This window comes from Hevea brasiliensis, chromosome 1 (genome assembly GCF_030052815.1).
Source record: "Hevea brasiliensis isolate MT/VB/25A 57/8 chromosome 1, ASM3005281v1, whole genome shotgun sequence".
Taxonomy (NCBI): Eukaryota; Viridiplantae; Streptophyta; class Magnoliopsida; order Malpighiales; family Euphorbiaceae; genus Hevea; species Hevea brasiliensis.
In genome coordinates, this window is record NC_079493.1 from 4677747 (window position 1) to 4749835 (window position 72089).

At 34.1% G+C, this 72089-nt stretch overlaps 2 protein-coding genes and 1 non-coding gene across 5 annotated transcripts; 1 reads left to right on the plus strand and 2 right to left on the minus strand.

The window, feature by feature from the left end:
* The first annotated feature begins 14764 nt into the window (after positions 1-14764).
* LOC110644232 (probable NOT transcription complex subunit VIP2) lies at positions 14765-21072 on the plus strand. The gene is made up of 14 exons (XM_021796927.2): positions 14765-14889; positions 16169-16308; positions 16967-17075; positions 17150-17328; positions 17439-17817; positions 18508-18720; positions 18816-18917; positions 18999-19087; positions 19172-19354; positions 19627-20052; positions 20158-20210; positions 20298-20339; positions 20572-20716; positions 20824-21072. Exons 2-14 carry the CDS (start codon positions 16291-16293, stop codon positions 20881-20883), a joined length of 1998 nt encoding a protein of 665 aa, XP_021652619.2. The 5' UTR covers positions 14765-14889; positions 16169-16290; the 3' UTR covers positions 20884-21072.
* LOC131170112 (small nucleolar RNA snoR35) lies at positions 16995-17075 on the minus strand. The gene has a single exon (XR_009141059.1). It is a non-coding gene; the product is annotated as a small nucleolar RNA snoR35 (small nucleolar RNA).
* Positions 21073-22380: 1308 nt separating the features above from the next.
* Positions 22381-49959, minus strand: LOC110631744 (E3 UFM1-protein ligase 1 homolog). Of its 3 annotated transcripts, XM_058143291.1 has the most exons (20): positions 49634-49951; positions 48937-49248; positions 48591-48857; positions 47955-48002; positions 47758-47823; positions 47503-47606; positions 29565-29658; positions 29422-29478; positions 28416-28815; positions 28159-28313; positions 27943-28008; positions 27767-27835; positions 27570-27662; positions 27363-27428; positions 26281-26327; positions 26068-26131; positions 25651-25728; positions 25491-25553; positions 23343-23435; positions 22381-23076 (listed from the first exon to the last, which is right to left on the minus strand). In XM_058143291.1, the coding sequence occupies exons 1-20, from the start codon at positions 49805-49807 to the stop codon at positions 22975-22977; spliced, it is 2418 nt and encodes an 805-aa protein (XP_057999274.1). In that variant the 5' UTR covers positions 49808-49951; the 3' UTR covers positions 22381-22974. The 3 variants fall into 3 exon arrangements, 2 of the variants coding, with proteins under 2 accessions (XP_057999274.1, XP_057999278.1); XM_058143295.1 differs by lacking the exon at positions 23343-23435 and having other exon boundaries at positions 49634-49956; XR_009147413.1 differs by lacking the exons at positions 22381-23076; positions 23343-23435 and having other exon boundaries at positions 25490-25553; positions 27614-27662; positions 49634-49959.
* Between the last annotated feature and the right edge of the window lie 22130 nt (positions 49960-72089).

Consider the following 72089-nt stretch of genomic DNA (forward strand, 5'->3'; position numbering starts at 1 on the left):
TTTATTCTAAATTGTTATTTATAAAATATTTGCATATCTTCGAACATATACAACAGTTTACTTTGTATCTATTAGAATAATTATATATGTTCACTTACACCTTTTAGAATAAATACAATCGTTCACTTTGTATCTCTTAAAACAATTACATCTGTTCACTTATACCTTTTACAACAGATACAACTGTTCACTTTGTATCTCTTAGAATAATTACATCTGTTCACTTATACCTCTTAGAACATATACAACTGTTCACTTATACCTCTTAGAACAGATACAACCATTCACTTATACCTCTTGGAATAGATACAACCATTCACTTTGTATCTCTTAGAACAATTATATTTGTTCACTTACACATTTTACAACAGATACAACCGTTCACTTTTTATCTCTTAGAAAAATTACATCTGTTTACTTATACGTCTTAGAACATATACAACTGTTCCCTTATACCTTTTAGAACAGATACAACCATTCACTTATACCTCTTAGAATAGATACAATCATTTACTTTGTATCTCTTAGAACAATTATATTTGTTCATTTACACCTTTTAAAACAGATATAACTATCTGTAATAATAGTTTATTTTGATACCTTTTAATGAACAGACATAACTCTTTCAAAATGAGAAAAAATTTATTATCACTAATATTTTTAACAATATTCCCATCTAGTTAGTGATAGACACAATTAATATGAATTAGGATTTATGCATATAAAAGTGTTTTTCGACTTATGCACATAAATCTTATTACCTTCTTTAACACATTCACCGTGAGCTTTAGCATCATAATAAAACCTTATATTTCTTCTAATTATAAGCATGTCATCAATATAAAACAAATTATCAGATAAAAACTTTTTAATGTATAAGTGTTTCTGAATCTGTTTAAAAGAAAAGTCGTATGTGGCATACAATAATTTCTTCCTATAATCATTCAAACTAGAAGTATGATGTGCTATTATTCCTCCTAATTGCAATGATTTAGGAACTACCATTTTCAAATCCTTAAACTTTGAAACAAAGATATGCAACTCATGGACTTATCCATAACAGACATATTATCAAGTATTTAGAATTCAAAATATTTCATAATGAGAAATTTATCCATACCTTTTTTTTCTGTATTATATTCGAATTCTAACGAATTCCAAATTTCCTTTGGAGACTTGACAGAGGTAAACAAATCTTATAGCCTATATGATGAGTTATTGAGAATATGACCTCTGCATAGCAATTCATCTTATTTTCCTAATCTGCTTTCACCTTCTCAGTGAACATAATTTGTTCCTTAAAATGATCAAGTTTCACGAACTCTTGATTCATCACGGAAACAGCCTTAGACTCTATTGTGATTAATACCTTAAAATTATTGAGGCAGTGGGCGTAGAATAGGCTTTGAGGCGTGATGAATTACTATCTTTAAGGTATTAATTGCTCCCACTAGATTGCTGCAAGGTTATGGCAATTTACCTCCAGAATACAACAAAGCCTGAAATCTGCAAACAGCAACTCTTGAAGATTACCCTTAAGAACTCTTTATACGAAACGAATTTAGAGAGACTAAAAGAAAAGAAGAAGAAGTAGAAGTAGTATATTTCTGGATTAAAAAACTCATCCATATTTATAAAGAATAAAAAGTCATGGCACCTTTACTAGATAGACACATCTGTCTATCTTCAATAGATACAACTGTTTGTGCAATAAACATGTTTATTTATTAACAGATACCTATACAAATAGTTGTAACTTTTTGTATAAAATAGGCATATCTATTTATTAACAGACACCTATATAAACAATTGTGACTGTTTGTATAGAATAGACATGTCTATTTATTAACAGACAGCTATACAAATAGTTGTGACTATTTGTATAGAATTGACATGACTGTTTGCATGGAATTGACATGTCTGTTTATTAATAGACATATATACTTGTTAATAAACACATCTGTTTATAATTTATTTACAAAAATTACAATAAGATAATTATTTTATTTCACACATATAAGTGCCAAGTGTCATAATCGAATAATATATATTAAATTATATTTATATATATAATTCTATACATATTTCACTCTTGTCATTCATTCTCTTTCTTATATTTTAACAATATAGAAATTATTTCTCTCTATACTGTCTAACATATAAGCTATTTATAACAGGCAAGGGACAAGTGTAAATATTTAGATTTGCTCACCAAAAAATAATCATATGATGTGGATGGTGACTTTTTTGGCTTTTACCTACCAAAATTATTTGGGATAAGACTGAATAAGCATAAATTAGGTATATGCATTTTATTAAAATTAATTATTTAATACTTAATTTTTTAAAATTCAATGAAAATGTTTTTATATTTTATAAAATTAAATTCTTTAATCCTCATGTTAATTTCTATTAAAGAAAAAGTTAATAAATTTATCTTAGATAATTCCTTTTTATATAAATTTTCTTTGTTTTAGTAAAGCCAAGTTCTTTCACAATCACAAGCAAATCATATAATGTTCTAAAAAGATTGATGTCAAACAAATGCAAATTTAAAATATTTTTTAAACGAGAGTAATCTCATTAAATAAATATCATATCTCATCTTATCGTCATACCACATGTAAATTGCTCAATCTAATAATAATAAAATATACATAAAGTAATAGACCCACAAATATATATAGATATATATATTTTAATAGATAATATTTCATGGGAGAGAAGGCTTCGGTTTCAATACATAGAAAAAGATATTTCTAAGATCCAAAATTACATCAAAAAGCCAGTAAACTTAGCTTAAAATTACAATAATCTCATACGTCCAGCAAAGGCCATAGCTTGAGATAAATTTATAAACAAATTTAAATTATTAAATAAAAAGAAATAAGCATAGGGTAAATATAAATTCTTAAATGTGAGAGCCAACTTTAATACTTAAAGAGAAAAAATATTTAACATATAAGTCAAAAGGATCTATTTGGGGGCTGTGGGGGCAAGTGCCCCAATTGCCCCATCATCGATATGTAGCTGACGGCGAATGTATACCCATATGCAGCTTAGAGTTATACGTCTAGTCTTGTCTTTACATGGAAGATGAGGCCTCGTTGTGATCGCTAGACTTTTCCTGTTAGACATTAAAAAAAAAAAAAAACCCTATGCAATTCCTTCATTATGTTGTTATTGGAATAATAAAAAATATTCTCCATGCTATGAGTGCAATCCTCACATTATTTGCAAACTACAATATGTCTTTCGTAAACTCCAACCTTCAAACAACATTGAAATTAAATTAATTTGTATAAGTGAAAATCTCTCTATTTAAATCTAAATTTGATTATTATTCTCAATATTCGAATTCATTCTAAATCCCATTAAAATTTATCTTAAATTATTTGAAATCATCCCAGAATTAATTGTTATTATGCAAATAATATTCGAACTCATTTAATTTTATACCTTTTAATTAATAATCTATATCTTCTTATTAATAATTTATATTTTAACAATTTAATGATTTTATAAAATATTTAAATTCTATTTTTTAAAATTGAAATATATAAAAATTTATAAATAATAGTATAAAAATATATATTTTATATTTAATTAATTATTTCTATAAATAAATTTAAGCAACAAGTACTCAACATAAAAAATTCAAACTCAACACATTATTTTTTAAATTACAATCCATCTTAAACTCAATTATATACTATTTAAATCTATCTCAATAGAATTTAATCGGATCAAATACCCGAAAATACTTAATCCATTGCCATATTTAATGGGCGAAATTTAGTTTTACATCATGTCATATAAAGTGTGACTTTTTTATTATTTTCTAAATAAAAATAAATAATTTTTTAAATAAATGAATCAACTTGAATATTTATTTATTTTTTATTTAATATGATTTCAATATTGATTTATCTCGAGCAATTCAATTCAATCACTTATTCAATTAAATTTTAATTGAATAAAAAAATAATTTATTTAGTTTTATTAAATATCAAATTAGAAAGACCGAATGGAAGAATAAAACTTACCACCAAATAATAAGAACTCAAAAAAATTTGGTGTTTAATACAGCTTCAAACTAGATCAAGAGCATCTCAATGTAAATAAAAGATGGATTGTCGCTCCAGTAAAAAATACAAAAACAAAAGGGTGATCAATCTTCTTCATTTTCCTCCTATTTATAATTTAAAATTTTACAAAAATTCAATTTAATTAATTTTTTTAATTCTTATTTCTTACATTTAGAATTAAAAAAATTCATTTTTTTTAAATTTTAAAAAATAAAAAGTAAGTATGATTATTTGATTTTTTTTCTTATAAATTATTTATTCTAAACATACATAGCAAATTACAATTTAATCTCTAACTTTTGACAATTCTAACTTTTGACAAAACCTATAGATTAGTTACTATATATATATATATTTTTTTTTAAATTCACCTATTTAGTTTTTGATATTTTAATATACTTACATATTAATCCCTTCCGCTAGAATGACAGTTAAGTCACTATTAATTTTAGTAAAAATGACTAAAATGTTCTTACTATATTTTCCTTTTGAAATAATTTAGTTCTTAAAATTTGACAAGATCTACATATTAGTCTCTAAGGTTTAGTGAAACATATAGATTTGTTCATATATTTTTAAAACTCACCTGTTTAGTTCTTGACATTTTAAAAAACCTATAAATTAGTCATTCCGTTCAAATTTTCATAAAAATCACTATTAATTTAAAAAAAAAATCAAAATGCCCTTCATTTATGAATTTCATTATAAAATAAAATAGTTATTGTGATTTATTAAAAAAATAGCTTCTAGTGTGGCAAAATTAAAAAATTTAATTGTTTTAAATTTTTAATTTTACAAATTAAAAATATGTAAATTACATATTAAAATTTTTAACATAATTAATAGTTCATTTACAAAATAATTTATTAATTACAAAATTAACTATTAATTAAAAGTGAAATTTTACAAAATTAACTATTTTGTATTTATGTTTATATTACATATATTGTTAAAATGCAAGAATAAATTTGTAAATAACAAAAATATAGGGATCCTAAAGTAAATAATTCATACTTTAATAATTATAACTATTTACAAACTAATTATTATATTTTTATTAATTACAAAAAATATAAGGGCTTATATGTAAATAGTTATAATATTTAGCGATCATTTTATAAAATATATAGATTATTTTGTAATAAATTAAAATTTTTAAGAATCTTAAAATAATTAATCTATATTTTTAATCATTATAATTTATATAGACTAATATATAAATTTTACTAAATTTTAAAAATTAAATTATTTCAAATAAAAAAATATAGTAAAATATATTTTGATATTTTTATTAAAATTAATGATAATTTAGTTGTGATTCTAATGGCATGTACTATTCCGCAGGCTTTGCCACTGGATTGTAATTTATCCTTAAATATGTATATCATATATATATATTACTAAAATAATTTTATTTTCAACTCAGACTTTTGTTTCATTAAATTTTCACTGAGTTTGAGTTTGATTTTATATTTTAAAATTTGAGTTTAGCTTTGTCTAAATTTTATTAATTTCTATGAATTTAACTTACAAATTCAAGTATTTTATCAAGCAATGCAAGCTCAACTTCAACTCATAAAGTTTAATGTGCCATATTACTTAAAAAAACATATTTATAATCTTTACTAATTATTATCTAAAACTTATTTAATGATAACCTAAGTTATATACTAATTAACTTAATAATTATGATGACATTTTAATTAAACTATAATGATCATAAATAAAATTATGTATAATTAGTTTTTATTTCATAATTATATTACTTATAATTTAATTATATATAATTATTACAAATAAAAATTAATATATTAATACATAAATGAGTTGACTCCTAAATTTATAAATAAATTAATTTATAAGTTTATAAGTAAGCAGACTTACAAGTTTTTAAATAAGTTGACTCGTGACATTATAAATAAATTAGCTCATAAGCCTAATCAAATTAAATATTAATAAATTAGACTCAAATTAGTTTAAAAAATTAATAATATAATAACTTATATATTTAACATAATTTATTAATTTTACTATTTTACATTTCATTTTTCTTACAATATCTAATAAGCATAGACATTATTTATCAGAGAGATAAATGATATAATTGAAACTAGCTATTAAATAATTTAATTTAAATTCGCTAAAATACTATTAATATATGTTAATTTATTTGCCTTTACATATCTTTAATTATTTAAAAATTAGCCGTATGATGTATATCTATGTGATTATTTATCTACATGCCTGTTTGGCATTACGTTTAAATATTCAAAACTGTTTTTCTAAATAAATGTCTCATTTTAAATGCTGTTGAAAAAAGTAGTTTGGAAAAAATTATTTTGTTATTTTAATGTTGTTATGAATAAAACTTATTAAATTTAATTTTAAATTATTTTTTAATACTATCTAACTAATATATCTAAACAAAATGATTTTTTTAATAGCAGTTTCAACAGTAATGCTAAACAGGGTCTATATATATTAATTTATATTATTATTCAAATTTAAGTGTGTGTATATATATAAACATATTTTCAACAAAAGTAAAAACAATTCTTTTACTTTTAAGCTTTGCAAAAATATGATCATAATTCATAGAATATGAAGTGATGAGGTTTATAAATAGAGTGCCAAGCATGACAGTGTGATGAATGTTATGCACAAGTAAAAATAAAGTTTTGATATGCAAACCATTATTGGAAACATATGCATCACTTTTTGAATCAATTTTGAGGTAAGAATTATTTACAGCTTTCAGCCTTTCTTTGGTGGCTTTTTGAAATCTTTTCGAAATTATTCCAAACTTTTCTTGGATTTCATGTCTCTGGTTTAGAAAATATTCAAAAAATCAAAGTTTTTTCTTATGATTGTGAGAAGCATAAAAATCTTTTTGAAGATACACTTTGTCAACTTGAAATTCCTTTTGAAGAACATTTATTTCAGCTTCTACATTCTCAGTCACAAAAGAGAAAGTTAGAGATGTAGGTCTTGGTTGTTCTTCAGGAGTGGAATAGACAGGTCTTGGTATGGTAGTAGAAAAATCAACTGTTTGCATTGAGGTTCTTGGAATGTCAAAAGTTGAATGTCTAGGCAAGTCAAAGATTTGGTTAAAATATTCTTGGGTGGTTGGAAAGTTGACAACAGAGGGTATTCGGGTGATAGGTAAGTTTATCACAGAAGGTAAGTTTGAGATTTTTCCTGACTCAATGGTTTCAGAAGAATAAGGGGTATCATGAGATGGTATTGAGCTCGTGGATTTTTTAGTGAAGGATAACTTTACTTTTCCATCAGGGCATTGGGCAATTTGTCTAAGCTGTGTATTTGGAATTAAAGCAAATGATCATCTTTAAATCCATAGTCCCAAGTAAGAACCCAAGGGACAAAGAATTTTGAAGTAAAAAGGATTAAAGGATGGAATATATCTTATTCCACTATTGGCTTGTATCTGGCTTGAAAAGTTGTATTACCTTGGTAGATATCTGAGGGCAAGATTTTTGAAGTGGCTTCCATCCAATTCCACTACTGAGCAAACCATCGAAGGAAGCAGAATTTGGAGACAGTGTTGAAAAAGAAGAGCCATGTATGGATTTGGTTGGAGTTTTGGATTAAAAAGGCATTAATCTATGCTTGGTGATAATCCTAGTAAGTGAAAGTTTGGTGAGCAGGAAGAGTTTTCCCAAATTTGGCTTGGAATTTCTTTGAAAGTGAAAGTTGTTGTCCCCAATCGTCAGGGTGAATAACTTTAAAAATGGTACAAGTTGAGTAGTTTGGGACTGAAGAGTTTCTAGAAAGTGTTTAATTTTGACTGATCCAGTTTCCTATTGTAAGGAATGTATTGATTAAACTGTTTAAATCATGGATATATTTTGTAGAAATCAGTATATTTCTAGCTCTTCTACCTCTGGAATAGGGGAGAAGATAATTAACAGTGAAAAATTAATTATTGAAGATTTTGAAAAGTCAATTGATAATTGGAAACTTCCTAAAGTCCAGAAAGATGAGATCTATAAACAAAGCAAGTTTCCTTAATAAAACTGATTATAGCATTAAAACTAAGGAAAGAGATATCCACATCACAAAGCTTTTTGAGATCATAAAGCTTTTAACTTCTTCCTCTTTGAACAAGCACAAAGCCAAAGCATACAACAACATCCATATAGGATTAGTTCAAGTAGGAATAAAGCCCCTCACCAAAAAAGGTCAAGTTCTTTCTGGAATAGAGCATTCCAGGTGACAATAGGCTTTTGGGGAATTGGCTTTGGTTGGCTCAAAGTTAATTGTTGGGACTGACTTTGTGGCTTTTTCTGGGATGAAGATGCTTCAGATGAGGAAGTTTTTGCTTGGATTTTGTAGACTCCTTTGTTAGTTCTTTGGGAGGTTTTCTAGGAATCATGCTTAGAGGTCTGCAAAAATTCACGAGTTAAAAAGTCAGGAAACATACTGAACAATGTCCAGTATGTTTATCATGTTTTTGTTGCTTTAGAATTCCTCCATATCCTAACTCAAAGGCATCAGTTTCAACTATCTTAAAAGCATTGGGATTAGCTAAGTGTAAGCAAAGAATTTTTTTAATTTGAGCTTTAATCTTTTGAACAACAAAGGTATGCAATTCTGTCCAAGGCTTTGGATTTTTCTTTAACCTACTATGGAGAGGTTGTAGCATTCTATTAAGATTCAGGTAGAAATCTAGAGCATAGTTCAAACATCCTAAAAATCTTTAAAGTTGCGTCTTTTCAAGAATTTTGTCAGGAAACTTATCAATAAAAGCGAGAGATCTTTCTATAGGAGAGATTGTGCCATTAGAAATATAGTGTCCTAAGAACCTAATCCTAGTTTGGAAGAGACTTATTTTGGACTTAGAGATGAATAAACCATTTTTCTTGGCAACAAACAGAAAAGTATTCAAATGCTTAAAATGTTGCTCAATGGAAGATGAAAAAATTAACACATCATCAATATAGACAATGCAAAATGCAGAGTATGAATTGAAGATGTCATTCATGATTCTTTGAAATTCAGATGGGGCATTTTTCAATCCAAATTGCATGACATTCCATTCAAATTGACTAAAAGGAATAGTGAAAGTGGTTTTATAACGGTCTTTAGAAGCTATTTGAATTTGCCAAAAACCAGACTTTATATCAAACTTTGAGAAAATATTTGCAGCAAAAAGATTTTGAAGAAAATCTTTTTTGTTTGGAATAGGGTACCTAATCTATTTTAAAGCTTGATTAAGACGATTATAATTGATAACCAATCTATGAACCCCTCTTTCAATATCAGAAGATTTGTTGACATAAAAAGCAGTACAACTCTAGGGAGACCTAGAAGGAGAAATTAAACCTTTTAAAAGCAAATCAACAATTTCTTTGCGGCAATGAGATTCAAGATCTTTTTACTAATAGTTTGATATCTCTTATCAAAAGCCCTCTTCTTTTAACACCAAACCTTGCTAAGACTACCAAACCAAAAGATACCAAAAGCACAAGAAACATTATTCCAAAGACAAACTTTCCCAATCAGAAAAGCATTACAAAAGAAAAACTCATACCGTAAAGCACCGAAAATCTTATCCAAGGTCACAAGAACTCACTCCCAGAACAGATGTTACCTGTTATAGGTGTGGGAAAAGAGGTCATATTGCAAGGTTAACAAGAGACTCCATGAGCTTCAGCTTGAGGAAGAAGCCTTGTGCAAAATTGAAGCCCTTTTGCTTGTGAAGATACTGCCTTAATCTCTTCTGAAGATAATCAAGCCCTCTAGCTTGATGAAGTACTTTCTAACTCTTCTTCCATTGAAGAACCAGAAAAACAATTGAACAGGTTTACCAAAGACCAAAAGTTTTTCCTTGATATGCTCAATCACATTTAAGATCCCCAAATCCAAAAGGATTATCTCATAAAGCTCCAAGAATCCTTTGAAGCCTCATCTTCTAGCACTATTCCATCTAAAGTCAACAACAACTATGATCTCACAACTATTCTCCAAAAAGCCAAAACAAACACAATCAAAACCCCCTCTTAAAGTATCCAAGAACTCCAAGCTGAAATAAAAGACTATAAAAGTCAAACTTAAACAGCTCCAAGCTAAGCAGAAAGAAGATTCGGCCGTCATCCAATTTCTTCTAAAGAAGAAGAAGATAAACCTGAGCCTGAAACTGAAACACCTCAAATAGCCAACCTCAAAAATATTCCAGAAAATTAGCCAACCTCAAAAATATTCTAAAAAATTTTCTCTCTGTTTTAAAGCAAGTCACTTCCCCAAAGTATTTGATTAAAATCACTTTGAAAATTTCTAACAATTTTATATTGGATACTATTGCTCTCTTTGATACAGGTGCTGACCTTAATTGTATGATTTTCAAATTATTTTTTATTTATCAATATTATTTTTTTCTAGAAAATTTTAAGGCACATCCACTCACATCAATTTAATAAATAATTCTAATTTTAAAAAAATATGATGAATAAAAAATATAATCTTATTTTTACCATCTGAAATCCTAATGAATAAAAAAAAGCAAGTCTTTATTTTTAACAACTGAATTAATACTATTGGCCCTTGATAGTCCTGAGATCCTGGGACCTTTAGATAGGTGCCACGTAGAATGATACATAAACACTACAAAAAAAAAATTGGAAACTGAAAAATTTATTTCAAATCAGTAAAAATTGGTTTCTAATTGTAATTAGAAATTAATTTGAAACAGAAATATTCCATATATAATTTGCTAGTTTTTAAATAAATTAGAAATGGAATATGAAATCCATTTCAAATTCTGCAACCGTTTTGAAACAGTTTTTTCTGTTTCAAAATTAAAAACTAAGTTAACTTTACTTCTAAATCTGTTTCAAGTTAGAAGCTGATATTTTTTGGTTTCTGTTGACTTGAAATGGAATTTTAGTTTCCAGTTGGCTTCTAATTTATAAAATAAATAAGACAAAAATAAAACGCTTTTGGAAACTAAAATATATTCACTTTCTAAGTAAAAACAGAATGTCATTTCAATTTCATTTCTAAAATTAATAAAATAAAAATGAATTTCTTTCTATTTTGAAACTAAATGCATTTCTGTTTCAGAAATTCTGTATCTAATCTGTTTCAAATTATTATAAAAAAATTTATTTTTGATTTATTTAATACATTATTTCATGTATTAAGCATATAATCTATTATTAATTTTAAATGCTCAATATCACAATATTTTCGATATCAAGTTATTAAATATCAATCAATGTTGCATATAGATATTATAGTGAATGATTATGATAATTATGCAGTGTATGAAAAAATAAAATATCATAAGAACAAAATAACATAAGTAATTCGAGTTGTAATTAATAACCTAAAGGGGAAATAATGTAAACAAATTGAACCTAAAGTTTAACAGAATTTGGGACATAATAGTCATAAATAAAATAACTACCTCACAATTTCGAATAAAAACAACTCAAACCCTAAATCCCTTATCGTTCCTCCTCCCTTTAGCTCTTTCAAACTTCTTTCCCTTTTATCGCACATATGGTTCGGTATGGTTGTGTGGCATACCAAGAGTTGGGCCAAAGTGTTTCTTAGCTTCACAAGCATTCTTTGGACCTCTTAGGATAACCTATATAAACAACAGAAACAATTCAATTAAAAATCAAGATTAAGTAAAGTTAAAAATTAAAATCAAAATATAAAATTAAATTAGAATTAAGTAAAATATTTTAACTGTTGAAACTGAAAGCAATCGGTTTCTAAATATAAAGAATTGAAAATCAACTGAAATCGATTGACATCCAAATTCAATAAGTAAAATATCCTGGCTTTAGAAACCAAAAGCCATCGATTTCTAAATATAATTAAAAACTTATTGAAATAGGTTTTCAATTTAGCCTTCAAATTTAATAAGCAAAATACCTTAATTTTAGAAACTTAAAGTAATCAGTTCCTAGATATAATAAATTAGAAACCAACAAAAATTGGTTTCTAATTTGGGCTTAAAATTCAATAAACAAAATAACTTAATTTTTAAAACCGAAAGCTATCGGTTTTTATATATAAGGAATTAAAAACCAATCGAAATTGGTTTCTAATTTGGGCTTCAAATTCAATAAGTAAAATACCTTAACTTTAGAAACAAAAAATAATCGATTTCTAAATATAAATAATTAGAAACCAACAAAAATCAGTTTCTAATTTGGACTTAAATTTCAATAAACAAAATAACATATTTTTGAAACTGAAAACAATTGGTTTCTAATTATAAGGAATTAGAAACCGGCCGAAATTGGTTTCTAATTTATGCTTCAAATTCATTAAGTAAAATGCCTTAACTTTTGAAACTGAAGGTCATCAGTTTCTAAATATAAGGAATTAAAAATTGATAAAAATCGATTTTGAATTTGGGCTTAAAATTTAATAAGTAAAATACCTTACCTTTTGAAATTGAACACCATCGATTTCTAAATTTAAAATTTAATAAGTAAAATACCTTAATGTTTGAAACTGAAAGAAATCGATTTCTAAATATAAGGAATTAGAAACTGACCAAAATCAGTTTCAGATATTAGTTTCTAATTGGTTTCTAAATAGATGCTAAATTTGTCGCGGGTTCACTTTAGAAATAGATGAGTTTTCATTTCTAATGTCAGTTTCAAATCAGTTGCTAATTGGTTTCTACTATATTTGACCTATCTTGTTCAATTTCCATTTCAAATTACAAATCGACATGAATATGTTTCTAATTTCAGTTTCTGTTCTGACAAATTCTTATAGTGGAATATGTGAATACAACCATTTATACATCCTAGGATTACTAAACGATCACTAAGGTGCTTGTACGACATCTCTTAGTTACAGAGTAGTCGTTATAGATTTCTTGTGTTACCTACAAGACAAAAAAAAGTGTTGAAGGGGGCTAAGTGGGGATTCCCTACTTGCCTCTCTAATTGCTAAGTTAGCAAGAATATATGGGTAGTAATAAGGCTACGAGAGAGCAAATGAAGTCAAGATAGAGTAAAGGCAAGAGTAAATGATACTTAGAATGTTTTATACTTGGTACTCGCAAGGTTATATAACATCGTTTAGCTAATAGAAGAGTGCCATTTGTCTTGTTAAAGCATGTGGGCAGTAATCAAGTGGTGCAAGCTTTGAAGGAAGGTCTTATCTGTCATACTCATGCGTGGTAATAGTGCTATAATACCCTAACATCCCAGTGGTGGTTATCTTGATATTCATATCTTTTAGAATAGCCGTTTAAAGGTTTCAATTAAATAAGGATTTTCAGAATTTCAAGCATTAAACATGCTGTCTGACTATTTATATGTAGGATATTCATCCTATTTGCTTTAGAGTATTCATTTAGTGGATATATGTTTATCAAACGTATTAATTTAGGTTAGACAAAGTGATCGCGACAATGAAAAATAAGTCGTGAATGTTTGGATCTTGGTTAGTGGGCCCAATTTTTAAAGTTAACATCCTTGATCGTGTTTGCCTTGTGCAATGATCTATATGTTACAACTGTAGAATTATCTGTGCTAATGCACGTGGCTATTAATAATCTTAATTTATATATTTTTAAAATTATAATATATAAAATTAATATAATGTCTTAAATTTTTATAATTATTATATATTTTGTTTTTTTTATTTTTATCTCTCAAACTTTTTAATAAAAATTACATAATAAAAATAAATAAAATCTATCTATATATAATAAAATATAAAAGTGTATACAATAAATACAAATACATAAATACGTGCAATTAATATATGTTAATATATTATAACCTACCTTATAATAATTGCTATTTATTATAGCGTTAAAGGGTAATTATTAAATAACTATAAGTTACATGTATAATCGGGAAATTAATAACTTAATTATTATTTAAAGTAATTAAATAAATAATTAATTAAAAATAGAAAAAATTTAATAGAAAAAGTCACGTAGTAATATAATAGATAATGATAAATAACAATACTATAAAGTAAAATATCACATGATAGCACCATGAAAACATCTTTCTGCTTTACACACATATATATATTATACGATACTACAATAAACCGTTGAGAATTGATCTTCCTTTATATTAGCCATATTTAGTTAAGATTTTTTTAATTATATTAAAAAGAGAAAAAAAATTTAGTTAGTACCTCTTAATTATTTTTTTAAGCATAATGAGTTCCATTTCTCCAATCTCCAATTCCCCATAATAAATTAATTTTCAAGGCTAACCCTTTATTTGGAAGGAAATTTTCTTAAAGTAATTTAATATTTTTCAAATTTTAAAAACCTTAAATTTATATTTAAAAAGATATAAAATTTTTTAAAATACAATTTTTAGAGATTTTTGAAAAACTCAAAATTTTTTTAGTTTTTAACTTATTAAATTAATAAATTAATTTAAAAATTATAAGAAAACTTATTTTTAAAAAAATTTATTTTATAAAATCTTACTTTAGGGACTGTCACGCTTTAAAGTTCCTTATGTCACGTGAAGTGCGTCCCACAATAAGAAATACAATCCACGATCCACACGCAAGTATTCCTGATGAAGAAATTTTATCCAATGAAATGGGCCAACAAAGCGCATCTCCAAAAATAAGTATAGCCGTGGCCGTACACAAACAATACTCGTCTTTTATTCTATCAAATCATATCATTTCCCTTAATAAATCGTATCATTTCTCTCTCTCTCTCTCTCTCACATTCCCTTCTTTCAAATTCAATTTAGGGCAAACTCGAACTCGCTTCTTTTGACTCACAACCCAAAAAGATCTCTATATACATCGCTGATCTGCTTCTCAGGTACTGTTTTCGTCTCTCTTCCCCTGTCGGAATCACTTCGGCTTCGATCCCCAATGATCTCGGACTTCATTAGTTTCTATTATGATGCCTTCCTGTTTCTGTTTCTTGGCTTTAGCTAACTGTTTATTGTAAATCCGGATTATTTTTCTAGGGGATTTGGAAGGCAATCCTTTCTTTTTTTTGGAGTTGGATTTTATGTTTTATGGATTTTAGTGTGAATAATGGAGGATATAGTTTGCAATTTAGTTTTGGCATTTGTTTGGTTACTGAGAAACCGTTGGAATATAGAAGGCAACGAGGTACTATATGGGCTCTTTAGCATTGCTTCAAGTGAACCAATTAGTGGGATTGGGGTTTTTTCTTTCCTATTATTTTGTTGAAGTAATGGCGAATGAATAATTTAGATTTTAACAAGCTTTTAAATTTTTCACTTTCTGCGTTGTATTGTGTGGCTAACCAGGAAATAATTACATCGCTGAGTATCATTTTTATTTTATTTGTTCAGTGCGGATCAGTTATTTGCTCAATAATATAAATTACGTTGCTGCATTGTGTGCTGAAAAGATTTTAAGGGGTTTCGCTGCAAGAACCATTTGATTAAGAGCGTACTTTCGTTTGGAAGTGTTGCTCGACCAGTGTGAACCTTGAAGAGCCATGTGCCTGTAGTTTTGCTCTATTAATCTTCCTTTTTTTAACAATCAATTTTCTCCGCTCAGGGACTGGGGATTTCCTGTTTAATCAAATTTCTTTTATTTTAGCGCTGGAATAATATATTATGAGTTTTTGTGTTTTAGTAAGTCAACAGAAATGGTAAAATGACCTCGTTTCCTTGTTCACTTTGTTGTGGATAAAATTAGAACTATAAGTTAAGGTTTAGGGTTTTGTGAAAGGTGACTTCAACTTGTGATAATTGTTTAAGAACACTGAAAGTTGTTGTGAAGCACAAGGAGGTTCTCTATGTCAGTGATATGTATAAAAGCATAACTGTTATCTGCATGTTTAAGAACACTGAGATGGCATAAATTGAAAACTGATGTTTGGTATTGAAATTTAGAGAGATGCATTCTGTTATATTCATTGGTTGGTTACGATTTATAATTATTTTTTTTTCTTTGTTGCATCTAGTGCATTTATGTTTTGCTTGTTGCATCTGAAGTTATAATCATGTATGTTTTGTTTCTTATCCCTCTCCTCCTTCCTCCCCCTTCTCCATACTCTTTAGTTCCCTTTCTGTTGGGTATTTGTGCTGTTTTTCTCACCATCTCCTTGTTCTTTTCAGGCTGTAGATTGAATATTTATTGGGATAAGCTTTTTGATCTATTTTTATTCCTTGACTCAAGACAAGGACAGCTACCCGTCGGCGAGGAATGATTTTTCACATAACCTTTTGACATTTTTGCAATGTCGGGGATACTTAATGTATTGATACTTTTCTGTATAACTTAGTTGTACTTGCATGCTTCTGGACTATTATCTCGTTTGTTTCTATGTTTGATTGTCAAATGTGGCTTTCCCAGGTGCACTTATTATTTAAACACTAGTTAAAACATTGTGGATATGAACTTGTCAATTTGCTTCTGAAGCATGCAAGATATGTAAATGCCTGTTGTTATATTGCATATCGAGTTATCTTAATTCTTGAATACGTGGTTTCTTAAGCATGCATTTTTGTTTGGCATATTGCTGAATACTGATTTTTATGGCTGAGCATGTGATATGATGTGAATCAGTGAGGAAATGTGAGATTAGGAATGGATTTGGAAGCAGTTTTGATTGAAGTTGTTCCAAAGGAGAATTTCAATTTTTGACATTCTGTCCCTGATATGCACTAGCTTGCAAGGTTTAAGAGTAAATTAGGCCTCATAAGATCTTTACCAGTATGGGTTATTGCATATCCTTTTATGTTGGATTCCTTGTACTTGATAGATGCTTAGCCAGCTTCCATTGTAGTTTATTTGCCTCCGTTTTTGTTTTGGGTTGGAGTTTTTAAATCTGTGATTGGGATTTTGGATTACTTATTTTTTATGGTTTTTGTCTTATATGTTTGTTGTAAAATTTATTTTGCTTTCACTTGCAGTCTTCGCTAAACAGTTCAGCTTCAAATCTACCTGACAGTAATGGGCGTTCTTTTGCCTCTTCTTTCTCTGGTCAGTCTGGTGCAGCATCTCCTGTTTTTCATCATACTGGTAGGTGGATACGCAGGAGCTTCACTCTTGTATTATGTTTCTTTCCTTTGTAATTGTGAGGTTTCTTATTGCAGGAACTATTCAAGGGCTGCATAACATCCACGGGAGCTTTAATGTTCCCAACATGCCAGGTACACTTGCATCAAGAAATTCTACAATAAGTAATGTTCCTTCTGGAGGAGTTCAACAACCTACCGGAAGCCTCTCTAGCGGTCGCTTTGCATCCAATAATCTTCCTGTTGCACTCTCTCAGGTACCTGCAGTAGCATTGTGAACTTGTAAATGTAGCTTGATTTGCTTAAGCGAAGTAAGCAAATACTCTTCCTGTTTTCTCATTGTGTTTGTCCCCCTCCCCCTCTGCAGTTATCTCATGGCAGCTCTCATGGACATTCAGGAGTTACAAATAGAGGTATAAATGTTATAGGAAATCCTGGATTTAGTAGTAACACAAATGGAGTTGGTGGTTCTATTCCTGGGATTCTTCCAACCTCTGTTGGAATTGGTAACCGGAGTGCTGTGCCAGGATTGGGAGTATCCCCAATATTGGGGAATGCAGGCCCTCGGATTACAAGTTCTATGGGAAACATGGTTGGTGGGGGCAACATTGGGAGGAGCATAAGCTCGGGTGGAGGATTATCTGTGCCTGGTCTCGCATCTCGGCTAAATCTAACTGCAAATAGTGGATCTGGAAGTTTAAGTGTGCAAGGACAAAATAGATTAATGAGTGGTGTACTTCCACAAGGTATAAGTTTGCAGTGACAAAGTCAATTAATTCCTTAACTGATGCTTTTACTGATGGTGGGTTAAGTGAGAAATGTTTAGTGCTGGCTTGGAAATTCTGTTAGTGCTTTCTTGAAGTTTATTTTGTATACAAATTGAATTTTGCTATTGGTAATGGTTACATTTTGTTATAATTGTTTTCCTAGATCCCAGAACTAATAACTGGTGTACTTTGCTGCCTCAGATTTTATCTTTGATTTCTTTTGAATAGAATTTTGTAATTTTCCTTCTTGATATGTTTGGGAGATTTCTGGTATGCGGACTCTTGCAAGATCTAGGAAGGCACAGCTGGATTTCAGCAGATTTTTTAATGTCTATGTGATTTACCAGTTGGTTTGGTATTCCGGGATGATTGGTTAGGTATCCAAGTAGCAGAATGGCATGATAAAAGAGAATGTATTATCGTTTTTCCATTTAATTCCTGCTTGATGGAAATATTAGATTGAGGTGCTTGGTTTGATTTGTTTATCTTCATTTTAATAACATTATTTTTGGGGGTTTGCTTTTAAAGTGCGTGTCTTTTGTAGAAGTTGATTTGGTTATTGATGTACAATATATATATTTTTATTTTTATTTTTTATGAACGATAGTTTAAGTGCTAATTTATTGTTTGGCTATATTTGCTTGTGTAAATGACATTTTCTGGGTTCAGGATCTCCACAGGTAATTTCCATGTTGGGAAATTCTTATCCAACTGCTGGTGGTCCTCTTTCCCAAAGTCATGTCCAAGCAGTGAACAATCTTAGCTCCATGGGAATGTTAAATGATGTGAACTCCAATGACAGTTCCCCTTTTGACATAAATAATGACTTCCCTCAGTTGACAAGTCGTCCTAGTTCTGCTGGAGGGCCTCAAGGACAATTGGGTAATTAAAGCCTGAGTTTGTGATTTATCTTTTGGTTGCTTATGTTAAGTATGCTCATTAATTGAGTAATAAAATATAAAGCGAAACAAATTCAGGTTCGTTACGGAAACAAGGTCTTGGAGTCAGCCCCATTGTTCAACAAAACCAAGAGTTCAGCATCCAGAATGAAGACTTTCCAGCTCTACCTGGATTTAAAGGTTCTTAGATATTCTTTTTTGCTTATGTTCTGATTTAATTTCCGCAATATTGTGGTTATCTTGATGATTGATATGTTTCAGGTGGTAATGCTGATTACACTATGGATTTGCATCAGAAAGAACAACTGCATGACAACAGCATGTCAATGATGCAATCTCAGCACTTCCCTGTGAGCCTTTACTCAAAAAATTGAGCATTTACATTAAATCACCTGTTTTGTGCTTCTCTCATACTTCAATCCTTCTCTCTGCAGATGGGCAGGTCTGCTGGATTCAACTTGGGGGGAAATTATTCATCTTATCGTCCGCAGCAGCAACAACAACAACATGCTCCAGCTGTCAGTAGTAGTGGGGTCTCGTTTTCACCTGTAAACAATCAAGATCTTCTTCATGGTTCAGATATATTTCCATCTTCACATTCGACCTATCACTCACAGGTGTAAAAGACTTGCTGTAAATAATTTGTGGCTAATGTGTTTTGGGGTTATCCAAGGTCAAGTGACTGGTTTTAAATCTAAGAATGGATGATATGTAACTACTGCCTTGTTTAAAATTTAAAAAACTGTAAATTAAAAATTTGATTGAAATGGTTTCATTTTGTCATGTCATGGTAGTGTCACTATGAATTTGATTCTTTTCTCCCTTTGCATTTATTATGTTTCTGTTTTTAAAAATTTTCTTTTAACCAACTACTTCATCTTTGGTTCAGACCAACGGACCACCTGGGATTGGACTGAGACCTCTGAACTCACCAAATACAGTTTCTGGTATTGGACCATATGACCAGCTCATCCAGCAGTATCAGCAACACCAAAACCAGTCCCAATTTCGATTACAACAAATATCAGCTGTCAATCAGCCATTTAGGGATCAGGGCATGAAATCTGTGCAAGCAGCGCAATCTGCACCTGACCCGTTTGGGTTACTTGGTTTGTTAAGTGTTATAAGGATGAGCGACCCTGATCTGACCTCACTGGCTCTTGGAATTGATTTAACCACTCTTGGACTAAATTTGAATTCAACAGAAAATCTCCACAAGACATTTGGCTCTCCATGGTCTGATGAGCCAGCTAAGGGTGATCCAGAGTTTAGTGTGCCTCAATGCTATTATGCTAAACAACCTCCTGCTCTACATGTAAGCTGCAGCTTTTTCCCCCTTTCAGCTTCTTTCCTCATTTATTTTCTTAAACTCATTTGTTGCTCTTCCTCCTTTTCTTGTTCTTAACTTTGGTGGCTGCAGCAAGGATACTTTTCAAAATTCACAGTGGAAACATTGTTTTATATATTTTACAGGTGCTTTTCTCTACTGAACTTGTGTTTCCTTTCCTGTTTCAAGTTTTAACACTTGTATCTTATCTTTAATTCCTGTTACATTATCAGCATGCCAAAGGATGAAGCTCAATTATATGCTGCAAATGAACTGTAAGCTCTCAGCTGCTGAATTGAATTCATTGTTGTTTCATATCCATGTAGCCTCCTCTCTGATTCCTTGTACTGCTTTTCCTGCTTCTACGTGGATTTATTTCAAATGTAGAATCAATTGTTTTCATTTGTTAAAGCCATCAAGGTTTTGGAGTATTTTGTATCCTGATATTGTTGGTAATCAGCTTAGAAGGTATTTTGCTAAGGATGATGTGAAACCTCTTGTTGGCAGTTATAACAGAGGCTGGTTTTATCACAAAGAGCACCGGTTGTGGTTCATAAGAGTCCCCAACGTAGAGCCACTTGTTAAGACAAATACATATGAGAGAGGATCTTACCACTGTTTTGATCCAAATACATTCGAAATAATTCGCAAGGTTTGGGCTGTTTTATACGTGCTTCATTTGTTTGCACTCTCCACTTATTCATGTGCTGGCAATTTGCACTATTCTGATCCCTTGTGGTGCATTTGACGTGGATGCAGGATAATTTTGTTGTTCATTATGAGGTATTGGAAAAGAGACCGGCCCTACCTCAACATTAACGAGTTTTTTTTTTGTTTTACATTGTAAAGTGTCAGTATGTACTCTTATTCGTTAGAATGTAAGTCAGTTTGCAGCATTAAATGTTACTTGAATTTTACAATTTTTGGTAATTGTCTTGTTAATCTTGCTGCGGTGAGCAGGCATTTTAGCAATATATCACTTAGTAAATTGAAGATGATTGAAAACCATTCCAATGACTTCATCAGTATGCTCTGAAATAACTAGGCCTACTAACAGCTCTCCATCTGCCTGTAAACTGTTGCTCTCCATGTAGAAAGGCAGTGTTGTGTTTGGAGGCTTTAACCATGGATTACAAGTTCCCATTTCTGAACAATAAGTGATACCAACTTATTGCTATCCAGCTGATATAACGTGGCTTGTTTGTGTTATTTTGGTGGCTGTGAATGCTTTACCCCTACTGGATTAGATGCGTTCAAATGAAATTTCATTAGTGCTTATCCTTTAATGATTGTGTCTGCTCAGTCCACTGTGTGCTGTACATGATGAAGATTTGCAATGGTCATGCATTTAATTAAGTGGTGTTTATTGCTATCTTTGTTAAAAAAGAGAAAAAAATTCATTGGTGTTTTGTCCTCTTTAAGTTCAAATGAGAAAAAATTCATTGGTGTTTTGTCCTCTTTAAGTTCAAATTCTTATTTAGGAGTTTTTGATATGAGGTTTATAAGAGTTAATTATTACCGTTGTAATTTTTAATCTCTTATTTATATTGTTTAGATATTTAAAAAATATTAGATTAATTTTTTATTCTATTAACATTTAAATTTTATTAGGATTAAATATTAATTTTAAGAGATTTAAGTTAATAATTATATTTAAAGAAAGTGAACTTATAAGAGTAATATTTATCTGTTAATTTTTTAACATTAATTAAAATTTATAAGAATAATATTTAATTTTTTATTTTTTTAACTTTTTACAAAACACATTAGTGATAATTAATATAATTAAACCATTTGTCAAAATATAAAATCACAGAAACAAAAAACTTTACGATTTAGCTGTTGAAATATCATGATTTATTGTTAAGAAAAGAAAATTTTCAATTTTTTTAATGACTTTAAATTTATCATTTTATATAATTCATAAGTTATGAAATAAAAAAACAAATTGAAGGAGAAAATAAATACAAAGAAATAGCGATGAAGAAAATATAAATTTTATTAAGTAATAGGATTTATATAAGAGAGAATAGTATTGACACAATTTAAAATAATTTACGTATCGAACTAATAGCAAAAAATTTTGAAGTGAATTTTTACGATTTAATAGTAAAAACATGTTTTGGCTTTTGGACTTGTAACATTGGTATCCCAAAGTAATTTAAGATGAGCATGACAATGGAATGCTGATGTAGGCCTTGCCTGAATGATTTGGAGGACGATACAGCTGATTAAAGCAGCAGCAAGAGCAATAATTCCCAGTGCTCCAATAGAAAGGGACTGGAAGCAACGGGAACAGGGAAGAAACAAAGTTAATTGAATAAAACAAAATGCGAACTATTTTCTGAGCATCTGATTGAGTTGAAAGCATATCATCAAGCTTCTAAAGCTAAACATTTCAATCAAATACTACTTATCAAGCTAATATCATATTCAGTTTATTGGCGCAGAGAGGATAAACGCAGGCTTCCTGTCCACCATGCAAGCAATTCTTGATCTTTGATTTGATCACATTAGGCCCATAACAGTTCAGTTGGACGCAGTCTTTGCAGATGACTCCAGGGATGCCAAGCCCTTATATATCAAGTCTTTGCAGGCCTTCCCAATATTTCTTCAATTCTCACACCCATTTTTCTATATGAAGACTTAACGGTATCCCCATGGAATCTCTTAATTTTTTAACTGACAAATCAATAAAGTCATTCTAGAAAAAGTATGGACAGAGATGATTAGCTAGCACTTGTAAATTGCAGGATGACATCCATCTCTGCTCATATACAAAAGATCACCAACAGGCAATCTATCCAAAACATTACACACTTTAACCAGAAAATGAGAGTAATTGCCTGGTCAATGCAAATTTTTTTTCTCAGTTGCCAGACACCTCGGGAAATTTGAAATCACGCTATCTCAAGATTGGGAAGTGTTTAAAACCAGCCCTTTCAATGCGGGCATTAGATTCTCTAGGAACTCTCTTTTACTCAAAATTCTATCAGATGTACAGTCTTCTTCCTGATCAAAATGGAAAAATAACACCATAAATTGCATCATCAGATTTTTTTTAAAAAAAATAAAAAAATAAAAAAAAAACTTGTTTCACAAGAAAGAATTATCATAAACATAATTCCAATACATGTGAGACTAGTCTAATATACATGTGACAGCTTTTTCCACAAAAAAAAAAAAAAAAAAAAAAAAACCAAATTTTCCATTACGATTTTCATAAGCTTTGTGATGTAATAGTGAGAAAATTAAAAGAATAAAAAATGCGTACTCACATCACCAGTTGCAACAGAAACAAGAGATAAAAGTGTCACTGTTGCAGTTTGGTAATCGGTCAAGATCTTATATGCTGAATCATCTAGTTTGTCCTGAAAAATACCAAATGCATGTGAAAACATTTAGTACATAAGAATCCATCTCTCTTTATAAATAGAGGTTCTTGTTCAGTCTATATCAATTGATTTGAAAAACATGCGTCTTCTTTCCCATCATCACACTGGACTCCCATCATCATTAACAAGCTTTCTCTTCAATGATAATAAACCAAGCAGTGCATAGATTAAGAGCACAAAATTTTGAATATTAATGACCCTAAAATATCCTGAATGCTCCATTACGAATTTCCCCAGAGACACTGATCACTGACCTAAGCTTTCATTTTAGAATGCTGTTAAATATTCAAGGATCAAGGAAGGAGAACAAAAAAAAAAAAAAAAACACTCTTAACATTTTGGGGTTGCTTCATTTTAAACCCATAGGATTTTTTGCTTGCAGTTACTACACAAACATATAAAAAATTCAGAGTTTCGGGAATTTGTTTACAACATATAAGGCAAAACTACAATGAATAGCAATAAATGGTTCCAAAATAGACATTTTCCTATTTGGGTTAAACTCCAATAAAAAGGGGTATAAAATTATTCATATTCCTATATCACAAAGTGATTAAACCCTAAAGATGCATAGTACCTAGACACATAAAGTACATTATCAAGTGCATTAACCCAACGAGACAATCACCACTTCTCTTGCCAAGTAACAATTTAATACACAAAACAAGAGGCTAAAAACCTAGGTCTTACACCTTTCATGTTTCATATGTGAGTCTTCACTTTAGGTATATAGCTTTTGATTTTGTCCTTATAATCTGAGCTATTACACTTGGCCGTCTTTTGTAAATAATTTTTTTTTCAATAAACTTCTGTCTGTTCTATCAAAAAAAAAAAAAAAAAAAAAAAAGAAGAAAACAATAAAAATAAAATAGAAACAATTGCTGGAGCCACTTCTCTTTCACCTCAAGTTTTTTATATGAAAATAAAATCCTCAAAATGGAAACTTATGATAGGTTTATGTAGTAACCACAGGCACAAAAAAAAAATTGGGTTCAAATTGAAACTGGCCTCAAAGGTTTTTTATGCAATTAACCCACTCAGGATATTTTCAACAATCCGCCATCTTTCTTTGTTTTCATTTTTTTTCCTTTCATTTTTAGTTAGGGAACAGTGTTCAATTCTTGCAGTTGCGTCTCAAATTATACTTCATGAGGCTTTTTATTACATCTGACGTTGTGAAAAGGGCATCAAAAAAATGGGGGAAGAAGGGAAGATGTCTTCCAAATTCAGTGTCAAAGTTTGTAGCATTGACAGGCTCAGATAAAGACACTTTTCGAAAATTTTGTTAAAGCAACTTAAAAATGCTTCCCAGGTGCATTTGGGATGTATATAGAAATTCAAAAACATATCAAAAGCAGTTTCTAGCTGTTCTTTGCACTGTTTTCAAAACCAGATTGGACTGGGCAGTCACACTGATAACTAGACCAATGAACAGTTCTATTTTTAATTATTATCCTTTATTTTATTTTCCCTTTTTTGGCCTTAAAATCATTAATATACTGATTTTAAAACTTTTTTTTATTACATTTGATTTGACCTATTTGTTTCAAAATTAAATCAGTTGGAACCGGTAAGATGGTGTCAACTAACTAGTTCACCAACCAGTTGGTCAGGTTTTAAGAACATTGGCTATTTGGAAAAGAACCTCAGAAATCCTCATGAAGCACAAAGCCGAATTGGCCCAAAGTCCCCATGCCCAATTTTAAACAATACCAGATCATTAACAGCACTTGAGTTTTTGTGGCCAAATAGCGGTATTTGATCTACCAGGGAATGCCAAAATATCAACCGCTAACTACAAAAATGTCATTCCTTACTGGGGAGCTAAGAACCCGAAAACCAGTTTATTCTTTCTTATCTTGTTTGTACCCTTTGGTCCCCACTCTCAAATTTTGAACTTTTGACGTCTATGTATTTGCATTCAACTTATACCAGCACAGTATCAGTGAGGTCTTTGAAAATCAATTCCAGAAAATTTTACACAGCATTAGAAAAAGCATGACGTTCTTAAATAGCGAGTATATTTCATACCTTCAATCGAGACACAGCAATAGAAATGGCCCTTCCGGGGGCTTGAAGGGCTTTACTGCAAACCTACAAACAAAAAAAATCCTCAATGTAAATCAATATGCAGAAGAGTAGAATGAGAGTTGGTTCACAAGCACAGAATTCAAATAAAAAAAAAAAAAACCTGAATATAGAGTAGGGAAACAACTTTAGGCAGAAGAGTCACTGGATCAGTTTCAGCAGAAACTTGAGCAGACAAATCCTGACAGTGACAACAAAAATCAGGCACCAATTTTCCCCTCTAGTTGTACATCAAATACTCATAGGAAAGTAAACTATCAAGGCATGATTATAGTGACAAAAATTGATTTGGAGATTCATCACATAAGCAGCTGAAAACAATGAACCTAACAATGGACTGCATGTCATCATCTGTATTATGTATAATCAACAATTAGGCTGAAAACACAAGGGCTTCATGAAAAGTTGACAACAGCTATATTAATATAAAGAAGAGAAGATTATAATTCTTATGAACCTTCTGTAAAACCTATTCATTAGAGTAAGTCTGACATTTTTATATATAACAGCTCAGGCATACCTTGCGATATGAATGCAGAAGACTTCTTTCCAATTTTTTGTCAAGCTTCTTCAACGGTAAGCCACTGGAAAGAGAGAATAAAAAGTAAAAGTTTACCACCACATTTTTAAATTCACATACACACAAGAGTTAAAAAAAAAAAAAAATTACATGGAAACCATGAACTCAAAATAATAAACGTATCAAAGAAAAGAAAAGAAAAGAAAAAAATACCTTTCCTCTGCCATTTCTCTCAGTGAAGTCATGAATGCTTCTACCCGCTGCCACATAGAACAATCATATTTGAATATAGCAGTAAATCTCATGAAAGTGACATGTAATATCAAATATCTCCTGAACTAGTTGTATAACTAAGGGCATGGGATGTCTAGCTTAGTTGATAATTCTCATAGTATTGTGTTCAACCAACAAAGATCACATCTTGAAAGGACCTAGGATAAAACCATGGTACAACTATTTTCTCATAGGAAAACAAACTAAAATCTGCGGCTTGGTCTAAAATGGAAGTTTTGGGAGAGAGTATATTACAGTATCTCCACTTCACGAATTTTTATTGATCACTGTGTTCCCATGCTGCATCCTCTAATATTCTATTTTTTTCTAGAGCCTATCCACAGAATCTAGAATAGAGGTGGCAATTCGAGCTGGTGGCTATGCAAACACGAACACAATTATGGTCAACACAATAATGAATCATGTCGAAATCTAAACACGAACACGACCCTTTTATTATACAGGTTACACAATATGAAACGATTAATATTAAATCTTATTGGGTTAATTCAATACGACATAACCCATTTAACACGATTTGACAGTTGACACGACCCAACATGTTTCAACACTTTTAATTTTTATAAAATAATATATTAAAAGAAATATACAAAATTTTAATCATGCATAATTTATTAATATATAAAAATATAAAATCTAATTTAAAACAAGCAAGAGATATTTTAATATTTAGTTACTCAACATTTTAACTAAAAATTTACAAATAAATAATTATAAAACAATATATTTTTTAATTTATTATATAAATTCACAAATTAAATTAATTTTAACAAAGAAAAAAACCAATCAATTATTGTAAAGTAATAAAATTCAAATATAATAAATAACTTATTTCTCCTTCGTCGTCCACACTACCCACTGTACCACCACACCCCTCTCTCCCCCACGGAGAGAAAAAAAAAAAAAAAGAAAAATAAAAAAGGAATAGCAAAGTGTTGAAGGACAATTACTATGAACTCATCATAGGAATGGAAAAATTCTCATTTTACACAATCACTGACCTTCCCTTCCAAAGCTTCCACAACTGCAAGAGCTTTCTTTGTAAGGGATCCTGGAAAACTTTTGGCCTGCACAAGATTATTATTATTATTATTATTATTATTTTTTTTTGTTTGGGGGTTGGTTGGTATAAAAGCATATGTCAGTTTTGCGCGTTCTTTAAACTTTTGATACATCTCACGTAAAATAGGGTGGTAGATACTTCATACAAGAGCAATTCTTTCTGCAGAATTAAGAGTGATAGATTCTAAACTCTGAGACTCTTCGACTTCAATTCCATTCTTCAATTTGTTGTGCATGTCCTACATTAAGAGGAACTCCAAGCATCAGACAATCCTTCAAAGGAAACATCCTAATGTAAAACCAAATCAATGGTGAACCAAGCTGGATTATACAGAAGCCCTACCAAGTTATGAAAGAGCACATCTGCAATAGAAGCAGCTATTGTTCTTAATAAATGCCTGTGCAAAACAACCTACAAATCATAGATAAGACCTGATTTACCACATTTTATCATAAAATAACCTCTTGGAATATTAACATATCCACGGAAAGTTATTTGTGCTAAACATCAGAACTCACTGAAGTTGATTGGTCATCTTCAAACAAATCTAGTGCTTTTTCATACAGCTGCATATTTAAGAAAGACTGCAAAAAGGTAAAAGACAGAACATGATTTAGCATGTACAAGGTAACAGAATTAGAAGTACAAACTACAGTCTGCATGTAATACAAAACACTAAATTGAGAGGATGCCAAAAACACTGAATTATAATTAGCGATAATAGTTGTGCTAACCTCATCAAGCCTCTTTTGCAGATTATCAAGCAACCGTTTCATTTTCTCAGTATTCTCTGTAAATAACGCCTTCCTTCTCTCTTTCAAATAATTAATAAGCATAGGCCTCATATAGTTAGATAACGGTCTAAGCATTATCTGCAGATCTTCTACACCTGCCAGATAAGAGCATTGCACCAGTCAGAGGTGGAAATAAAACTAATGCCTAATTGGCCAAGTGGTTACAATAAAAGGAAGAACAATCAACATCAACAGACCTTGCTCTTCAAAATCAGGAACCAGATTGAGGATCTTTTGCGTTACCCACTCTTCTGAAGGAACATTAATTTTGTCATCTTTAGCTAAATCCTTTTTAGCTCCTGTTTTGGTATCTGACACTTGATTAGAAGATGCATCCTTGCCTTTCCTTTGGTTTTTCTTAGATTTTGCAGGAACGTAGTCATCATCATCAGGAATGCTTTCAGCTGTTTTTGTTCCAGCAGATTTTCCCTTTTTCTTCTTTTTCTCATTAACAGTGTTGCTTACCTCACTAGATTTGCTGGAATCATTTCTAACTTTAACTTCCTTAACCAAGTTTGAGTCATCGCTCAGCACAACACCAGAAGACCCTGAAAGACTAAAGGCATCCATCTCTTTTTCCATGCAATCATAAATGGACTGGCCACATAGAAATAAGGTTGCAGGCATCAGAATTCATATGAGATACCAAAAAGATATAACTAATTGTCAAAAATCTAGTTCAATAACCACAAGATAGTGCTGGAGCAAAAAAAAAAAAAAAAAAAAAAAAAAGAGGAAATCAAGAAATGGAATTCATCGGTCTTTTCTTTTATTAAAGGTCCACATCTTGGTAAATATAGAAGGAAACAAGGTTTTTTTTTTCTTTTTTTTTTTGGGGGGGGGGGGAAATAAAAAGGACGGAAGGAGTTAAGTTCAAGTGATTTACAAAGAAATTTATCAAAGAAAACTCTCCAACATAAAAAGAAAAACAATCAAATTATATGGAGAAAAGGACACTGAAGCCCATGATTCCCCTCTGCCTTGATATTTTAAATCTCTTCAACCTCTATGTTCAAAACAGCAGCTGAAAGAGCCAGGTCAATCTGTCTTAATAAGCTGGTAAGACAACAGGACTAAATTACACAACTGGCAACTATAACCTATATGCACCATGTCACACATCTAAACAATGATGAATACAAATATATGAAATATATGCATAGCTCAAAAGTTTCACTCCAACATAAATGGCAAGAGAACTACCTTGACGAAACCATTACTGAATACATATGACTCTCCCAGGATGAGTGCTTTATTACCCTGAAGGGAAACAGAAAGCAACTAAACTGAATAAATAATTCACCTGATTTAGTAAATGAACAATTATGGACATAGAAAAATGTCACCTTGAGGGCTAATTGAACAGAAGGACAAAGTGACAAAATCTTAGACGCATCTTGTGATCCGAAGGATGCAGGTAATATAGAAAGAGAATCAATCCTGCAATTATCCATCCAATCATATCATGGAACAAAGCAATACTGTCTTAAAACATACAGCTCAAAAAAATTACATTCTTAAAGTTCTTAAACAGGCTCATTCAGTGATAACCAATATGAAGTGTGTCATTAAATATCAAGACAGTTTAGAAAATAAGAGTTAAGCTAGATAACAATGACTATACATATATAAGTAACAATGTGACTGATATTAGTTGTAACGACCACACAAGGAAAATAACAATAGCCATGACAAAGTAACATAATACATGCGAAAAATGAGGAAAGAATGGGCAGCAGATAAGTAAGTAATAGCAGAAGATATACCACATTTAATATATAATCAACAAAGAGTACAAGAAAAATAAAGAAAATTCTATCATTAAACAAGTAAATAGGTTAACTATTTCAGAAATCAGAAAAATAAAGAAAATGAAATGTTAAACTAAAAACATATTTTGTCCCTAACTTTCCACCATCAAATATGGCCCGTCAGGAGCTATAAATTACAATTTCAATGCGATGTACTGATGTCCCTGTCTAAGTACAAGTACAATTACAATGACGAGGATAACCCTTATTGTATGAGCTAGAGATAAAGTTATAACTATATCATGCTTAACTATTGTTCAAATTAGAAAAAAAAAATTATAGCCATAGTTGTTAAAAGGCACAAAACACAACAAGGAGCCTAGGTGCAAGGTGCAAGTGTGCACCTGAGTGACACAAAGTGCAAAAAAAATTCCATAGAAGTTCAATATTACTTAATTTCATAACATATTTTATGAATTAATACTCAACCTTCAGAAAAAAAAATAAAGAAATTAATTCTATCTAAACAAATTGAAAGAATTTAACAATTTCCATAGCATAGATCTTAAGTAAACAAATTAGTCACCAAGAAAAAAATTGAACATAAAACAAATTAGCCACCTTGAACAAATTGAACATACACTCAAAATTTGAAAAAATAAAATAAAAATTTTCAAGAATAGAGAACAGAGGGACTTATAAGTGTGTTAAGTTTTACAACTCAACTCAACTAAGCCTTTATCCCAAAAATTTGGGGTCGGCTATATGGATTCGCTTTCTCCACTCTAAACGATTTTGAGTTAAATCCTCAGAAATATGTAATGCTTCTAGGTCATGTTGTACTACTCTCCTCCAAATCAATTTAGGTCTACCCATTTTTCTCTTTCTATCCTCTAACCTAATGTGCTCTACTTGTCTAACTGGAGCCTCCGTATGTCTACGCTTCACATGACCAAACCACCTCAATCTTCATTCTCTCAACTTATCTTCAATTGGCACCACTCCTACCTTTTCTCTAATACACTCATTACGGACTTTATCTAGTCTAGTATGGCCACTTATCCACCTTAATATTCTCATCTCTGCAACTCTTATCTTAGACGCATACGACTCTTTCAGTGCCCAACACTCACTACCATATAACATAGCCGGTCGTATGGCTGTACGGTAAAATTTTCCTTTCAACTTATTGGGAATCTTACGATCACATAAAACTCTCGTGACACGTCTCCACTTCAACCATCCGGCTTTAATCCTATGACTAACATCCTCCTCACATCCCCCATCTACTTGAAGGACTGAGCCTAGATATTTAAAGTGATTACTTTGGGACAGTACAACTCCATTCAAACTAACTCCTTCCCTATCATCCGTTTGGCCTTCACTGAACTTGCAATACATGTATTCTGTCTTCGTTCTACTTAACTTAAAACCCTTTGACTCTAGAGTACTTCTCCAAAGCTCTAGCTTTCTATTGACTCCTTCTCGTGTCTCATCTATCAGAACAATATCATCTGCAAACATCATGCACCAAGGAATACTCTTTTGTATATGTTTTGTCAATTCATCTAAAACTAATGTAAAAAGGTAAGGGCTTATGGCTGATTCTTGGTGTACTCCAATTGAGATCAGAAAATCTCGTGTCCCCTCTCATTGTACGCACAATAGTAGTTGCTCCTTCATACATATCTTTTAACATTTGTATGTACCTAATAGATACCCTCTTTTGTTCTAACACATTCCATAAAACATCTCTTGGAATACTATCCTAAGCCTTCTCCAAATCAATAAAAACCATGTGTAGATCTTTTTCCATATCTCTATATTTCTCTATCAAGCTTCTAATGAGAAAGATCGCTTCCATAGTTGAACAACCGGGCATGAAACCAAATTGGTTGAGAGAGATAGAAGTATCATGAAGTAGTCGATGCTCCTACAACTCTCTCCCACAACTTCATAGTATGACTCATAAGTTTAATTCCCCTATAATTTGAGCAACTCTATATGTCTCCCTTATTTTTAAAAATAGGTACTAAAATACTCCTCTATTCATCAGGCATTTTCTTTGAGTTTAGAATCTTATTAAATAATTTAGTTAATCATGCCACTCCCATATCTCCCAAACACTTCCACACTTCAATTGGTATTTCATCGGGTCCACAGGCTTTACTCACTTTCATTCTCTTAAGTGCTTCCTTTACTTCTAAAGATCTAATCCTTCTAGTATAATTCACATTCTTTTCTATTGTTCTGTAGTCTATATTCACGCTATTACCATTTTGACTATTATTAAAGAGATCATTAAAATAATTTCTCCATCTTTCTTTAATGTCCTCATCTTTCACCAACACTTTTCCTTCTTTATCCTTAATGCACCTAACTTGATTAAGATCTTGACATTTCCTTTTTCTCCTCCCTGCTAATCTATAAATATCTTTCTCCCCTTCTTTAGTTCCAAGTTTCTCATATAACTTTTCAAAGGCCTGTGTTCTTGCTTTACTAACTGCCTTTTTTTGCCTTTTTCTTTGCTATCTTGTACTGTTCATATGCCTCATTATTATCACATTTAGGTAATTTCTTATACCATTCCCTTTTTCTCTTCACTGCCTTTTGTACTTCCTAATTCCACCACCATCTCTCTTTTGAGAGTGGTCCATGTCCTTTAGACTCTCCAAGTACTTTTCTAGCTACTTCTCTAGCTACTTCTCTAATCTTTGATGCGATCTGTATCCACATATCATTAGCCTCCATACCCAACTTCCATACTTTGGACTCGAGAAGCTCATTTTTGAACTTCACTTGCTTTACTCCTTTGAACTCCTACCACTTTGTTCGAGCTATACTATTTCTTCTGACCTTACTTGAATTGTTCCTAAACTTGACATCCAAGACCACCAACCGATGTTGACTTGTTAAAACCTCCCCTGGAATGACCTTGCAATCCTTGCATAGAGCTCTATTTGTCTTCCTGATTAAGAGGAAGCTGATTTGGCTTCTATATTGCCCACTTTTGAAAGTCACTAAATGTGACTCTCTTTTTATAAAGTAGGTATTTGCTAGTATTAAGTCGTATGCCATAGCGAAATCCAGGATGTTTTTTCCCTCCTCATTTCTACTGCCAAAACCAAAACCTCTATGAACATTCTCATAATCTTGTCTATCACTTCCTACATGTCCATTCAAATCTCCACCAATGAAAACATTCTCTTCATTTGGTATGCTTTGCATTAAATCATCCATATCTTCCAAAAACTTTTGTTTACTCTCATTGTCTAGTCCTATTTGTGGTGCATAAGCACTAACTATATTTATAGTTTCTCCTTCTAGTACTAGCTTTACTAGTATAATTCTATCTCCTACTCTTTTCACAGCTATTACTGCATCTTTCAATGTCCTATCTATGATTTTGCCCACTCCGTTCTTGTTTCTCTCCTTTCCGGTAAACCACAGTTTGTACCATGAATCACCCACTTCTTTACTTTTCTCTCCTACCCATTTAGTCTCCTGAATGCAAGCAATATTCACCCTTTTCCTTTCCAAGGTATCCACAAGCTCCATTAATTTTCTTGTAAGTGATCCAACATTTCAAGTGCCACCCTGATCCTCCTCCTATCCTGATCCTCTCTAATTGGTCTCCTATGATATCTTCTGTTGTTTTCTATGTGTAACACCCCTATTTGTATAGCCTGGTATATTTCACTGTTTCGGTGACCGGTGTCGGTCCGGACAATTAATGGGATTAGGGCCATACTTGAGACAATTTGAAAAGCCATAAACACAAATAATTAGTAATGTTTAATTAGTTAACTATAAATAAGAAAAACAGAACATAAGAGGTTAAACGAGCCGAGAGTCACGGCGATGAGTGACCTCCTCGGAAACGACTGCGAAGTCGTTTTAAACTCAAATTTCGAACCGTAAAAAGTGACGCTGCGGTCCTTAGGACCATTATGAACACAGTGGAAAAGAGAAAATCACGAAAAAGAACTGTTAAGCCATTCAAATAATTAGGTCAGGGTGCCGGAAGAAATTTTGGATTATTTGCAAACCGGGATGAACCGGCGAGGGGCGATTTGGTCAATTGACCCCGAGAGTTTACTCCTGACCTAATTGTCAAATAAAATTTGAGAAAAGAAAGTTTCGGAATCGAGAATTGAACTAAAGAACTAATAGAAAAATAAAAGAAAAAGAAAAAGAAATAAAACATTACTTTTAACATCATCTAAATGACATCATACATGATATCAAAAATATAATTTATTTTATTAAAGTTGACTAAGTCAAAATTTAAGATAATTAGAGTTAAAAACAAATAAAAAAGGAATTGTAAGGTTGTCTTCCTCACTTGGCCGAAATCCCCTCTCTCTTTCCTCTCACTTATTTCATCTTCCACCATGGATAAGTCTCACCAAGCTTTTGAAAACCCTAAATTAAACATGCTTTCCCTAAAATTCTCCATATAAATTTCATTCTTGCATCTTGAAGAGTATAGAGAAAGCATAAGAAAGCAAGAAGAAGAAGAAAGAAGAAGAACAAAAAGTGAAGATCAAAGGTTTCACCTAAGGTTGGTATTCTAACCTTCAAATTCTATTTTAAGTGCATGCTTGTGACTTAAATGAGCTTAGAATCCATTAAATGAAATGAAAATATGGGGGAAGAACCTATACTAAAATTTCGGCCAGCCATGGATGTAGGGAAGTTTGATGTATTTTGAATAAATTAAAGGTGTTAGTAAGTTTGTAGGAATATGGTAGTAGGATAGGGATGCATAAATGTAGTTAAATACAATAATTTAGTAAATTAGGGTTGAATGCTAGGGTTTGTGAACCAAATTTTGGAGAAATGTTTAAATGATGAATTTGGTCTATTATGAGATGAAAAATGGTCAATAGTGACCAAAAGAGATATGTAAGAATTGTTGGAATGAAAATCAAATTCGTAGGTCAATTGGTCATGCTGCTGGTACCTACTTTGAAGGACCAAAACTCAAATTTTACAAGTCTAATTGATATGCCACCAATTGGGGATGAAAATAGACATAAAAGGGCACAATTTTCATTAAGGAACCATGCCCAAAAACTGACCAAAACTGGGTGAAACAATTGACCAAAGTGAAATGAGAGCAGGCTGCCACTGCACCAAACTGACTAAATGAACAGTACTGTTCATTTAGTCATAACTCGAGTTAGACAGGTCAAATTGACCTGAAATTTGGCCAGGGGTTAGAGGAGATATAGATCTAAAACTTTCATGAAGAACATCACCCCAAATTATGCCATTAACCCATTCAAATTATTGAGCAAAGTTAAGTTACCAAACCTGCAACTCTGCAGATTTTCATTTGAGCAGTAATGTTTGGATGGCTATAACTCTCTCTAGAAAACTCGGATTTAGGCGATTCTTGAACCGATGGAAACCTAAGACATAGTAGAACATTTCATATGAAGAAAGTTAGACCAAATTATGAACTTAACTTGATCAAATTACTGACCAAAGTTGGATCAAAATCTTCCAGAACCCAAGATACGGTATGAGCGATTGCGTGAACAGTAAACTTATTTTGGCCATAACTTGAGCTACAAAACTACGATTGAGGTGATCCAAAAATGAGAATACACTTAAGACAATAAGGAACATTTTCTATGAAGGAAGTTGTCAAATTCCAACAGTAGATCGACCAATGGAACAGTGCAACTTCGGAGCACCAAAATCGAAAATTGGCAATTTTGCCAAAATAACCTAAGCTTGGAAAAAATGACCAAAACCAACAAGTTTAATGACCAAAATGTGGTATGTGGGTGAAGTTGGAGTTCCCATACCTATTAAGCCTTAGAAAGTCAACTATTTGACTTGAATAGTGCAGTGAATAGTAACCCGAAACACAAAATTTAAAGAACGTCGAATTTAGCACGTTAGAGCTAGGTAATTGTGAAGCTAAATTTATTTTGGATTTATGTTAAGTTCTAGTACTGAAACATTGTAAAATTGTGTGTTTCAGTTGAAAAGAATATCGGGAAGGAACCCGAGGAACCGAGTCGAGGCTAAGGGACAACTCGTTTGAGGTTTGTGCACAATAAACCCTATTTAAGCATTTTATCCTTGAAAAATTGATTTAGTACGCATTATGAATTTATGAACTTTTGTGTTGCCATCTTGTGACCAAATTATAACTTTGGAAATTGAATTGATTTTTGTATGCAATATTTGAATGAAATGTTTAAAATGAATTTTTGATTCACACTTAGCATGACAGTTACTTATTATTCCTCCTCCATTTATAGGGTTGAGATCGTTTATTTTCCTCCCTCTCTGGCTTGCCAGTTGAGGTTGTAGATCGGATGAGTACTCATTAGCTAGCTAGCCACCTCCCTCATTGGTTTTGATTAATGGGGTTGAGATTGCTTTGTCCTGGTGTACAACGCGGCATTGATCGGAAATTTTGTGTCATGGCTTAAGTTGTGTATGACTTTGGCAACACTGTGTTTATGAAATTGTTTGACTAAACTGTGTTTAATAGATTATTTGACAAAATGGTGTTATTATGAACTTTGATATTTGTGAAATGTGGTTGAGAAATATTTAAATTGTGTTTGGCAATGAATGATTTAATTATTGTATTTTAAATTTTTATTGTACACCACTGAGTATTTTTATACTCAGCGATAGCTTATTTTGCTGTCGCAGATAAGAGCAAGGAGAAAGCAGCAGAGTGAGCTGCTGTTAAATCGAGGACTACTCTGACCATTTTGTACGGGTATTATTTTATACCCTTGTAGATAATCTTGATGAAAATATAAAAATGTTGTATGTATCAATGTAGTTGAGCAATTGTAAATAAATTGTAATGATATTATTTTGGACTTTCTTCTGTAAGTTTAATATTTGTACATATGAAATTCCTATTTTATGCTTTGTGAATTGAATTATTAACTATTCTGAGTTGATAAATTTGATTTGGATTGTGGAATTGTTTTGAAATGAATTGATTGGAGTTGAATTGTGATTTATTGGAGGTTGGGAGTTGTGAAATATTTTTGGAAGTGCTTTTTACAGGTCTTTGAAGAACTGGTTTCTCAAAATACAGAGGGAACTTTGTCAAAATTTTTATAAAAATTGCGGCAAAATTTAAAATGGACAATTTTTACTAGTATTTAAGCTTGAATAAATGACTTTTTAATTCTCACTAAAATGCTCACCACTTCCAAAATGTAAGAAAATCGTTTTAAAATCCCTTGTAGGGTACTTAATGAGTTATCGGTAGGTGAAGTTCGGTAGTTCATTAAGTATTCTACGGGATCATGTTATGTCTTACGGAGGGGTAAGGTGTGACATGTTTTAGTGGTATCAGAGCATGGTTTTTCAATAAATTTTAACTATGTTTATGAATATTTTATTGACAAGTACAACTGCTCAAGTGTCTTTAATTGATACATATGATATATTTACATCATGAATATGCATTAACGGAGGTCAACCTCCTTGTGTTTGATCTCAGGAAGTAGAAAATTTGAGAAAACGGAATGGAAGGAGGAGATCATTCCGAAGAACAATCTGTTGAGATTGAGGTTCAAGGGGAAGCCCGGCCTCGAGCGTGAGTGGGTCACCACTCCGGCTCTGCACCGCGATTCCCTACTCAATTTATGCAATGGATGGCTACGTTCTTCCAGCAAATGGCGGGTAATGTGCCACCCCAAGCTCAGATGCCAGTACCTGTAGCACAACCACAGCCCTCAGCTCGACAATATGAAAAGTTGATAAAATTTGGGGCCACCGAGTTTAAAACCTTTGTGGATCCACCGAGGCGTAGCAGTGGTTGGAAAGAATGGAGCGAGTTCTGAAAACTACGATTATGGAAGAGATGAAGTTTGAGTATTCTGTTTCCTTGTTGCAAGGGGATGCGTTTGAATGGTGGAAGACCATCCCCCACAGCCTGGTTGAGCCACCTGTGCTGACATGGACAGACTTTTTGAGGGAGTTCCGACAGAAATGAGTTCCCGATGCATATGTGGATATGAAGTTGCAAGAATTTTTGAGTTTGAAACAAGGGAACCGAACTGTAACAGAATATGAGAGAGATTTTTCGAGGCTAAGCCACTATCTTTGGAAGCTTAGTCTCCACCCAGACAGATGCAAGAGGTTTGAGTTTGGGCTAAGGCAGAGTCTGAGAATGCAAGTTGTGGGTTTCAGACATCAGAATTTTGCTGAATTGATCTCACAAGCCTTGGAATTAGAAAGGATAGAATCCGAAGGGACAGTGAAAAAGGGTTCACAAGAGAAAGAAAAACCTGAAAAAGACTAATGAACAAGCATCTGGAAGTGATTCTGGGAAGAGGAAACAGTTTGGGGGATCTAGCTTCCGTAGAGGCAGAGGCAGATTTTCTGGCCAAAGACCACCCGATGCAGTCGTGAGACCAGCGAGCACCAGGAGCTCTATCGGTCCGGCAGTGTGAAACGTGTGGTAGAACTCATGGTGGGGTTTGTTTCAAGGCTACTGGTGCATGCTTTAATTGTGGAGGAAGCGGACATTTCGCTAAGGATTGCACTAGTCCGCGCCGGTCTGGATCTTTTGCCACACCTGAAGAATCAACTCAAATCTCTGCACCCAGAGGGTCACAGTCAGCTGCTAGAGGAAGAGGCAGAGGTAGGGGTCCTGGTAACACCCCTAGAAGTCAGAGCACTGTTAACCAGCCAGTACCTAGTGGTGCACCAGTCAGAGTGTATACTATGCGTCAGAGGGAAGAGGCTGAAACATCAGATGTTGTAGCTGGTATTTTCTCCATCCTTGACCAAGATGTGTATGTATTATTTGATCCTGGCTCCACACATTCATATGTTAGTGCTAGTGTGATGTGCTCTACTGCTATTCAGTGTGTACCAATGGACTATGATGTGCTAGTAACTAGTCCATTAGGCCAGGAGGTCCGAGTAAATAGGCTATATAGAGATTGTCCTTTGGTGATCCAAGGACACACTTTTCTGTCTGATTTAATTGAAATGCCCTTCAGAGATTATGACATTATCTTGGGCATGGATTGGTTAGCCAGGCATTACGCCATGATTGGTATGGTAGGCGAAGACAGTCACTTTTGGTCTCCCTCAGTATGGTGATGTAGTAATACATGGGGAGAGGCAGTTATTGCCTTCAAACATCATTTCAGCTGTACTGGCCAGAAAAATGATTAGGAAAGGGTGTGAGATGTATTTGGCACATGTGATAGACACCCAAGTGGGGAGTCCAACATTGGAGGACATTCCTACTGTATGTGACTTTCCGGATGTATTTCCTGAAGAATTGCCAGGATTACCTCCAGAAAGAGAAGTAAAGTTTGAAATTGATGTTATGCCTGGTGTGGACCCAATCTCCATAACACCATACAGAATGGCACCTGCAGAATTGAAAGAGTTGAAAGTGCAGTTGCAAGAACTGCTTGACAAGGGCTTTATCCGCCCTAGTGTGTCACCTTAGGGAGCACCAGTGTTGTTTGTAAAAAAGAAAGATGGCACTCTCCGTTTGTGTATTGATTATCGGCAGTTGAATAAGGTGACAATAAAGAATAGATATCAATTGCCCCGTATTGATGACTTGTTTGATCAGTTGAGGGGTGCAGCTGTGTTCTCCAAAATTGACCTGAGATCAGGTTATTACCAGCTGAAAGTATAAGAGCAGAGTATTCCTAAAACTGCCTTCAGAACCCGCTATGGTCATTATGAGTTCTTGGTCATGCCATTCGGGTTAACTAATGCTCCGGCTGCTTTTATGGATCTGATGAACACTATCTTCAGACCATACCTCGACCAGTTTGTTATGGTATTTATTGATGATATATTAGTCTATTCGAGGAATGCAGAAGAGCATGATAGACATCTGCGGATTGTACTGCAGACTTTGAGAGAGAAACAGCTATATGCCAAATTGTCGAAGTGTGAATTTTGGCTGAAGGAGATATCCTTTTTGGGGCATGTAGTATCAGAAAAGGGTATTAAGGTAGATCCTAGCAAAATTGAAGCTGTCCTTAATTGGAAGCCACCCAGAAATGTCACAGAGATTTGCAGTTTTCTGGGTTTAGCTGGATACTACCGTAGATTTGTGAAGGGATTCTCCATGTTGGCATCTCCATTGACCAAGCTACTTAGAAAGGATGTGAAATTTCAGTGGACGGACAAATGCCAACAAAGTTTTGATAAATTGAAGAGATGTTTGACTGAGGCTCCAGTCCTGACTTTACCTACACCGGGTAAAGAATATACAGTTTACAGCGATGCTTCTCATAATGGGTTAGGTTGTGTGTTGATGCAAGATTGAAATGTCATTGCTTATGCATCACGCCAGCTAAAACCGCATGAGAGGAATTATCCGACACATGATTTGGAGCTTGCAGCCATTGTGTTTGCTCTTAAGATCTGGAGACATTATTTGTATGGGGAGAAGTGTTACATCTATATAGATCATAAGAGTTTGAAGTACTTGAGCACCCAAAAAGAGCTGAATTTGAGACAGAGGAGGTGGTTAGAGTTGATAAAATACTATGATTGTCTGATAGACTCTCAGCCAGGGAAAGCGAATGTTGTGGCTGATGCCTTAAGTCGCAAGACTATGGCAAGTCTCCAAGTTACTCCTTTGTCTTTGGTACATGGGTTGAGATCATTACATGCCAGTCTAGAGATTAATGATGAGGGGCAGACAGCAGTTGCATGGCATGTACAACCAGTGTTAAATGATCAGATCAGAATGGCTGCTCAGAATGATGAAAAGTATCAGAAGCTGTTGGAAGAAGTTCGACAAGACAAGAAACCAGAGTTCTCAATCAGAGATGATAGTTTACTGCTACACCAAGGCAGAATGTGTGTTCCTAATGATTTTAATTTGAGGCAGATCATTTTGAAGGAAGCACATGAGTCTCCTTTTGCTATGCACCCTGGTGGTACGAAAATGTATAGAGGGCTAAAGAAGCATTACTGGTGGATGGGTTTAAAAAGAAATGTGGCAGAGTTTGTATCCAAATGCCTGACTTGTCAGCAAGTAAAGGCAGAGCATCAAGTACCAACTGGGTTATTACATCCACTGTCAGTGCCAGAATGGAAATGGAAAAGAATAACGATGGATTTTGTAATGGGACTTCCAAGGACACAGAAGAGTCATGATGCAGTATGGGTCATTATTGTGATCGACTAAGTTCGCTCATTTCTGCCGATCGAATGGACTACAGTTTAGACAGATTGGCCAGGTTGTACATTGATGAGATTGTGAGACTTCATGGAGTGCCAGTATCCATTGTATCAGACAGAGATCCTAAGTTCACTTCTAGATTCTGGGGTAGTCTGCAAAGAGCCCTAGGAACTAGATTGAACTTCAGTACTGCATTCCACCCACAGACAGATGGCCAGTCTGAGAGAGTAATTCAGATTTTGGAGGACATGCTACGGGCTTGTGTGATTGAGTTTGAAGGTAGTTGGGATACACACTTGCCTTTGATTGAGTTTGCTTACAACAACAGCTACCAATCAAGCATTGGGATGCCTCCATATGAAGCTTTGTATGGCAGCAAATGTAGAACCCCGTTGTGTTGGGATGATGTGGGTGAAAGAAAAATGATTGGACCCGAAATTGTTCAACAGATTGAAGAGAAAATCAGGGTGATCAGAGATCGACTTAAAGCTGCATCAGACCGTCAGAAGTCCTATATTGATTTGAAGAGAAGGGATATTGAGTATGCAGTGGCTGAGAAAGTGTTCCTCAAGGTTTCTCCTTAGAAGAGGATTATGAGATTCGGCAGGAAGGGGAAACTAAGTCCTCGTTTTATCAGGCCATATAAGGTATCGGAAAGAGTGGGTCCTTTGGCTTATCGTTTGGCACTACCTCCAGAGTTAGAGAAGATACATAACGTCTTCCATGTGTCGATGTTGAGGAGGAATCGATCAGACCCATCTCATATACTACCAGTAGAAGAAATTGAAGTGAATCCAAACCTCACATATGAAGAAGAACCCATAAAGATTCTGGCTTATGAGGTGAAGCAGCTACGGAACAAGCAGATACCATTGGTAAAAGTGCTGTGGAACCATCATTCGGGCCAAGAAGCTACTTGGGAACGAGAGGAGGACATGAGGAGACAACACCCACAGCTATTCAGAAATTGATACCAGGTAAAATTTCGAGACGAAATTTATTTTAAGGGGGGGAGAATTGTAACACCCCTATTTGTATAGCCTGGTATATTTCACTGTTCCGGTGACCGGTGTCGGTCCGGACAATTAATGGGATTAGGGCCACACTTAAGACAATTTGAAAAGCCATAAACACAAATAATTAGTAATGTTTAATTAGTTAACTATAAATAAGAAAAACAGAACATAAGAGGTTAAACGAGCCGAGAGTCACAGCGATGAGTGACCTCCTCGGGAACGACTGCGAAGTCGTTTTAAACTCAAATTTGAGCAGTAAAAAGTAGCCATTGCGGTCCTTAGGACCATTATGAACACAGTGGAAAAGAGAAAATCACGAAAAAGAACTGTTAAGCCAGTCAAATAATTAGGTCAGGGAGCCGGAAGAAATATTGGATTATTTGCAAATCGGGATGAACCAGCGAGGGGCGATTTGGTCAATTGACCCCGAGAGTTGACTCCTGACCTAATTGTCAAATAAAATTTGAGAAAAGAAAGTTTCGGAATCGAGAATTGAACTAAAGAACTAATAGAAAAATAAAAGAAAAAGAAAAAGAAATAAAACATGACTTATAACATCATCTAAATGACATCATACATGATGTCAAAAATATAATTTATTTTATTAAAGTTGACTAAGTCAAAATTTAAGATAATTAGAGTTAAAAACAAATAAAAAAGGAATTGTAAGGTTGTCTTCCTCACTTGGCCGAAATCCCCTCTCTCTTTCCTCTCACTTATTTCATCTTCCACCATGGATAAGTCTCATCAAGCTTTTGAAAACCCTAAATTAAACATGCTTTCTCTAAAATTCTCCATATAAATTTCATTCTTGCATCTTGAAGAGTATAGAGAAAGCATAAGAAAGCAAGAAGAAGAAGAAAGAAGAAGAACAAAAAGTGAAGATCAAAGGTTTCACCTAAGGTTGGTATTCTAACCTTCAAATTCTATTTTAAGTGCATGCTTGTGACTTAAATGAGCTTAGAATCCATTAAATGAAATGAAAATATGGGGGAAGAACCTATACTAAAATTTCGGCCAGCCATGGATGTAGGGAAGTTTGATGTATTTTGAATAAATTAAAGGTGTTAGTAAGTTTGTAGGAGTATGGTAGTAGGATAGGGATGCATAAATGTAGTTAAATACAATAATTTAGTAAATTAGGGTTGAATGCTAGGGTTTGTGAACCAAATTTTGGAGAAATGCTTAAATGATGACTTTGGTCTATTATGAGATGAAAAATGGTCAATAGTGACCAAAAGAGATATGTAGGAATTGTTGGAATGAAAACCAAATTCGTAGGTCAATTGGTCATGCTGCTGGCAGCATGACCAAACCTACTTTGAAGGATCAAAACTCAAATTTTACAAGTCTAATTGATATGCCACCAATTGGGGATGAAAATAGACATAAAAGGGCACAATTTTCATTAAGGAACCGTGCCCAAAAACTGACCAAAACTGGGTGAAACAATTGACCAAAGTGAAATGAGAGCAGGCTGCCACTGCACCAAACTGACTAAATGAACAGTACTGTTCATTTAGTCATAACTCGAGTTAGACAGGTCAAATTGACCTGAAATTTGGCCAGGGGTTAGAGGAGATATAGATCTAAAACTTTCATGAAGAACATCACCCCAAATTATGCCATTAACCCATTCAAATTATTGAGCAAAGTTAAGTTACCAAACCTGCAACTCTGCAGATTTTCATTTGAGCAGTAATGTTTGGATGGCTATAACTCTCTCTAGAAAACTCGGATTTAGGCGATTCTTGAACCGATGGAAACCTAAGACATAGTAGAACATTTCATATGAAGAAAGTTAGACCAAATTATGAACTTAACTTGATCAAATTACTGACCAAAGTTGGATCAAAATCTGCCAGAACCCAAGATACCAGTATGAACAGTGCACGTGAACAGTAAACTTATTTTGGCCATAACTTGAGCTACAAAACTCCGATTGAGGTGATCCAAAAATGAGAATACACTTAAGACAATAAAGAACATTTTCTATGAAGGAAGTTTTGTCAAATTCTAATAGTAGATCGACCAATGGAACAGTGCAACTTCGGAGCACCAAAACCGAAAATTGGCAATTTTGCCAAAATGACCTAAGCTTGGAAAAAATGATCAAAACCAACAAGTTTAATGACAAAAAATGTGGTATGTGGGTGAAGTTGGAGTTCCCATACCTATTAAGCCTTAAAAAGTCAACTATTTGACTTGAATAGTGCAGTGAATAGTAACTCGAAACACAAAATTTAAAAAACGTCGAATTTAGCACGTTAGAACTAGGTAATTGTGAAGCTAAATTTATTTTGGATTTATGTTAAGTTCTAGTACTGAAACAATGTAAAATTGTTTGTTTCAGTTGAAAAGAATATCGGGAAGGAACCCGAGGAACCGAGTCGAGGCTAAGGGACGACTCGTTTGAGGTTTGTGCACAATAAACCCTATTTAAGCATTTTATCCTTGAAAAATTGATTTAGTACGCATTATGAATTTATGAACTTTTGTGTTGCCACCTTGTGACCAAATTATAACTTTGGAAATTGATTTGATTTTTGTATGTAATATTTGAATGAAATATTTGAAATGGATTTTTGATTCACACTTAGCATGACAGTTACTTATTATTCCTCCTCCATTTATGGGGTTGAGATCGTTTATTTTCCTCCCTCTCTGGCTTGCCAGTTGAGGTTGTAGATCGGATGAGTACTCATTAGCTAGCTAGCCACCTCCCTCATTGATTTTGATTAATGGGGTTGAGATTGCTTTGTCCTGGTGTACAACGCGGCATTGATCGGAAATTTTGTGTCATGGCTTAAGTTGTGTATGACTTTGGCAACACTGTGTTTATGAAATTGTTTGACTAAACTGTGTTTAATAGATTATTTGACAAAATAGTGTTATTATGAACTTTGATATTTGTGAAATGTGGTTAAGAAATATTTAAATTGTGTTTGGCAATGAATGATTTAATTATTGTATTTTAAATTTTTATTGTGCACCACTGAGTAATTTTTTACTCAGCGATAGCTTATTTTGCTGTCGCAGATAAGAGCAAGAAGAAAGCAGCAGAGTGAGCTGCTGTTAAATCGAGGACTACTCTGATCATTTTGTACGGGTATTATTTTATACCCTTGTAGATAATCTTGATGTAAATATAAAAATGTTGTATGTATCAATGTAGTTGAGCAGTTGTAAATAAATTGTAATGATATTATTTTGGACTTTCTTCTGTAAATTTAATATTTGTACATATGAAATTCCTATTTTATGCTTTGTGAATAGAATTATTAACTATTCTGAATTGATAAATTTGATTTGGATTGTGGAACTGTTTTGAAATGAATTGATTGGAGTTGAATTGTGATTTATTGGAGGTTGGGAGTTGTGAAATATTTTTGGAAGTGCTTTTTACAGGTCTTTAAAGAGCTGGTTTCTCAAAATACAGAGGGAACTCTGTCAAAATTTTTATAAAAATTGCGGCAAAATTTAAAATGGACAAAATTTTTACTAGTATTTAAGCTTGAATAAATGACTTTTTAATTCTCACTAAAATGCTCACCACTTCCAAAATGTAAGAAAACCGTTTTAAAATTCCTTGTAGGGTACTTAATGAGTTATCGGCAGGTGAAGTTCGGTAGTTCATTAAGTATTCTACGGGATCATGTTATGCCTTACGGAGGGGTAAGGTGTGACACTATGTCTATCTTATATTCTATTTCACTATCTGTTCTACTATCTATCCTATGGACTAACTTCTTTACCCACACCCGTCCATGATGTAGAAACCCTTACTCACTTAACACCACACCCGGGCGCCGCCATGGCGCTTCACTTTCGGTGAACGCCCTACAACTTTGCATATTTCTCACTACACTCGGGCTCTGATGTAGCGCGTTGTTAGTAGAGGACGCCCCAACGTTTATATCATTTGAATCCATATCATAAAGTGTGACGAAATTCTTATGCTGGTTATCACCTACCGCAACCCTCCTCCTTTATCCGGACTTGGGACCGGCTAAGCGCAAACTACTTAGGCGGAGTTTGTGTTAAGTTTTACGATTTAAGAAAAAACAGGATCAGAAATTCAAAGCGAAGCTGCAGCCAAGGGTAAGAGGAGAGATAAACAAGGAAGATCCAAACAAGGTAGAGAGAAGAGAGACTTAAGGCACATACACCCTGGAAATGGAAAGACCAGCTGCAAGCTACTTAGGGAGTAGTGTTCCAACTTCCAACAAGATCCTGGTGACAAAGATGGAAATTCCACCGAGTTAAGGTTTATGAGGCATGCATTTTTTGGGCCTTATCCTGGTGACAAAGATGGAAATTCCTCCGAGTTTCCAGCTTGTCAATGCTAGATTCTGATAGATCAGAACATTTTGAGTCTAGCGATGGTGGTATTTATGTACAAGAAGGATTGCTGGAGGTGAAGGTTTATGAGGCATGCATTTTTTGGGCCTTATCCTGGTGACAAAGATGGAAATTCCACCGAGTTTCCAGCTTGTCAATGCTAGATTCTGATAGATCGGAACATTTTGAGTCTGGTGATGGTGGTATTTATGTACAAGAAGGATTGCTGGAGGTAAAGGTTTATGAGGCATGCCTTTTTTGGGCCTTGGGCCTCCACTAAGTAGCTTGCCTTGGCCAGTAGGTGTGCGCCTTAGTAACAACGCCCGCCTTTGAGCTATGTTATTCAAACTCTAGCACAGTTGCCAGAAATGGGTACATATTCGTGTGTCAGACTTGTGAACTTTCTAAATAGAAAAATATGGGAATATGGATCTAAATTTAGACACAGATGCTTGGATATGTTATGTAGGCCGAATGGGTTGAAGTAATCTATCCAAAAAGAGTCAACCACAATTAAAATTGTGCTATGCAACCATTAGATTCTCGAAATATTCAATATTTTTTTTAACTTCTTTTGTGCCTATCTTTAATTCAATGTTGCATTCTCCTCTTAACTTTTTTTTTTTTTACCTATCCTTTAATTCAATATACTTTTCATCTTGAGAGATTTTTGTCACTCCAGTGTCCGATTGCATGAATATGTGTCTGAGACATATTCCATGTTGTGCCCTGTGTCTTGTCATGTCGAGATGGTTACGGCTAAGCAAAATGAAGAGGCGGAGTATCAGAGCCTTTGAAGTTTAGAGGTGTAGACCCTTGGGCCTAAGGCATGCCTTTGACAACTATGGTTATAGTAATATTGAAAGCCATCAAATGCAAAATGCACCATACAAGAAATTATGATATCAAGGCAGTAATTTTGGAGAACAACAAAGAGTAAAGAAAAAGAAATCCATTCATCATTGTCCACAAGAAAGAGGAAATGAAAAAAATTAACCATCGCCCTTACCAGCTACCACGCTCAATCGCATCCTCCACAGCAGAATCCAACATCTCAATCAAGGAGGGGTGAGCAAATGCAGTAATCATAGGAAGACCTTCAGGATACCTGGACTAAATTGAAGTGCAGGACCACCATTTTAATCATACAATCAGAGAAGAATTGTCAAGTAAACAGTCATGCTTCACATAAATCCAATGACCTTAGAAGGAAAAAGAATCCAAACTTCAGAAATATAAAATCAACATGATCTCAATTAAATACCAGCAAGAACTGAACAGGCTGGGAAATTCCAAGTTTGTTCAGAGTGTCATAACTGATAAAAGAATTCTGCAGCAAAGTGGAAACAATAAAAAATTCAGAAGGATAAGAATATGGTGGAATACAGTGCCCCTAGTCCTTGTTAAAATAGTAAACTGCACTACAAACTAAAATATAGTTATCAGTACTGGGCCTCAAACCTGTGAAAAGAAGGAATCTACACACTCCTTTTGAGCAGTTGCAAAGACCTGTTGCACAATTGCTCAACATTTAAGAATAAGCCCTTGCAATTTAAGGCAATACAATCAGCACATGAAAATTAAAGCATCCAGTTCATTGACACACTATCCCAGCCCTAAATTCTTTCTAAAGCTTTTATGACCGATGTAAATCAGGGCAAATTATATATACATTGGTAATATGTGAAGCCTTCATGCAGATCACAATTGTCATCCATCAATGATATCTAGTCTAGTGAATGAAATATGCAAGCACCAAAGCAAAAGGGCAGTCTCTAAAATGCAAGATTTTCTTTTCACGTTCTTAATAAAAACAATTCTAGCTGAATTCTAACAACATGTGCGTACCTCTACAGTAAAAAAATAAAAAATAAAAAAAAACCTATTCAGTAAATAATACTCTCATTTTGTTAAAATTAATAGGAAGATTTTGTTGAAAAATTAATAACATCAAATAACAACTTTTTAATCCAACAGTGGAAACTCAAATAAGTGATTCACTGCAATTTACATCAAAGACTATGAAAACTTTTCCTTCCAACAAGATGAATCTCAGCCCAAACAAAATGAAACAATGTAAAAGATTACATATCGTACAGTTGGGGTCCAATGAACTCCTGCACGGAGTGATCCAAGAACCTCGCCTTCCTTCACTAATCCATTAAAAATGGACTGAAAAAATGAACTTTCAACAGCGACACCACTGGCTCCATCCATTTCATGCAACAACTGCTGTAAAGTTCCCCATAAGACTGACAAATTTGTAGGAACTGTGATACCCCTCGCAGCACCACGAACCATGGCACTAACACGAGCAACATAAGCTGGTGTATACAACTGCCCGCCTTCAAGCCTACCTTTCACCTAAACTCCAAAACAATTTTATGTCATAATTTATTCTTTTATGATGCAAAAACCAGATTGAACAAAGGTTGCAATTTACCAAAGTTCCAAGGCGGGCTTCCAGCATAGAAGCCACGAATTCTGATCCAACATTCAACTGCGTAGCAAGTTCTGCCAAAGCAATTTGACTACACTCTTGAAGCCTCTCGTTGATTTCTTCTGCAACGTTATCCCAATAAGACTCTGATATAATTTCTCCTTGAATCAGCATAAGCCCCGGATTTTCTGAAACTACTTGTTGAGCTTGCTTTTCAACATGATATAAATCAACGCCAGTAACATCTGCAAGATCTATCAATGAAACACGCCCAGATTTATTGATCTCCGCCGCCATCTCATGCCTGAGTTGCTCCTAAAGTACCACAATCATCACATTCATCTCAGATGCCATGGTGAACAAGTATCATATAAATGATTATTACTTACAAAAAAAAAAAAAAAAACATTTCAATGGTAACAAAAAAGTAAAAACTAAAAATTTAGTACTCTGTTTGGTTACCGAGAAAATGAGTAAAAAAACAAAAAGAAACCGTAAACAGCTTATCTTTCATTACCTATTACATCTGGAATCCCACTGAGCTAAATCCTATACTATAGAGCTGAAATGACAATGAAAATTAAAAATAAGTTCTCCTTCCCTGCGTTTTCATTCATTTTCACGGGAACCAAACGAAGAAATTGACAGGTGTTGGTGATTGTGTAGAGAAAGAAAAAAGAGAGAGAGAAAGAGGGAATACGGGAGTGATATATTCTTTGCCTGAGACGGTGTGAAGAAGGTCGAAATCGATGATGTGAAGCTCCTGGAGCTTTTGAACCAATTCGACGACGTTTCTATCAGATAATCGGATGCTCGATTTCGCTTGCTGCGCGAACTCGAATTGCCTCTGCAATTCCAGCAATTCAGCGTCCATATTTGAGCCCTCTCTCTTCTTCAATTCTTGTTTGATCAAAGACGCAGAGATTTTCTGCGTCGTTTACAGTGCCTTCAAACTTTGATCCCAAAGTGATGAAATGAACACTGAGCTCGGACTCGGAGCAGTTCTCACTGCAAGCAATTAATGGGCCACAATCTTCGTTGATAATGTTAATGGGCTAACGCCACAAGAATTCTAGCCCAGACAAGGAAGTTATTTGGGGACAAAAGTGGAATGAGGTCCCATTTAAGGGCTTGTTTGGTATCATGATCGAGCCTGCTCCGAAAAAATCACTTTTTTAAGTATATTAATTAAAAAATATTAAAAAATAATTTAAAATTAAATTTAATAAATTTTAGTAATAATAATATTAAAATAATAAAATATATTTTTTTAATATTTTTTTAACAACATCTAAAATGATATTTTTATTCAAAAAAATAATTTTAAACCCAAACATAATGTCAAATAACACTAAAATAAAGGCTACCTTTTAATATGATCTTTCAACTTTATAATTTGTTGTATTTTCATCTTTTATTTTTATTTTATTATTATAGAATCTCTTAATTTAAAAAATATTATATAAAAATTACTCAATTTACAAAACATTGCATAAAAGCCTAATTCCATCGTATTTCTAACAAATTTGATGTGTAAAATAAAAAGAAATATGAAATTATATAATTCCAATTACTGTAGGTATTTTAAGTAGGAATATATTTTTTAAATTTTTAAGTAAGATTAATAGACATAAAATAGAAGTTGAAGGAGAGAGACTAATATGAATTTCATATATGGTATTTTAATTTCTTTAATTTTTTTTTATTTACAACGTGATATTACCACGTATCTGATCGGAAATATGATGAGATTCTGGTATAAAAAACTTTTATGTAACGCTTTTTAAATTAAGAGACAGAAATATAATAAATACCAAAATTGAGTAACACGTAGAAAAAATTAACCTCAAAATAAAAATATAAAAGAAAATATTATTAATTATTTTTTATAGATATATTATTAAAAATATTTATGAATGATAGAAATCAAAGATAAATAAATAATTTTCATTATACACATCTACAATAAAATTCATCTCTAAAATATAAATACCAAAATAAATTATATTTCTTCAAATTTGAATTTTATTTCTTAAAAAACGTTACGTGAGTCTGTAAAGTTATAAATAAATGAATAATGTACTTTTATATGTCTATAATAATCTAAATAAAAATCATAAAAATAAATATACTAAAATGAAATTTAAAATTTAATCTCTATTTTATAAACTTAAATCATAGAAAATATAAATAATAAAAAAATAAAAATATTCATTTTATGATTTCTTTTCTATATCAAATTAACAGTGAATTCATTAATACAATATTTAAATATAGAGTGTCTTTACAAATTTATTATGATTAAATGCTTTAAAATTGTAAGAAAATTTTTTCAAAATGGAATTTTATATATATATATATATATATATATATATATATAATGACATATTGTATGATTATAAACTTAAGATTTTAATTACTGAATAAGGTTTTATATGAAAGAAACTTGAATAGGTTACATACCTTTGCTTTCCCTAAAATTATTTCACTAAATGACTCACACAGCGTCCAGTGGGTCACGTGGCTGCAGCCCACCGTCGCGGCTAAGATTGTGCATTTTTCTAATGAGACATCAAAGCAAAAGACTTAAGATACAGAAAGCAACATAGCCAGGCCGTGTGAATTTTGGCAACTACATGGCGCAGCTGTCTAAGAGGTCATCAGAATCTGGAGGCTGACACGGCCAGATAGGCTGAATACACGGTGGTGTCTCTTCCTTGCATTGTGTGCAAAATGTTCGGGGTCAAGATAAGTTTCTTGGTTTACCTGCAGTAATCTTTAGATCAAAATTTCAAACTTTTCAGGCTTTTAAGTTAAAAATTTAGAGTAAAATTGTAGGTTGGAAGGAGAAGCTGTTCTCACAAGGGAGGAAAGAGGTTCTAATTAAGGCTTTAGCCATTCCAGTATACACTATGACGTGCTTTTGTCTGCCTTCATCCCTTTGTGCTTCTATTAGCAGTATGATTGCTAATTTCTGCTGGGGCCGAAAAGATTAAGAGAAGAGGATTCATTGGATTTCCTGAGAGAAAAATTTGTCAAGGTTTAGGTTTTTGCGACTCGGAAATGTTTAATATGGTTCTCCCAGCCAAACCAGATTAGAGGATTTTATCCAATCCCAACTCTTTGATTGCTAGAGTTCTTAAAGAAAGATATTTTCCTTTTTCTTTTTTCGTGCAAGCAAGACAAGGTTCTAACCCTTCATGGGCATGGCAAAGCATCCTATGGGGGAGGAGAGTTTTAGAAGAAAGTGTGAGATATAATTTTAATGATAGAGATTCTATTCTTTGTAAATTTGATAAATGGATTCCAAACTCCTTTCTTAATCCACTACGGGTTAAAGAAAATACAGACCCATCAATCATTTGGACCTCTCAGTTGGTTAATGACAATTCACAGGCTTGGAATGCCCAAAATTTGAGAGCAGTTTTTTTGGAAGAAAAGGTTAGGAATATTCTATCCATTCCTAGTAGCTTGTTTCGTCGACAAGATAACTTGGTTTAGCATTTCACCCAGTCTAGTCTATATACAGTCAAATCTGAGTACTGCACTGCTTAAAAAATTCTTAGCACTTTAAGTCATGCAGGACTAGGTCCTAATTCAGATAACTTCCATTCTGCCCTTTGGCGAGAATTCTGGAAGCTTAATTTGCCTCCAAAACTTATAGTCTTCATGTGGAAAATTTTTAAAAGGGAGACTTCCAACAAATAATCAAATTAATAACATTCAGCCTTCTTGCCTGAGAGAGTGCAACTTCTATGGCAAATCTGAGACAATTACTCACCTCTTTCTTCGGTGTCCAAGAGCAGCTTATGTTTGGCTTTACTCGCCTTAGTTGCTTTAGTCTTCCTTGTTGAATGGGTCGACTCCTTCGGAAATTTGGTTGAAACTTTGCTCAACCTTGTAGTCTTTTAGTCAAAATCACAATCATGTAGTTTTAATGGTTTTCCTTTTGTGGAGTATTTGAAAAGGTTGAAACCACTTGGTTTTTAGGAACCATTTTCTTTCTCATCAGAAGATCATTTCTTCAGCCTTATCTTACTTGGAAGATTTCAATTCTGCTTCAGATACAATTCTAAGGCCACAAATGGCAAATCATCAACATCCTATAACTTGGACAAGACCTCCTTAAGGTACCATTAAAATTAATTTTAATGGAGATATTGATAAGTCCAACAATTCTGGTTCGATCGCAGTGATAACAAGGGACTCAGTTGGTCGATCTTTGGGTTGGTTGTGCAAACGCTTTTCGAGTCAGAATGATCTATTAATGTCACAACCCAAAATTCTAAACCATGACCGGCGCATAATTTAAGTATTTTTAAATCATGCAAGCCTTATCAGAGTATTTTGAATGAATATATTGTCACTTACTAATCCCAAAAATAGACAAAATCTAAATAAACAAAATGCTGAATAAACATCATAAATATCCCATAGGTAAACTGCGAAATCTCTACAGATTTCAATAAAAACTTAAACTGTTCAATAAACCAAACTAATTATTAGCCCAAGAAAACACGAATTCGGGCATACTATGAGAACAAATCAAAGTTGTCCCTCTCCAGAAAATAGACTGAATATTTGGATCAGCTGCAGAATTACTGATCTGAAATAGATAACAGACAGAGAAAACGTGGTTTGAGCTAGATGCTCAGTGAATGATAATTATAGCACACAACGAAATAGGAATAGGCAGACGCTTGATTAATTTCACAATAAATTTTCTATTCAATAAAATCATGCTCATGCTGTCAAAATCATTAATAAAATAACTTCATAAAACATATATATAAAAGAAATTCATTCAATAAAAATTTTATGGTACAGTGCACCAGGGTGATGATACCCCACATCATCAAAGGCCAGATGGTAAGCGCGCTATCAGATATCAGATACCTTCCTCCTCCTTCACAGATATCAATGCATATGATACTAATGCAAACCATAAACTGCAATGATGCATGACTCGACAATGCAACCTAATACCGTGATAGTCCACACGGCGGGGCCAAATAACAGAAACAGATACTGAGCACAGGTACCAATTCAAAATAGAAAATCAATTTATACAAATCAATCAAAATCAATAAAAAATTTCAGATAGCAAATAATAACTGATAGTGCAATTCCAATAGTGTATTTCAATAGTTTCAGAGAGTCAATAAAATCAAATCAATCTCAAATCAATTCAGTATAACCCATCGGTAAATTTTATAGTCAAATATCAATCAATATAAATACATTAAAGGCCTGTTCCCGGAATCCTAATGGGTCTAATGCAGAGATAGTTGACAAAATCAATTATTTAATCAAAATCAAAATAAAATTCAATAATAAAATAAAACTCTAGAAAATCACATATAAAATAATTATTAAAATATTGATTTGAAATTTCATTTAATAATAAACTTAATGCTAAGAAATTTTAAAAGGGACTAAAACGGTGCCATGTACTATAATTACCACTCACCTGGAACCTCCAAGACAATAGTTATTTTCAATGGAAGAGAGACAATTTCAATTGACTGATTGAATATTCGAATCTCCTACACACCCAAAATATTAAAGAGAAATATCAAATAACAGTAAAATAAATGATTTTAATATATATATATATATATATACAGGATGAATAGGGACGCAGGTGAACAGGAAATGCAGAAACGCAGGACGCGACGCATGGAAGCCAACTATATATATATATATATAAATTTAAAGTTATTGTCTCACAGTAATTATGATTAACCCAATTCATTACCAATAGTCAAAGAGAAGAAAAATAAATTTATAGAGTAGTTGTAACGGTTTAACAAGAGAAAATAAAATCTAATTCACTCATTATTGAACAAAAAACGAGAATTTTTATTTTGAAAACATAATCGAAGGTGATGAGTTGAGAAATAAAAATTTAAGAATTATCTGCGCGCATCAGATTATTTTATATATATACGTATAACAATAAATAAAAGATTATAAAAATACCTGTTGAGAGTATTTGGTAGGAAAAGGAGGTGACAAACAGGTTTTGAGAGCAAAGTTTAGTAAAAGAGATGATTAGGGTATATATATATTTCAAGAGTTCTATTAGGTGTAGAATGGGATAAGAGTTATTATTGAACTGAGTTGTTCAGATTACAGATATATATTTAATTTCAAAAATAATATATATATCTAAAAATAAATAAGCAGACTATCTAATAAAAAAAATATATATTTTTTATAAGTATATTAAATTATTGTTAGCTAATTAAAATAAAATAATAATAAATAATAAATGTATATGGGTTTCCACATACTTCCCCCCTAAAAAAAAAATTCGATCCCCAAATTTGAATAGACAAAATTCTAACCTGAAGAATCAAATAAGTGAGGATATTTGGCTCGCATTTCAGATTTTGCCTCCCATGTGGCCTCACTACTTGAGTGATTATGCCACAAGGCTTTGATCAAAGCCACTTTCTTAGACCGGAGTTTCCTAATTTGTTGATCTAAAATCTTTATTGGTTGCTCCTCATATGACATATCATCCCTAAATTGAATGGTTTGAGGTTGTAAAACATGAGATGGATCTGGTACATACTTCCTAAGCATAGAAATATGGAAAACTGGATGTACATGTGCAAAACTAGGTAGAAGGGCTAAACGGTAAGCAACTGCTCCAATTCTCTCCAAAATTTCAAATGGACCAACAAAACGAGGGCTAAGCTTCCCTTTCTTCCCAAACCTCATGATTCCTTTCATAGGGGAAACTCTCAGAAATACATGATCACCAATCATAAATTCTACATCTTTACGCTTAGGATCAGCATAACTTCTCTGTCGACTTTGAGCAGTCAAAAGCTAATCACGAATTAGTCAAACCTTCTCTAAAGTTAATTGTATCAACTCTGGTCTAGTGAGCCTTCTTTCTCCAACTTCATCCCAACAAACCGGTGACCTACACTTTCGACCATATAATGCCTCATATGGAGCCATCTCTATACTTGCCTGATAACTGTCATTATATGCAAACTCCACTAAAGGCAAATGATGATCCCAACAGCCACTAAAATCCATAACGCATGCACGAAGCATGTCCTCTAATGTCTGTATGGTCCTTTCTGACTATCCATTCGTCTGAAGGTGAAAAGCAGTACTAAAGTCTACTCGTGTTCCTAAAGCTTCTTAGAATTTCTTCCAAAATCGAAAAGTAAACTGAGTACCACGATCAGAGACAATGGAAACTGGAACTCCATGAAGACTAACAATCTTGTTTATATACAACTGTGCAAGTTTAGCAAAGTCATATGTAGTCTTCACAGGAAGAAAATGAGCAGATTTTGTCAATCTGTCCACTATCACCCAAATTGCATTGTAACCACCTCGTGTACTAGGTAAACCCACAACAAAGTCCATGGCAATATGCTCCCACTTCCACTCGGGAATAGGCAATGGCTGAAGTAACCCAGATGGTCTCTGATGTTCTGCCTTAACCTGCTGATAAGTCAAACATTTAGCAACAAAGTCTGCAACATCCCTCTTCATGCCACCCCACCAATAATGCTCCCTTAAATCACGGTACATCTTAGTTGAACCTGGGTGTACTGTGTAAGCAGAATGGTGTGCCTCCTCCATGATTTCTCTTCTCAACTCATCAACATTGGAGACACAAAGTCTGGTGCCATAACGAAGAACTCCATCATCATTTAACATGAACCCTTGAGCTTGGCCTTGATGAATACTATCTATAATCACACATAGCTGAGAGTCCCTCTTTTGAGCAGCCTTAATTCGATCAATCAAGATAGGCCTAACTCGAAAATGTGCTAAGAATGATCCAGCTATGATTTCAAACTCTACTCCCTGATCTAGCAACTCATGTAATTCACCAATCAAAGGCCTCATCTTGATAGATATATGGGCTAAACTACCAGAAGACTTCCTGCTTAGAGCATCAGCCACCACATTAGCTTTTCCAGGGTGATACTGTATGGTGCAATCATAATCCTTCAGCAATTCTACCCATCTTCTTTGCCTAAGATTAAGATCACGTTGGTCAAAGATGTATTTGAGACTTTTGTGGTCAGTGAAGATTTCACAAGTCTCACCATACAGATAGTGTCTCCAGATTTTCAAAGCAAAAATTACTGCAGCCATTTCCAAATCATGAGTTGGATAATTCTGCTCGTATCTTTTCAACTGACGAGAAGCATATGCAATAACCCGTTCATGCTGCATCAAAACACATCCTAAACCAATCTTAGAAGCATCACAATATACTACATAACCCCCTGATCCAGATGGAAGGGCTAATACTGGTGCTGTAGTTAAACGAGTCTTAAGCTCTTGAAAACTTTTTTTCACAAGCCTCAGACCACTGAAATTTCACATTCTTCTGTGTCAACTTAGTTAAAGGTGCTGCAATACTAGGGAAGTCTTGAACAAACCGTCTATAATACCTTGCTAAACCCAAGAAACTATAAATCTCTGACACAGTTGTGGGTCTAGGCCAATGAAGCACTGTCTCAACTTTTTTCTTATCAACACACACCCCATCCTTAGATATTGTATGGCCTAGGAAAGCCACACTATCTAACCAGAACTCACATTTTGAGAACTTGGCAAATAGCTTGTGTTCCCGTAAGGTCTGAAGGACAATTCTCAAATGCTGCTCATGCTCCTCCTTACTCTTTGAGTACACTAGAATGTCATCAATGAATACTATAACAAATCGATCTAAGAAAGGCTTGAAAACTCTATTCATGAGATCCATAAATGCCGCCGGAGCATTGGCAAGACCAAAAGACATTACAAAAAATTTATAGTGTTCATACCTAGTCCTAAAGGCCGTCTTGAGTATGTCTTCTTTCTTGACCCTCAATTGATGATACCCAGATCGAAGATCAATCTTGGAAAAATACTTTGCACCTTGAAGTTGGTCAAACAGGTCATCTATGCATGGAAGAGGATACTTACTACGCATAGTTACCTTATTCAATTGCCTATAATCAATGCACATTCTCAAAGACCTATCATTCTTCCGTACAAATAACACAAGAGCACTCCATGGAGAAACACTAGGGCGAATAAACCCCTTATCTAGTAGGTCCTGTAGTTGCTCCTTCAACTCCTTAAGTTCTGCGGGTGCCATACGATAAGGTGGCATAGATATGGGCTCAGTTCCAGGAACTAAGTCTATACCAAACTCTACCTCTCGCTCCGGGGGTAAACCTGATAAATCTTCTGGAAACACATAAGGAAACTCCTTAACCACTGCAACATTCTCCAAACCTGCACCTTCTACCTGAACATCTCTAACATAAGCTAGATACCCTTTACACCTCTTTCGCAATAATTGTCTAGCACTCACTACAGAGATAAGATTACTAGAGGCTATACTGCGATCTCCCTGAAATTGAAATTTTGCCTCCCCAGGAATTTTAAAGAGTACAACTTTATTATGATAATCCAATGAAATGTGATAAGTAGCTAAACAATCCATGCCTAAAATCACATCAAACTTAAACATATCCAAAGAAATAAGATCTGCAACTAATTCCCTATCTCCAATGTGAACTATACATCCCCTATACACCATATCAGTGTCTATTGCGTTCCTCATAGGTGTTGATACAGATGAAGGATACTCTAACAAAGTAGGTGGTGTACTAAATATCATGGAAAAGTATGGAGAAACAAAAGAATGGTTGTGCCCCAGTCTTAACCATAGGTGTCTGTTCAGATGTCTAATTAATAGTTTGAGGTGGTACCACCCCTGTTGGATCAAGGTTTGCACCATTAAGACCCTTGGCCCTAGTTCTCCTCTTACATCTAACAGACCCAGGCACCTATTCATTTTAGTAAACAAGCATTAAATTTGAAAATGTGAGCCAAATTAAGACAGGTAAAAAGGTACGAAGTACGCAGACATCTAAAGCAATGATAAATTGAAAAGACGTTAAGGATCCTATGCTCCGCAAGTTTACTAGACCTTAACCGAGCTCTGATATCAACTTTGTCACGACCCAAAATTCTGAACCGTGACCGGCGCATAATTTAAGTATTCTTAAATCATGCAAGCCTTATCAGAGTATCTTGAATGAATATATTGTCACTTACTAATCTCAAAAATAGAGAAAATCCAAATAAACAAAATACTGAATAAACATCATAAATATCCCATAGGTAAACTGCAGAATCTCTACAGATTTCAATAAAAACTTAAACTGTTCAATAAACCAAACTAATTATTAGCCCGAGAGAACACGAATTCGGGCATACCATGAGAACAAATCAAAGTTGTCCCTCTCCAGAAAATGGACTGAATATTTGGATCAGCTGCAGAATTCTACTGATCTGAAATAGGTAACAGACAGAGAAAATATGGTTTGAGCTAGATGCTCAGTGAATGATAATTATAGCACACAATGGAATAGGAATAGGAATAGGCAGACGCTTGATTAATTTCACAATAAATTTTCTATTCAATAAAATCATGCTCATGCTGTCAAAATCATTAATAAAATAACTTCATAAAACATATATATAAAAGAAATTCATTCAATAAAAATTTTATGGTACAGTGCACCAGGGTGATGATACCCCACATCACCAAAGGCCAGATGGTAAGCGTGCTACCAGATATCAGATACCTTCCTCCTCCTTTTCAGATATCAATGCATATGATACTAATGCAAACCATAAACTGCAATGATGCATGACTCGATAATGCAACCTAATACCGTGATAGTCCACACGGCGGGGCCAGATAACAGAAACAGACACTGGGCATAGGTACCAATTCAAAATAGAAAATCAATTTGTACAAATCAATCAAAATCAATAAAAAATTTCAGATAGCAAATAATAACTGATAGTGCAATTCCAATAGTGTATTTCAATAGTTTCAGAGAGTCAATAAAATCAAATCAATCTCAAATCAATTCAGTATAACCCATCGGTAAATTTTATAATCAAATATCAATCAATATAAATACATTAAAGGCCTGTTCCCGGAATCCTAATGGGTCTAATGCAGAGATAGTTGACAAAATCAATTATTTAATCAAAATCAAAATAAAATTCAATAATAAAATAAAACTCTAGAAAATCATATATAAAATAATTGTTAAAATATTGATTTGAAATTTCATTTAATAATAAACTTAATGCTAAGAAATTTTAAAAGGGACTAAAACGGTGCCATGTACTATAATTACCACTCACCTGGAACCTTCAAGACAATAGTTATTTTCAATGGAAGAGAGATAATTTCAATTGACTGATTGAATATTCGAATCTCCTACACACCCAAAATATTAAAGAGGAAATATCAAATAACAGTAAAATAAAATGATTTTAATATATATATATATATACACACAGAGGAATGAACAGGGACGCAGGTGAACAGGAAATGCAGAAACGCAGGACGCGACACATGGAAGCCAACTATATATATATATATATAAATTTAAAGTTATTGTCTCACAGTAATTATGATTAACCCAATTCAGTACCAACAGTCAAAGAGAAGAAAAATAAATTTATAGAGTAGTTGTAACGGTTTAAGGAGAGAAAATAAAATCTAATTCACTCATTATTGAACAAAAAACGAGAATTTTTATTTTGAAAACATAATCAAAGGTGATGATTTGAGAAATAAAAATTTAAGAATTATCTGCACACATCAGATTATTTTATATATATACGTATAACAATAAATAAAAGATTATGAAAATACCTGTTGAGAGTATTTGGTAGGAAAAGGAGGTGACAAACAGGTTTTGAGAGCAAAGTTTAGCAGAAGAGATGATTAGGGTATATATATATATTTCAAGAGTTCTATTAGGTGTAGAATGGGATAAGAGTTATTATTGAACTGGTTGTTCAGATTATAGATATATATTTAATTTCAAAAATAATATATATATCTAAAACTAAATAAGCAGACTATCCAATAAAATATATATATATATTTTTTTTTTATAAGTATATTAAATTATTGTTAGCTAATTAAAATAAAATAATAATAAATGTATATGGATTTCCACAATTAATCTTAGAAACCCCCGCATGTGGAAAGGTAGTCCTTTTGGCTAGTGTGCAAGACTTTCAGGAGGCTCTAATCGAGGGAGATGCATTATTTGTCATCCAAGCTATTCAGGAGTCAACTCTTTTTCTAGCAATCAAAGGCAGAATTCTAGATATTAAGCAACTATTTGTAACTTTAGAACATGTTACTTTTCTTCATGTCAATAGGATGGGGAACATGACAGCTCATTGCTTGGCAAAAAAATGTCTGCTTGATGAACATAATTCAACTTTGTAATATCTTCTTTGCCTATTTAAAGGCTTGCAATGAATCTCTATCTTTGGAAAAAAAATATATATCCTTCTATATCTAGTAGACTACATGGCCAAGCCACATAGTCATATGGCCGTGTGTGTGAGAAGTTAATTCTAGGAGGCATGTTTATTTCTTTTTTAGCTTTATTTTCCTACTTCAATTTGAAGTTTTTTTTTCCTTATTTAGTAAAAATCTATATCAACACTTTATTTTCTATGAGAAATTTTTTTATAACATTTCATAATTATCATAATTTAAATTCTTTCAAATAAAGCTGTGCTTTAATTTGTTTATTGTGTTCTTAAGATTCTAGAATCTTATTATTTATTTGATGATTTGATTGTGTGTTGATTCTTTACTACGTTACGCTACTAAACACCAGTGCAAAGACCGAATGAAGTCTAAAAGAGATCACAACAGATTCCCTAAGAAAGGATCAATGACGCAAAGCTTCAAATCAAGCTATAAGGAATCAAGCTTCTAGACTCTTTGAGTCGGTATGGTAGAGCCCTTTTGGCATTCTCAGGCCGTTAAGGGACCAGATGCAAACAACAAGCATTTTGGATTGTCCCCAACGGTACCATATACACTTAAAACTCAAAACCCTAGAGCCAAGCCCTATCCAGTTGCATCATAGGTACTAATCGAAGTGTCCATTGCTAAGCACTGATACAAAGACAAAGTAGGTTACAAAAAACCCTCTCCATCAACCCCAAACCTGCATGTCTACTGATTGACACGAAAAGTTTTGAAATCTTGTAATGGAGACTCTGCCTTTCTATTCTGAAATGCAATTTGCTCTCTTAGAATTAAGGATATGCAATTTGAAATAGATGTAGGAATTTTGAAACCAATGTAATTGGCAAATCAGAAAATTTATTGCATGCACTAAGAGCACTAAAAATAGAGCTTCCCATAGATAAATAATAACAATAATTTTCTAAATTTAAGAGCAGTGGGTGTCATATTTTGTGGGAGAGAAAGTAGGTGCATCAGGAATCCATAATAATCTCATGGACAAATATAATGTCAGTATCATGAGTGATAAGAAAACACAAAATTCATAAAGCTTGGAATTAGGGAAAGAAGCAATAGATTCATGCTAAGGAGAAGGTGGAATTTTCTTCTTTGGAGCTATGGGAAACAAATTAATATATATACCGCTATCATTAAATTATACCCACCATTGCTACTTAATTAATACTCTCAAATTGTTTTATTATTAACTTTAATAAATTATAATAATTTAAATTATAACATGGACCATTTAACGGGGAGTTTTTGACTTACCAGACCTGTAAATACAATATATAATAAATTGAGGAGCTCAGCTCACCCTCCACATAATCAAAATGTCATAACTCAAATGGGAGCTCAGCTCTCTCATCCAATCCCATCATGCATACAGTTAATAATTTTACAGGTCCAACATAACTTTTATAATACAGGCCCAAAATAATAATAAGTGCTTCTAACACATGCGGAGTCTAAAATTTAACTCAATTGTACAAAATATATTAAATACTATTAATGGACCTGCGAAGAAGAAGAGCAGGTTACCACAACAAATAATCCTCCTGTAGCATGAAAAAATAGATGAACAGGAGTGAGTGTTCGACTCAGAGAGTAAAATATCAATTTTAACCATAATCTCCATAGCTATCTAAAGCTAATGCACCCTGTGGAGTGAAATGCAACATCGTCATAATTTTCATATCATAACAGCAAAAAGGCAATTTGGAGCACTCACACACCCAACACTGTCAAGCAATACATATATGGGAGCTGATCCCCTATACAGCCCTCTTAATCCTACCTCTGCCAGCGAGTGTCTCTCAAGCCGGACTTTCGCTTAATAAACCAAATGCGGGGTCCCAGTGAGTGTCTCTCCAGCTATGTCTATCCCGAAGGACCGGGTCCCAGCGAGTGTCTCTCAAGCCGTTTCTACCGGTCCTGTCCATATCCAATACCATACCACATGCACACCACACACACACACACTGGTCCAAATTACCCCAAACAACATCCATGGCACTTCAATAATTGTGAATGCAATATAAAACATGTCTAGTATTTAACTACATAGATATATATTTATAAGTGATGCATGGGCATGCTTGAACATATAATAATATCGAAATTACAATTAAAATTAATATTTTACTCACAGACTTAACCGAAGTCACTGTGGCAGCTAAGCGGAAGAGGAAGACTGTTCCAGCTCACCTAATAATTTTATTATAATTATTTAATATATTTGACTCAATACAAACTAAGAAAAGACTAAAGATGTCCTAAGTCGTGCTGAAAATTCGACAGAGTCTCCCCTATACCTAGGACCTACCCAATCTGCAAAAGGGCTTAAAAAGCACTTCAATATCCGCAAACCACACACCCACAACTCAATCACATCACACAGCCCCTCTTGGGCCCATCCAAACAGTCAACAATCATAATATGAAAAATTACAGTTTAGTCCTTATAATTAACCCTTCTGCAAAAACTACCCAAATGAGCTCTAAAATTTTTAAAACTTTGCCCCGCGGTCCTTAGCAATATTACTAAGCCAATGCAAAAGGAATTATAATTTTCTAAGCTACCACGAATATTCTATGGATTTTTAATCCAATTCAAGCACTAAATAATTAAGAAAAAGTAAGGTTCGGGTTTACTTATGTCGATTCTGACCCTAGGAATGCGCTCGGGACGTTTGACAATGGTGGGGTAGCTAAAATCTCGACCCAATTCCAAGACTTTTTCGGTAGACTGTCTGCTCGGCTTGAAATTTACAGACTTAGGCAACTGTTGAATTTCCGCGAATTGAAGGTACCTCCACGAAGCCCACAACACGAGGGTTAGTATATAATTTTTACGGAATTTTCTAAACTCATTTAGTACTCGAAAAAATACTACAAAGTTTTGAGAAACCCACCGAAAAACGGTGTCAAAAAATTTTGAAATTGGTATTGCCGCGAAGCTCTCGATGAATGGAGCACTCCAGTACTCTCGGTTATCTCGTGGGGTTCACGGTTTGCGAGAAATTTAACCCAAAAGTCGAAATGGGCTAAAACTTCCCGGACAAAAAATGAGCAAACTACTCAATAGATTTTGGTGTTCTTGGTGTCTATGGAAAGCTCTCGAGGTGTAAATGAGGTTTGGCACAAGACTCGGTCCGATTAGTAGCCGGAATAGGCCCGAGAAGCTGAATCAGCACGCTGCGTGTTGAGGCATCTTCAGGAGCATTTTCCTGGCCTTAGCGGCCAGTCGAGGGGACAAGTCAAGGCGGTGTCTTTGGTAGGGAAGGTCGAGGGGAGGAGAGAGGAGAGAGAAAATGAGAGAGCGAGAGAGAGAGAGAAGGAGTGTCGGGTGCGTGCGCGAAGGGAAGAAGAAAAGGAAATGGCCGGTTCGATTCGATCGGTTCGATCCGGTCTAGTTTGATTCAGCTGGTCCGATTCAGAATATAAAATTTTGAATTTTTACTCTGTCTTGGGACCAAAAAAGAGGCCCAAAAATTTCAAAAAAATTCTAAAAAACTCAGAAAAATTCGTAGAATCCAAATATATTTTTAGTTTTACCACGTGGTCTTTAAATTAATTTTTAAAAATCATTAAAATTTTATATTTTCGAAAAATCAATCCTGATTTCTAAAATTTGAAAAATTTCAAATAATTTCCTAAAATATAAATAAAACAAAATATAAATAATTACTTATAAAATAATAAATTTAAAAATTAGGGGTGTTACATTCTTCCCCCCTTACAGAAAATTCGTTTTCGAATTTTGCACAAGGCAGAATAAAAGATCAAAATTAGACATTAAATAAATAAGGGTACTTGCTACGCATGTTCTGTTCTGACTCCCAGGTGTACTCTTCCACTAACTAACTTCTCCACAAAACCTTAACCATAGGGATCTGTTTTGATCTTAGTTGCCTCACTTGGTAGTCCACTATGGCTATAGGTTGCTCCTCAAACGTCAAGTCTTCCTTCAGCTTTACTATATCCGGCTGTAGCACATGAGAAGGATCAGGTATGTATTTTCTGAGCATAGAGATGTGAAATACAGGATGAACATGAGAAAGGTTGGGTGGTAACTCTAACCGGTAGGCAACTGGTCTAACTCTATCAGTAATCTCAAAAGGTCTAATATACCGAGGTGCCAACTTGCCCTTCTTTCCAAATCTCATGACTCCCTTCATCGGAGAAACCTTCAGGAATATGTAATCGCCTACTGCAAACTCTACATCCCTCCGTCTGGGATCTGCATAACTCTTCTGCCTATTGAAAGCTGTTTTCAATCATTCCCTGATTAAAGGAATTATCTCTGAAGTGTACTGCACTAGGTTTATATCATGCACCTTCGCTTCTCCCATTTCTATCCAACAAAGAGGAGACTTACACTTTCTGCCATATAGTGCCTCATAGGGTGCCATCCCTATGCTGGAATGATAACTGTTGTTGTAGGCAAACTCCACCAAAGGTAGCTAATCATCCCATTGACCTCCAAAATCCAAAACACACATGCGAAGCATGTCTTCTAGTGTTTGGATTGTTCTTTCAGACTGCCCGTCTGTCTGAGGGTGGAAAGCAGTATTAAAGTTCACTGTGTGACAAGTGCCTCCTGTAACTTCCTCCAAAACCGAGAAGTAAACTGGGACCCTCTGTCAGATATTATGGAAGCAGGAACTCCATGCAATCTGACTATTTCTCGAATATGGAGCTGAGCGTACTGTGCAATAGAATATGTGGTCTTCATAGGCAAGAAATGAGATGATTTAGTTAAATGGTCTACAATTACCCATATCGAATCATATCCCCGCGTGGTACGAGGTAACCCAGTCACAAAATCTATAGTAATCATTTTCCACTTTCATTATGAGATAGGGAGCTCTTGCAGCTTCCCTGACTGGCTCTGGTGTTCAAACTTCACCTTCTGACAAGTCAAGCACTCGGACATAAAGTTTGCTATGTCTCTCTTCATGCCATTCCACTAATAGCTATCTTTCACATCATGGTACATCTTAGTGGAGCCTGGGCGGACGTTGTATAGTGTATCGTGTGCCTCTCACATGATTTCATTTCTGAGATTGTCCACGTCCGGCACACATATCCTGAAACCTTGCATAAGGGCGCCATTATTGATAAATCCAAACTCATCACCTTCACCCTGCTGTACTCTTTCTATGATCTTCATCAATTGCTGGTCTTTGTGCTGGGAAACTCTGACTCTATCTCGCAGGTCTGGTCTCACTGAAAAATGGGCCAACAATACCCCCTCATCAGAATGATCTAAAATCAGACCTTGATTCATCAAATCATGTACTTCCTGAATCAACGGTCTCTTCTCCGTTGATATGTGCGCTAAGCTGTCAGAAGATTTTCTTCTCAAAGCATCTGTTACTACATTAGCCTTCCCAGGGTAGTACTAGATGGTACAATCATAGTCCTTCAGAAGCTCCATCCATCTCTTCTGTCTCAAATTTAAATCCCTCTGTTGGAAGATGTATTTCAAACTCTTGTGGTCGGTGTATATCTTGCACACTTCACCATACAAGTAGTGTCTTCAGATCTTTAGTGTAAAGACTACAGCCGCCATTTTCAAATCATGAGTGGGGTAGTTCTGCTCATACCTCTTTAATTACCTTGAAGCATAAGCCACTACTTTTCCATTCTGCATCAAAATACACCCTACGCCAACTCTGGAGGCATCACAGTACATGGTATATCCTTCACCACTCATCGGTAATGTCAACACAGGGGAGGTGGTTAGACACTCCTTAAGCTTTTGAAAACTCTCCTCACAATCATCTGTCCAAATGAATGGAATATTCTTCCAAGTCAACTTAGTTAGAGGAGCTACTATCCTGGAAAAATTCTGCACAAAACGCCTATAGTAGCCAGTTAGGCCCAGAAAACTTCGCATCTTAGTGACTGTTGTAGGTCTAAGCCAATCAGTTACAGCCTTAATTTTCTTGGGATCCAGTTGAATGCCTTCACTAGAAACCACGTGTCCCAAGAATGAGATGTTTTCTAGTCAAAATTCACATTTTGACAATTTGGCATATAGCTGGTCCTCCCTCAAAGTCTGCAACACCATCCTCAAATGCCACACGTGTTCTTCCTCTGTCCGAGAGTATACCAAAATATTATCTATGAATACGATGACAAAACGGTCTAGGAATGGCCTGAACACCCTGTTCATCAAGTCCATGAAGACTGCTAGTGAGTCCAAAAGACATCACCGAGAACTCATAATGACCATATCTTGTCCTGAATGCTATTTTAGATACATCCTTATTCCTGATTCTTAACTGATGATAGCCTGATCATAGGTCTATCTTGGAAAAGAATCTAGCCCCTTGGAGCTGATCAAATAGATCATCGATCCGAGGAAGTGGATACTTATTTTTCACAGTCACCTTGTTCAGCTGTCTATAGTCAATACACAACCTCAATGATCCATCTTTCTTTCTCACAAATAGAACAGGAGCACCCCAGAGTGAAGTGCTCGGACGTATGAAACCCTTGTCCAAAAGCTCCTGTAGTTGCTCCTTTAACTCTTTTAATTCTGCTGGTGCCATCCTGTAAGGAGGCATTGATATGGGGTTTGTACTTGGCACAACATCAATGCAGAACTCTATTTCCCTTCCTGGTGGCAACCCTAGAAGCTCCTCAGGGAAGACATCCATGAATTCTCTGACAATAGGAACATTTTCCATGTTGACACATTCTACAGATGTATCTATCACTAATGCTAAATACCCTTGATATCCACACCTCAACATTTTTTTAACACTAATTGCTGACACCAAATTATATGGAGCCACGCTCCTGTCACCATCAAAGCTAAACTCTTCTACACCAGGTATGTGGAAATAAACCTTTTTGTTCCTGCAGTCTAAAGTGACATAATGAGTTGCCAACTAATCTATTCCCGAAATTACATCGAAATCCATTACTGGTAGAGGAACCAAGTCTGCTGGGAGGATCCTTCCATCCACTACTACTGGGCTACCCGAAAAAATTATATCCACATCTATGTTGTTACTAAGCGGGGTAGCTACAGACAAAGGGCATTCTAAAGTTGTAGGGTTCCTACCCAATCTCATGGCAAAAACTGAGGAGATAAATGAGTGCGTAGCTCCCGGATCTATCAAAACATGAGTCTCATAGGAACAAACTAGAAGAATACCTGCCACAACTGCATTAGAAGCTTGAGCATCCTGGTGGATCAGGGTGAAAACCTGAGCTTGACCCCTACCCTACGTTGCAGAACTTGATATTGACTTCTACCTCCTGACCTGCCTCCAAATCCACATCCTCCTTGTCCTTGGCCCTGTTGGCCACTGAACTGGCTACCTGCCATGCTGGAAGCACCAGGATATAACTAATGAGGAACATTTGCAATAGAACCCTGTGACCCCATCTGTGGCTCACTGAACACTGGACATTCTCTAGCAAAGTGACCCTGTTGGCCATACCGGAAACATACTCTTGAACCCATCATACAAGGTCCTGAATGTCCTCTTCCACACTATATACAAGGTGCAAAGGAGAATCCTGAACCAGACCCAGAACTGCTATAACCCGAACTGTAACCACTACTGGATCCATACCCTGGTCTGAATCCTCGAGATTTGTGTTTAAAACTACTCTTCTTGTTGCTTCTACCTCTTCCTCTGTAGTGACTTTGGCCACCACTATCCGTGGTACCCATTTAGGGAACATCTGAAGAACCTTCTGCTCTATTCTTCTTTGCTCTTCCACTATCATCTCCTGTATAGCTAATCTCAATTTGTCGGGTTCGATCAACTACTACATCAAAAGACTGATCAGACATCATGGCCAGGTTTGCATACCTCCTGTCCAGCCCCTTTAGGAACTTTTTTACCTTTATACTTTTTGTAGCCACTGCTGTAGGGGCATACCTGCTCAGTTTCAGAAATTTTGTAGAATATTCATCTATAGATCTGCCATTTTGCCTTAAGGCCTCAAAGGCCCATTGCTTTTTATCTTTGAAACTTTCTGGCATAAACCTATTGATAAACAGTTTCACAAATTGGGTTCAAGCTAATCCCTCAATACGAGGTAGTACGTAGTCTGTCATCCACTGTCTTGGCACTGGCCCCAATACATGCTGCACACACTCTATAAGCCTTCTATCAGTCAACTGCAACTCTATTCCTGCCTGTTTACAGGAATCCAAAAATCGATAGGCATCATCTGACACGTCATAAGTACCAGGCACCAACTTCTTAAAATTAATTATTTGTTTGTAAGGTTCCCCTCTTGGTGCAGTGGGCTGCTGCTGTTGGGGAGGGTGGACTATATACTGTGCCATCATATCAATAGTTCTCTGCAATCCGGCTAAGGTAGCTGCCATTGGGTCCATGGGACCATGAGCCATAAAAGACTGATCCTAAACTGGTGGCAGCTGCTCTTCTACTTGAGCAGCTCTAGGCCTCTTACCCCGCCTCCTCGGGGCAGGCGCCTCATCCTGTGCCGACACCTCGTCAGGCACATCCGGTTCTAGTGCAATGGCAGCTCTTTTGCTTCTATGCATTTTCCTGAAATTCAGCAGCATTAGCCCATAAAATTTCAAAACGGCATGTTACACAGCTCTATAGACTTATATTTATACAAAATTATGTAAAGCAGAAACTAGAAGCAAAGATGACAATGCAAGATGAATGTGGACCCTATTCTTTGCATGTGACTCCTATTAGACTCTTCCCAACACTTTAGACATATATTCCCTATGAATCTGGAGTCTAAGCTCTAATACCACATTTGTCACGACCCAACCTATGGGTCGGACCGGCACCAGGACCTGGGCTAGCCTAAAGCCCCCAACGCCTGTAGTAAGCCTAACTATTCCTCAACCCAACTCTAAGGCCCATTTAGGCTTAATTTCAAGAATTCAACCGAACAGAGTCCGGACATAAAATAAACCATTTAACAAGGAGTTTTTGACTCGCCCAATCTGTAAACACAATATATAATAAATTAGAGAGCTCAGCTCACCCTCCACATAATCAAAATGTCATAACTTAAATTGGAGCTCAGCTCCCTCATCCAATCCCATCATGCATACAGTTAATAATTTTACAGGTCCAACATAACTTTTATAATACAGGCCCAAAATAATAATAAGTTCTTCTAACACATGCGGAGACTAAAATTTAACTCAGTTGTACAAAATACATTAAATACTATTAATAGACCTGCGAAGAAGAAGAGCAGCTTAGCCACAATAAATAATCTTCCTATAGCCTGGAAAAATAGATGAACAGGAGTGAGCGTTCGACTCAGAGAGTAAAATATCAATTTTAACCATAATCTCTATAGCTATCTAAAGCTAATGCACCCTGTGGAGTGAAATGCAACATCATCATAATTTTCATATCATAACAGCAAAAAGGCAATTTGGAGCACTCACACACCCAACACCATCAAGCAATACATATATGAAAGCTGATCCCCTATACATCCCTCTTAATCCAACCTTTGCCAGTGAGTGTCTCTCAAGCCAGACTTTCGCTTAATAAACCAACTGTGGGGTTCCAGCAAGTGTCTCTCAAGCCATGTCTATCCCGAAGGACTGGGTCCCAGTGAGTGTCTCTCAAGCCGTGTCTACCCTTCCTGTCCATATCCAATACCATACCACACGCATGCCACACATACACATTGCTCCAAATTACCCCAAACAACATCCATGGCACTTCAACAATTATGAATGTAATATAAAACGTGCCTAGTGTTTAACTACATAGATACATATTTATAAGTGATGAATGGGTATGCTTGAACATATAATAATATCGAAATTACAATTAAAATTAATATTTTACTCACAGACTTAACTGAAGTCACTGTGGCGGCTGGGCGGAGAAAGAATGTTGTTCCAGCTCACCTGAAAATTTTATTATAATTATTTAATACATTTGACTTAATACAAACTAAGAAAAAGCCAAAGACGTCCTAAATCGTGTTGAAAATCCGGTAGAGTTTTCCCTATACTTAGACCTACTAACCTGCAAAAGGGCTTAAAACGCACTTCTATTTCCACAAACCACACACCCACAACTCAATCACATCACACAGCCCCTCCTGGGCCCATCCAAATAGTCAACAATCATAATATGAAAAATTATAGTTTAGTCCTTATAATTAACCCTTTTGTAAAAACTACTCAAATGAGCTCTAAAAATTCTAAACCTTTGCCCCGCAGTCCTTAGCAATATTACTAAGCTAATGCAAAAGGAATTATAATTTTCAAAGCTACCACGAATATTTTATGGATTTTTAATCCAATTCAAGTACTAAATAATTAAGAAAAAATAAGGTTCAGGTTTACCTATGCTAATTTCGGCCCCGGGAACGCGCTCGGGACTTCTGAAAAAGATGGGGTAACCAAAATCTCGACTCAATTCCAAGACTTTTTCGGTAGCCTGTCTGCCCGGCTCGAAATTTATAAACCTGGGTAACCGTTGAATTTCCACGAATTGAAAGTACCTACACGAAGCCCACAACACGAGGGTTAGTATATAATTTTTACGGAATTTTCTAAGCTCATTTAGTGCTAAAAAAAACACTACGAAGTTTTGCGGGACCACCAAAAAACGGTATCGAAAAATTTTGAAATTAGTATTGCCGCGAAGCTCTCGACGAGTGGAGCACTTCGGTACTCTCAGTTTTCTAGTGGGGCTCACGGTTTGCGAGAAATTTAGCCCAAAAGTCAAAATGAGCTAAAACTTTCTGGACAAAAATTGGGCAAACCACTTAATGGATTTTGGTGTTCTTGGTGTCTATGGAAATCTCTCGAGGTG

Bases quoted from the DNA above. Each gene is read 5' to 3' on its own strand.
- LOC110631744 (XM_058143291.1), bottom strand. From the start codon at position 49,807: ATGGACGCTGAATTGCTGGAATTGCAGAGGCAATTCGAGTTCGCGCAG. The intron at 48,858-48,936 runs GTAAATTGCAAC...TTTGGAGTTTAG, and splicing joins AAGCCCGCCTTGGAACTTTG to GTGAAAGGTAGGCTTGAAGG. The intron at 27,836-27,942 runs GTGAGTTCTGAT...TATGATTTGTAG, and splicing joins AAGATGACCAATCAACTTCA to GTTGTTTTGCACAGGCATTT.
- LOC110644232 (XM_021796927.2), top strand. The intron at 20,211-20,297 runs GTGCTTTTCTCT...TTACATTATCAG, and splicing joins TTGTTTTATATATTTTACAG to CATGCCAAAGGATGAAGCTC. The intron at 20,340-20,571 runs GTAAGCTCTCAG...TCTTGTTGGCAG, and splicing joins TTATATGCTGCAAATGAACT to TTATAACAGAGGCTGGTTTT.